Source organism: Cygnus atratus, chromosome 7 (genome assembly GCF_013377495.2).
Source record: "Cygnus atratus isolate AKBS03 ecotype Queensland, Australia chromosome 7, CAtr_DNAZoo_HiC_assembly, whole genome shotgun sequence".
In the NCBI taxonomy this organism is placed as follows: Eukaryota; Metazoa; Chordata; class Aves; order Anseriformes; family Anatidae; genus Cygnus; species Cygnus atratus.
The window spans coordinates 6780583-6852671 of record NC_066368.1 but is presented as its reverse complement, the minus strand read 5'-3'; the positions used below and the strand labels follow the sequence as shown (position 1 = coordinate 6852671).

Here is a 72089-nt window from a genome sequence, read left to right as displayed (position 1 = left end):
CAGTAGTAAAATGAAAAATCCTTTCCACCCTTCACTACGATCCAGCTCACAAAGCTTTTGTGCTATTTTATCCATTTCGTCCAAGGTCCCATCTTTATCCTGATCCTAAAAACAGTAAAACCATTCAAAGAGACGGTATGTTGCTACACAGGTACAAAATTTACCTCTGGGAGCACCTTTGGGCTGCTGTAAAAAATCCACGCTAACATTGCCGTACCACGATGGGACACATGTCCCATGCTTAGATGAACCCTCACAGCGTAAGCCTATGGAGGGGTGAAAGCTTTAGAAGCTGCATCCTCAGATCACAGGTAGGCAAACCTCTTGGAGACCCCATCAGCTACATCCTTTTAATGGATTTAGCCACAACATTTGCAGAAAGAGGCCTGCTGGATGGTTCTCCCCAAAATCTCAGAGCCGAGCCTCCAAACTGCCTGTTAACACCTCGGGATACTCCGGTACTGGCCCCAGGAGCCTGCGACACTCAGCCTTTGCAAGCAGGAGCATCTGGCAGCAGCAGGTAAATCACTGTGGATCTTGCAGCCATCACGTCTGCCGAGGAGGAAATAATTGAGGGGGAACACCTGGTTTTGGACCACCCAACACACCTGCCGCTCGGGACACAGAGGAAAGCAGAGCACACGTTTATTTAAAATCACTGTAAAAAGCATGAAAATATCTGGGGGCAGGAGAGGCAGTGGTGCAGGGAGTGCTGAAGGTAGCCACTTTATCAACTAAAATGCTTTTGTGAAGAAGAGAGCGAAATAGAAGCAGGTGATAGCAAAGGAAGGATCCAAAAGCCTTATTTTTAGTTGTTAGTTTCAGACTGAAATGCAATGATCCATTTTAGTCAGCTGTAGCTGATCCTAGGTACATGTGTAAGGGATAAACAACCACCCCTTGTGTCTGAAATGTCCTTTTTCGAAGTCTTCACTCATTTTAGGGCCAGTTACTTAAATTCTACAGTTTGCAGCTGTGGACAACACACACTGGCAATGCACAATCACAGCACTGAGGCTGCAGTGTTGATTTTTGTAGTTCATGGCAGCTTCTGGATGATCCAGTGAGGCTGGAGCTGTGCTGCCCAACACAAGCGACTGTACCACTGCCACCAGTTGTCAAACGGGAAACCGAGCAGGAGACGTCTTTTTTTTTTTATTATTCATTTAAAGTGTTTAGACATTGATTGCACCAGGGTGTTAAGCACCCAGCTGCTTTTAGAAATCAGACCACTAGAGCCCCGCTCACAGTGTCTTCTGATAAGCAAACCTAGCTTCAGACAGCAAACTAAATCACAGTTATTCCCAAATATCCAAACTATACTAGCAAAATTGTATATCATCCTTTATCTGACTGGCAACTGTCTTTTGGACGTTATTAACAGCTCAGCTGCAGGGAGGGTATCTTCGCCAGGGATCATCTGGGTTACAGACAAATGAGGGAGTGTAGATGCCAAAGGAGTCCACAGCTTAACTTTCAAAAGGCGGCTATCGTATGGCCAAAGTTGAAGGAAAACTCAACAAGTGAAGGTACATGCGTTTCTGGACTTTGATGTGGACGAGGTGTATTCTTTCATATGACCCAGATAAATATAACTCTCCGTTCTCACTGTATCGCCTCTCCTAATGCTCATAAACAGAGCTCTTACAGTACTTTGAATTAGATCTGTGATTTGTGAGCGACATGTATAATAATTAGAGTGTGAAGATGTACAGTTAATCCATTTAAAGGTGTAAAGAAGTCCATTTAATGAACATTATAGTCACATTAGACTTGGAAACATCTAACTCTTTTGTTGAATAAAAAGAAGTTCAATGAGATTAACTTCTCTTAGTTGGTTTTAAAGAATACTCAAACATGTCCTACTCTGATAGTGTACTATTCCTTAGTGCATGGTTTCTGCATACCAATGCCTTCAGTGCAGAAGAGTAAGAATAAGACTGGGAGACATTCTATTTCAGTTAAATAATTACAAATTAAAGAGGATCACTTCTACTTTCTATACTTACTGTAGTATGATAAGAAGCTGAACTCCTTGAACTTGTAATTATATAACAGAAATGTTAATCTCCTGGTTCGGTATTCAGTCCTACTGCATTAAATGTATTCTTACAATTATCAAGTTTACTACATGGCACATAGACATTTCTATTGGGAAACCTATTATTTGATCATATCAGATTTTGACCACAAATACTGTAATGGAATTCTGTTTTCAAATCTCTCACTGCCACACAATGACTAATGAGGGTTAATACACCTATGTAACTTGAGAACCTGAAAAAAAAATTGGTATAATTTCTGATTTTCAATTTGTAATTCTAACTGAGCTTCCGATTATTTTCCACAGCTTTGTGCAATTAAAATTAAAAAAAAAAAAAAAAAAGATTTAAGCTAGAGAACATATAAGTCCAAAATACGCTAAGTAACTTGTAATAAAGAAATTTAATTTTAAATATATGTACTTTAAGCAGCTGTTCTCCTCTTAGGAGAAACTCATTTAGGCTTAAGAGTTACTGGCCAGAGCTATCTTCTTTTCACAGGATATTATAATGTGTGCTATTGGCTTTAATAGTTTGGAAGTACAATTTACATCCTCGTCCATTTAAATATATAAAACTATTTCAAGGGGTAGCATAGCCGGTTAGAAAAGAAAACAAGATAATTCTCCGACTGCTGCTTTCACATTTTTAGTGGAAAAAAAGTTATATTTGCAGCAAAATGCTGGCTCCCAATGCTTTAATGAATTTGTACTTCTTTTTAAAACTGAAGATAAATTCTGCAGATAGCATCAGTCACTTCAGATTTAGGCCAGTGAAGCGCTTGCTTCCAGCGGAGATACCTGGCTTGTTGCATACACCAGTCGGGATTGGTTTGTGGTTTGCAGAGCAAAACCTGATAAGATGGAGTGGCAACATAATCCCGGCTAATGCGGAATGACTTTGTGTGTGCTGTATGTGATGCAAGACGAACATGAGAAAGACAATCCTTACACCCGGGGAGGTTTTGGCAAGGGAAGTGTCCTCTTCACAGCTAAACCTGCACCGAAATGGCATTCTCGAGTTTTGCCTACCAAGCATGCTGAGCCTTGCAAGTCACTGCCTAAAAAGAGGCATTTTACACATGTCCCAGGGTACTGGAACCGTACAGCTCCTCATTATACGCTGCTGGAAACAGTCACAGCACCCTTTGCAAAACACAGTCACAAACACACCGAAACAACAAATTTACTTCCCAAATGTGTTGCTCTGAGCTTTATTACTGGTCAGACGCTTAGGCAGAGGCTTCTACAGGCTAAAAGGCCAGAAGGAAAGAAAAACACAGAAAAAGAGCAGTCTGTTCAGGACAAGATGTGTTGCTAAGGATCTGTGAAGCTAATGCTGCTTTTGACCTGTAGGCAGTCTGGGAAGAAGTCTGCGGGTATCTGGGACAGAGATAACTGGGTCCTCACTTAAAGGTCAGCCTTGGGTGCCTGTGCAATGCCCAGATTTCCTGAGTTTCCTTGGCTTATTGAGGAGCCAGCACCCACAGCCCCAGCACAGGGCCTGCCAGGCACGAGGGCTGCTCTCCGCTAGTCTGGCACCAGCCCCGCGTCCCCTTTAGACTTCACATTTCTCAGAAGCCTCCCCCCCTCAAGTATCGAATCAGGCATTTGATGCTCACTGGAGCGAGCAACTGAGATAAGGATAAAATCAGCTTTGATTGCTCTGCATAGAAAATATACTTCCCTTTAAATTTCCTGCCTGCCTGAGTTATTGGATACGCACACAATATCCAGTCTAATGACTCAATTATGCAAGCTGAGCTACCCAGGCTGACCCACCAAGCCTCTCGCTGACCCGGCTTCTCACACAGCGTGGTTTACAATGGCACAGCTAACTCCAGGCTCTCAAAGAGAATAAGCATTGTCTGAAACCTCACGCAAAATTCTGAAACACCAGAATTCTCTAATTCACTCTTAGTTTTTTGTCTTTCCATCCTCTCTAGGCATATTAGTCCATTGCTTCATTATTTTCCCATTAGCAAGTTTCAGCTACTGTCTACACTGAATCTTCCCTGTTTCAGCTGAAATATCCATGATGCAGATGGCAAGAAGGAGTGGGTTTCAAGGGAAATCCAATCCTTGTCCTATATATACACCATGGACATGGATGGTAAGTTACTACCTACCTCTTTACATGCACACACCTCTGCTTTTCACCTGTGTGCTCACACAAACGTTACCGCACCTCCCTTCCAACACAGGCTAACCAGAACTACGTTTTTTACATGACTACCTCCTTAGTCATGTTTTTTGGACTCCTGCTCATTCATGCTTCTTTCCTCCCTCCCCACCTTTTTTCGAAGTGTGATGCCTCTGAACGTGGTGCTTCAGCTGAGGCTTTATCAACCCTGGACAGACCTGAAGGATTACTCCTTGTGTCCTGCAGGCTTTTTTTTTTCTTTTTATTTTTTCTTTTTTTTTTTTTTTCTGATTAGAAAACCAACCACAGTGGTTGGCCTTGCCACAAGGCATTTTTGACTCACCTTCAACATGTGAGCTGAGGGAACTCCAGATCTTTTCCTGTAAGAAGCTAAATAATTTTAATAATTAGTTAAGATCAGTATCCGGTGTCATAAGTTGTAGGTCTCAGTCCATTTTCCCCACAAATGCATATTTATGGTCTACTTCTGCTCGTGGCATCTGCTAGCACCCTCCCTTGTTCTGAATTGGCCCGAAAAACTCATTGACTCGTTCCAGGAAAGGTCTTCTCCGTATCACAGCCTGCTTGAGTCACGTCGCTCAGCCAGCCTGGGAAATGTCCTCTGGCGGCCGGGTCTGCGTGCTTGGCAAACAGCACGCTTTGTTCTTTGGGGTCAAGTGAATTCACAGGTTTGAGCAGGCCACTGCAAGTCAGAGACCACAGGGACAGGAACGTGCTGGGGTAGCTGAGGCACTGCTGCAGGCGAGAGTAAGAAGGAAAAAAAAGGTGAGTGGGAATGATTCAGCTTTACTGTAAACGGGTAAATCCAGGCCCCGTCCCTGCCAGGAGGGGGGAGCAGCTCCTGCCCTCCGCTGCGGCAAATCCCTCCCTGCCCTGTTAGCAGGGGCACATCAGCGAGGTGACAGAAAATGTCATCGCTGCAGGTGAGCAGAGCCCTGTTCGGGGCCACAGTGCTGCTGAGCTGCGTGTCCCCGAATAGCGCAGCGCCCTGCACGTGGCACAGAGAGCGGCAGCAAGGCAGCAGCCTTTATTTGTGCTCCGAGCGCAGCTGGCAAGCACCTGAAGAAGGTATTCCAGCCTCATTAACTTATAAAAAACTTCATGCTTCCCTCATATATCCAGTCGTAGTGGAACACCGATATATCTCTACTGCGTTACAAGGCTGTTCAGATAATTAAGCAGTACACACAAATGCGAACTGACACACTGGGAAATATACTGCATTGCTGCTGCTTAAATGTGGGAGATAAAGCTATGGGAAAGAGGCAACAGAACATACTGCTGTAAGATTACGGAGATATAAATTCATGCCGTGGTGCCACTAGAATACGGGGTGAAAGTTGTTAGAAACAAAATGAATTCAGTAGCGCCTTGAACTCACTATCATAGTCTGGGGCAAGTTAATCACTTCATCCTCATCCACTAACACATTTATCCACCTACTAATTCTCCACCTAATTAGAGAGAAATTCAGAGCTCTACTGGTCAGGGAGGCAGGGATTAGGGTTAAGAAAACATTTGTATTTGAAACCCCCTACCTCTGCTGGTTAGTGTGAAAGATCCTATAAGAAACTCCCACCCTAGCTAATCCATGACCCTCAGCAGGGAGGAGTGTTAACAATTTGGTTTAAAACTCACACTCTCAGACAAACGCATCAAAAACGGCTTTTCTTCTTTGATTTATAGGTATTACTTGTTTTTCCAAGCTCCATTAAGGACTCTTCATCATGTACTGCAAGGGGCATTAAGCACTGAAAGTTGTTCCCAGCTCTGTATTATTCAAAGGCAATTTACACTAATTATTGGAGTCCGTGGTGTTACCCATACTCATAGAATGATCCATCTCAGCAGGCTAAAGTACTTTTGAAATGTTAATTTATTACTGAGGTATAAAAACGTCCTTACATTAAAGCACAATTCTTTCTTAAATGCCAAGGGTTTTCTATTACTGATATATTACATACTTACTGTTTATCTTAGATATAAGAATAAAGATATAATTTAATTTACTATATAATAGTGCCTATAAAAACCTCCATTAACACAAATTGCACTGCATTTAAACTCAGTTACGACACTGATATTATTCTTGTTTTTCTTGTTTAGCAATTTTCTCAACACACATGCAAACAGAACACGCAGAGCTGCCTCATGGAGGTAAGCTTTTCAGGCAAGCAGCTGAATGCCAAAGTGGAAAAAAATAAATGTTTCATTGGTGAAGTGTTTCACCGATTCCAAAATAATGTCATTCACACTAAAGTACAGATATTTGTCTGACATCGCTCCAAGGACAGAGAAAATGTCTTCATAAACTAGCAAGAGAGAACACCAGCCTACCAGGTGCCAACAACAACAACAACAAAAATCCACTAAAAGTACCCAAGCAGTCAGTTAAATTCTGGCACAAAAGCCATTTATTTTAGCACAAATAGTCCAACCAGTGCTGAGAACAAAGACCCCACCTCTTACATGTTTTCTTTTTCTTGGTCACAGTGTGTAAAACTACAGCCACGCCAACAAAAATTTATTTAACCTTGTGTTTGACAAAAGCCCTTGAACAATCAAGGGTATTATTTCTTAACTAGCTCAACTGACAATTTTTTCTTCATTCAGATGGCACTGCGTTGCATTCAGTGGTAATATAAACGTTGCCTTGGAAGTGTCAGAGTCTTGGGATGTGTAAGGAGTTTGTGGCAGGTGTAAAAAAGCCCCCTTTGTTTTCCTATCTTTGCTGTCCTCTGCAAGGCCTCGAAGATAGTTCTGCCCACAAAATGGACCCTGTACTGAATTAAGACCATCTGCTTTCCATCTGAAATACCTAGATAACATCACATAAACAAAGCTTGCCGTGATAGACTCAAATCTTTTTTATCCAAAATTTCTGGCAACCTAGAATTTGTTTGCATAGCTGAACTACAACACACGACTTTGGAATAGCAGTACTCTATTCCCAAACTCTGTCAAGACTTTATATGACCTTCTCCTAGATTTCATTTACCTCTCCTGGTCTCTCTCTGCCCATCCTTATACATTCCTAAAATGTAAGGACTTCAGAAATAAACTGCTATGCCTCCATAAAGCTCAATCTCCACTGACACTACCTGTCAGCCCAAAGAAATCCAGATTTGGGAAGGGCAGCCTCAGAAGCTGGCCAGGCAGCTGCAGGTGCTCAGGAGGCTGAGACTTTGCAGAGGAGTCAGGCAATTACATGGGGGAAGTATTGTGCTCACCTGCTTGCCTAAATTCCATGCGTAGGACTATAATTTGCATGCACTATGGTTTGCATACATTAAGGATTATTTTTTTTTAGATGCCATGTAATGACTTGTATACAAAACCGCAGTAATTCTACCTGCAAGTCAGGCCTTTAGATATACAAGCTTGACTCACAAAAAGCAGCTCTTAAACTACGAAAATCTGCTTTTGAGAAATGTGTGTTCTCACAAATATCTCTGTAACTGATCATGAAAATGATTCACATCACAAAAAAAAAAAAATCCTTCTGTAAAATTTAAATCATGAATTAAAGTATGGTTTATTATTTTGAAACACTTCAGCACCCATCTGATCAGCCATATTTAACCTTGAATTTAGTCCCTGGCTATGCATCATTTTATCTATAATTCCTCTCTTACTTTGGGAATAGGTGGGCACAGCTAATCCTGGACTACAGAGTCCTGGATCACCAGAACTTCTTTGGAAAGAAGCCATCTGGGTATAAATATCCCTCATAGAGAATAATCCCATCTATCCATAATAAACTGACTTTTTGGTATGCAGATGAACCTATGTTTTGCAAGTTTCTATTTTATTCTTCACTGAAAGTTAGCCAGACTTCAACAGTTTGGATCATCAGTTGTCTCTATAGAGAATTTACTTCCAAACCTAAAAAGTAGTTTGATTTCCCTTGTACAAAGCTAGCCAAGTCCGAAATGTCCATGAGGAAGGACTGGAGATGCCAATGAGCAGCTCAGAAGCAGTGTCTCTGATGGACAGAATCACCACAAGACAATTTTGTTTTTAGCTGACGTCCACCTGGGAAAAAACACGTTCAAGCAGAGAATGTAAATCCCGTCCTTGCCTGAAAATCTTACTGTATCTCAAACGGGTTTGTTTCGGCAGGTTGGGCCAAGCAAGTAGTAGGAATTCCCTGTCTATCAGGAACAAATAAACATAGGCCATCATGGAGCCATTCTGCTCATTTCTCTTCAACAAAAGAATGGTTAGAGAGATAAATGCAGCTCAGATGTAATTTTTGGCAATAAGACTCATCTTTATCCACATGGAAGTCTAGATAAAGAATCACTTGAAGCTGTGCAAACTTTCAGTAGTCGCTGACATTGGCTGACTGGTTAAACTCAAACAGAGAAGAGTGAACTCATGTCATTTGGGGTGACTCAGAACATTTTAGGATCTACAGAATGTATGTTGCATATCTCTCTGTAGGAGAAGATTTCTACCTTTGAATTAGTGGAAATTACCACAGAAAACAGCAAAAATAGCACTGGGGAAAAAAAAAAAAAAGTCCAATCAAATCCTTAGCTTCCCTTCTAAAAGTGTGATTTTAAGGACCTTGTTTACTAGGAACTGACATGGGACATTGTTCACATCTCAGGATGACTAAACATTCAGCAAATGGTAACATCTGAGATTTAGGGAATTTGAACTTGCAGCCTAGAAATCAATATTCTATTTCCCCCTACAATTCTGCTTAGTAGTTCAGTCCCCCTATGCTTCTCTCTCTATATATAATTTTATTTATGTATATATATATATCAGCAATGACTTAGACTCTTCTGATGAACACATTTAAGAAAAGAGTTTTCAAGATAAACAAAAGGAAAAAAAAAAAAACTAATTTCTGAAGAAAAAAAAATAGATCTTTTTCCAGACCTTTGTTTTTTGTATGCATTGTAAGCAGTGGCCCGTCAGGTTTTAATGGCTGTGGATTAGAACAGAATAAAGATTTCATCGTAGGGCCATAAGAAATATTTCAGGTTGCAAGAGAGAACAGATACAGATACCAAGTTCTAAACTAAATCCCAGCCAATCAAATGACTGCTGGATCAGGTACTTAATGAGTATGTTTTATCTTATTAGACAGAAATAAATAAAGTTTGGAGAAAAAAAAAAAAAAAGTTAGCCATCTTACTTGTATGCATTTAATTTTTAGCCATAGTAATATATTTTATTAAAACGATAGATTAACCTAAAAAATATATCAACAGGTTTGCCTAATAACATCAAGCCAGATATTCTGTATTTTATAAATTCATCAGGATATTGCTGTGCTGCCATTCAGATCACATAGCAGCTGTGCATTATATATGCAAGACTACTGGCACCAGGCAGCTCTTTTTCTAATTAATACAAGTCAGACTGAATTGTTAGGAGGAGGGAAATAGAGCAAAAATGAGAGAAAAGAAGATTTCAGCACAATTGCCTATTGCAACATGAATACTCGGCTCATCTGCATAATATTAATGATACCAAATATGCAAACAGATGTTTCTCTCATTAAATGCTGTATGCAAATAACACTAGGAGGAGTGGTAATGTTGTTTCAGGGTTGAGAGATCACGGGGGGTAATTAAAGGTTAATCCAGTTTTCAGTTCACAGACTGTAAGACATGAGTGGTTGTAAAGAAAAATCGTCACTTAACCTTCAATTCATTACCCACAGCACATGGATTTTTCTTCTAAAATAACAAAAACATATATGTATTTATCCACACTCTAGTGCTGAGGTATGGTGCATATCATTAGGGAAGAACAGAAATTATTTGTTGCCATGAATGCCATTAAGTAGGTGCAGGAATGCATTAATTAGGGAAGCCAGAATATGATCAGGAGTTCCTGATGACAGACTAAATGCTGCAATCTCACTAAGCATATTTGAAATGCTGAGATGTCATCAGATGTTAACAGACAATCATCTAAAGCACTTGTGGAACGAAACCCCTAAAATAATTAGAAGTCTAATGTTTAGATACTGCACGAGTTTTGCAGGGAGCCTCTGTGACTTGGATGGTACCATCAGCAGCAGGCTGCCAACCACTACTTTTGCTCAGAGCATCCTGCTGGGTAGATTGAAAGCAGTAAACATTTTAGCACTTAGATCTGAGTTCAACACGCCAGATGAGACATTCCCACTCCTTGCTCATAGGAGAAAATAAAGTGATAAGTGTCTGCACTGCAGTCTAGCCATGTTCTTCAGCAGCAAGAGTCTGTGCTGAGGGAAAGGCAAGGCCAGTGTGAACTACAGCAGCCACAGGTGGGAAGAAGTAGAAAGAAGCAAAAAAAATCTTGATTTGTGCAACCCTTTCTATATAATTTCTGGGTGAAAATCGATGTGGGCCTGAGATAGCGAGAGTTGAGAAAGCAGAGGAGATGACAGTTAGCTCTGCTTGACCTTAGATCCAAACCAGAGCACTCTTTCCTTCCATGACTATAAAATAAGTTTAAATATTTTGGTGTTTCACTCAAAAGTCTGCTTCCAGAACTCTTGCAAATTATTTTCTTTAAATATGGTTTCCTAAGACGAAAAAGGGCTTATGCTGTCTCCCATGTGCTGCTCACCATCTGGCTGTCTCCACCATCTCTCACTCCTCCCCCAGCAACACACAACGCTGGCCCTTCCATCTGTGCCTCACCCATTTCTTTGGGTCTGAAAAGTTTTCCTTCTTCTCTGACCTCTCCAGTTCCCACTTAGGCTGTTTTTGAGCCTCACACTCAAAAAACAATGACCACACCAACCTATCCTGAAACTTTATCTTGGTTTCCAGGGCAGAGGAGCTCAGGTTTGGCCCAACGGCACTGGGTATGGCATATCCTCAACTTAAGCTGCCATAATTGTTTGTTCCATTCATCATTTGTGTTGCAAATCTTGCTGCTGGAGACAGTCTTAATACTCCATGCCACTAATTATTCATTTCTTTTAAAATTGCATCACTTTACTCCTTGCCTGAGCTGCTCTTTTCCTCTTTGCTCTTTCTGCTAACTCTGGAATTTCATTGTGGAATTCAATTGAAAATTTTCTTATTAATTGAGGGTATGAAAAAAGACATTGAAAAATGTATTATATGAGATAAAAAAATCATCATATCTATACATCGTTGTCTGCATTCATGTGGCATCCTGTGGCACAAACTCTGTCTCATAAAGATCCCCCCTCGCAATGATTTTCACAGCTATTTACAGCCTGGTTCCATTTGAAAAAGGTCTGATATCCAAGAGAAAAAGCCTGTGAAATATCACTTTTTCTGCAGCTGAACACAGTGGAGGGATTTTATTATACTTTATTTTGTCCTGACTGAAGTGAAATAGAAGCATTATCTTCCTTGCCTTGAGTGTTCAAGAGAGCTGTATGTTCCCTTGGAAAGCACATTTTGTTAGGTTATTATATTTGGCAAGCCACAAATTTTAGGACAAAGGAAGGGTCATCTACAGCACCGTGGATAAGGCTTTTAAACTTTGAAGGCTCCAGTTACTCCATATATCATGTCTGGTGGCAGGAGCTTTGCGTGAGGCCCATAGCAGGAATAGGACAAGGGGTAAAATCACCTTTCAACCACGTTGGGCCTGAGCACGGCTGCCTTCAGCTGTACACCCTTTTCCATGGCCACTGCCCCACCTCCGCAGCAGAGCAGCAGCTGCTGTCCCTCCCGAACTGCCAGGATAAACAGCTGAGGATTACCCTGCTGTGAGCGCACACCCGCCGGCACAGTCAGCTCTGCGTCACCCCAGGGTAAAGGGAGCACACGGCAGGATGCAGCGCAAGCATAAAGAAGCGGTGGCCAGCAGGTGCAGGAGTCCCGCGGGGGCCTGTCGCGGGCTGATAGCATTTAAACAGCCGTCAGCCCCCTGCTTTGATCACTTGAGCACAAAGGTGGTTTCCACGCCTTCCCTGTCACCATCATTCCTAGCCCAGTACTAGGACCTGGAGAGCAATTCAGGTTGGAAATCTCCCCATCCACTTATCTCAAGATCCCATCGGAAAAGGCACCTGTCAAAAATCTCATCCCTGGTTTATCACCCCCAAGCATCACTGAGGCTTTCTGACTCAAGCAAGCAGGTGAAGTTTTAAAGTTGTAACCATGAAGTCTGCATGGGTTCTAGTAAATGCCATCTGATCCCCATTAAAACAGATTACAAGTATCCCCTTGAAATGTCACGATGCATTTACAGGGAGAACCATATGAAAAAAATAAAATAAAATAAAATAAAAATTGAGCCATAAAATTTTCCCTTATCATGCTCTGAATGTACTTTCAGGGCAAGTGGATATCAGTAACAGCACAAGTAAATCAGGCCACTGAGGATTTGGACCAATGCTCACAAGAGCATAAGAAAATAACAAATACAGTGGGTAGAGGGATGCACACAGCCCTGAAGGCAGACATCTCATGGGTGTGCTTGCCCACGTGTGTGCACGCAGGTGCCAGCCACTGAGAATACATTCCTCAGTCTTTGGTTACCTGGGAGAGAGCTTGGCTCTGGCAAGTAAGCCCCTGGATTCTGGCATACACAAGGAAAGAAATAGCTGTTCAAACCTATCACGAGCAGAGTTTTGAACGTCTAATGGCTGCAGTTGTTTAGAGGAACAAAAAGATCTTCCCTGGCTTCAGCCATATCCAAGGGGATTAATTTGTCACTCTTCAAAAACAACTCATTGGAGGAATACCCTCTTTGATTCTTTATTCTCACATTAATTAGGAGTAATAAGTACACTAGATACACTTGGTATTTAAAAATTAGTAGAAATAAATCTGCTACACATCTCAAGAGGGCAAAGAAGATCTGGCTGAGCGGGGTGGGAGCCTTGAAAGCGACTCCTGATGGCGGAATGGCCCTGCCCTGCCCTGCCAGGCTCTAGCACCACTCTACTCTGGCTACACAGCCAGGGCAGCCCCCAGCCCTGGGGCTGTGGAGAGAGTTGTGTGACAGGCTGTGAAACCCCACCGGTAACACTGAGGGCAGTGCAGATGAGTTCTCCTCAGCATGCCGCAGGTAGTGTGTACGCAGTGCCCCAATGGCTGCCCCAAAGATGGCTGCCCACAACAGCCTCGTGTGCTCCTCCATGCTCGGTCAAGCCCTGCCAGGCCCCAGGGCACGGGCTGAGGACACGTGTCCCCTGCTCCATCCTCCCCAATTCAGCCAAGTGCCATCCCATTCCACCCACAGCGTTCTCAGCACAGCTTTTCTGCAGCTCCACATGGAGCACCAGAAAGGGCCTGTCTGCAATGGCTGTTGGCGACATGCAGCAGGCATGCAAGGCTTCAAGTGGGGTCTGGCTGGTCTCTTCACTTTCTTTTAAGACACAGCCTTATGGCCTGCTGGAAGTCCAGAGCACCACATCAGAGCACCAGTCCCCGAGCACCGCATCCTCCATTTTGTACCTCAGGGTTTTCCTCATCCCCAGGTCCCTGCCAGCACTTATCGTCAGCAAAGTTTCTCTGATTTACCATGGGAGAAGTTGGCTGCAGTGGCACAGGGAAAAAAAAACATGTATTTTGTTCTTAAAAAAAAAAAAAATGGTGACTGAAAAATTCTCCTCTAGAGAATAATTCTGACAGGATTGAACCCAAACACATTTTTTTTCTGTCATCAGTTTTCAAGCGAGAAACCCCCTTGGTCCTTTAGATATCTGTAAATCCCTCTTGTGACCAATTTCTCTCACTTGAGGACGCCTTTTCCGTCAGTGGGGCCGTTCACCTGAACAAAGCCGTCTGTCCCCTGGCTCCAGGGGTCCGCTTGGCTCCCCCGGCATGGCCCCGCAGCCAAGGCCCTGCCCGGCGGCAGGAGCTGGAGGAGCTGGGGACGCCGCGGTGCGAGGCAGTTGTTACGGGCTGAGTGCTGACACCTCCACCTTTCATCATGTCCTTAAACCGCATGGCTTGAGAGGCAGCCTTTATTGCCTGCTTGTTTAAGGTAATTACTACATGTATTTCCTCCCTGCTGGTTCTGCTGAAGCAGAAAGGCTTTGGCCTTCACTGCACTATACATAATAAAGAAAAAAAATCTGGTATATAAACACCACTTTTTCTATACTTTCAAAGGCAGGTTGTAGGGTGAGCATTAGGAGAATGGTCCCTATTTGGCAATCAAGCTAATAACTGCGAAGTTGCTGGAGGGAAATCTCTTGTGGAGCCTCCCTGAGCTGGAAGGGCGTAGAATGCTCTTTGTTCCCCTGTTAGTAAACAATAATCCTTTAAAGATATTCTGCTGTCCCCAGCAGTCCTCTACAGGATATTGCAAACAAAAAAACAGCCCAATTGAGTGTAAAAAAGTGGATTTAACTTCAGAGAGGGTGGGGAAATTTTTACTTTTTAAAGACTCTTAATGTTAATTAAAATCTATGCTACCTGAAGAGATATACAGCACTGGTTTTCAAAGGGGGATGAAGGCAGTCTGATTAGCAAATGATTTACCAAGTTAAAATATGCTTTTTCATTCTCAAAATTCAGTGCTTTGTACTGAGGGAAAACAATTGTACTCCATACAACAATGAAAGTTCATGTGACTTTAAAATACGAAAAACAAAAATACACTCAAAAATACACATGTATATGTTTTACAGGGAAATCTTAAAAACAAGACTTTTTGAAAAGTACACTGAAAAGGTAAACATATAAGCAATATGGAAATTCTCCATTTAAAATCTACTTAGCAGTCAACAGTGTGTCGATTTGAAATGCTTTGCATTTCTAACTGTTCCCCTCTTCCTAATAAGCACTTCCTAATAAGCATCCAATTTGTATGTTATTCTGATGAAATGGCTGAAGCGAGAGAAAATGAGTAGTTTGAAAAATAAAGTTCTACAGAAGAAATGAAGTGCTATCATTGAAATCTTTATTTATATGAAAAGAAAGGGCTAAAACATTACCTCAGCATTCAAGATTACAACATCAGTAGGATATAAAGTAAATCCATTCTCGTAGTGAAACATCAGAAACCATAATCCTTTTTCAAAGACCTTTTGTTATTTTAATGTCTGACAAATTATGCTTTTTTAAAAGAAGAAAAACACTTAGATTTAAGAGGTTTCTTTTACTTCAGTAAAAGTAGTTTCACTATTTAAAAGTTTTAATTTTCTGTAACCAATAGTATTTACTATGCTGGCAAAGTATTAACACAAGGGTAAGGTTATTTTAACCTCAATAGGACTGAGTACAAAGTTACCACCAAAGAGTTTTGCATCAAGTTGTTATGGCAACTTAGCTTTCAAAAAGTATTAAGTTTTAGCAATGTTTTTTGTTTCATTATTATTTACTTTTCCTTCAACTTTTTAAGCTGGAGTTACAAAATCTTACATCAATATCAGGTTCAAAACCATTCAAGTGACAGGAGGTCTCAGAGTGTGTTTAGAACTTGTTTATGTTACACGAAATTCCAGGGTGATGTCCAAGGCCTCCCATCATCGCCTTTGGGGGGAACTTCCTGTCCTCAGTATGAGCCTAGAAGTCATTCCATGGTGTTCCTGGCACTGAGAAATGAGGACAAAAAGAAACAAACTACGTAATTATCTCCAATGTACCAAAAGAGAGAGTACGGATCAAAAGATGGAAGAGGTGACCTTTCTGTTGAGCTTTCAGCTTCTCCACTTCATGTGTTCATGTAGAAAAGCATCAGGAATAAGATCCTAATTGGTATTCTGGACTCCTGATACCACATGAAGAACTGGAAAAGTGAAATACATCAGGTTTCATCGGGTGCAGACATTACAGATGTTCCAAGAAGCCTATTTTAGAACCTATAACACAGATAGGGAAAAGACAGAATTTTGGCTTTAAAAACAGCTGGACAAGAGCTCTGGATCACAGAATGTCACAAAACATTCACAACAGAAAGAGCCAGTGCTGAAGGCCCTCAGTTCCTTCACCCTCATGCTGACCCTAACCCTTCTGTGTAGCAAAGCCTCTTCCATCTCCAAATGCACTGTGAGCTATGGCTTATTCATGACTCCAGCACCTCTCCCAGCTTGCCAGTTTGGGCAGGAGAGCACCAGAGCTCAGCCCAAAAGAGTCAAAGAGTCAGTCATGCGAAGGAGCAGAGTGTTCTGGGCTGATTTCCACGTGCAATCTCATGGGTGCATGGCCAGATATTTCTTCTGGCTTCATCGCAGTAATGGGTTTTAGGGGCTTAAATATACAGTGTAAGATGATAAATAAACAAGTAAATAAACTTGTTAAATAAACAAGTGTAAGTGTAAGAGGGTAAATGAATTGGGTCTCTTGTGAAGAGGAGTTCTTTTTTCTATATTGAAAAATTTCAGAGCTTTTTAGTGAAACTTGAAGTCATGGGGGAGTCTATGTTATTTTTATCAAAACTTTGGTTTGTTGTTTTTCCTCACCAGGTGTCTCAACTCTTTTCTCTCACAGTTTTCCTGTTAACATGTTTTTAAATAGAAATGTAGATGGAAATAAGCTGGAGAAATTGAAAAGAAAACTGAAATATCAAAAATAAAAAGCTTACAGGCACATGCCTATAACAGATTTAGAAGGTAACAAAAATAATTTATTTTTAAAATGTGAAATTATTTTGACATTTAAAATGATATTTTCTTTCCATACTTAAATGTCAGCCATTTTCCTAGAAGAAAAACAAAACACGAACCTTTGTCTACCAAATTCTGCCAAAGATTTCTTACATAAACTTGGCAAATCATTGAATTTGCCAGTTTCTCCGTGTGCTGTTTGGAAAATGAGAACAATAGTACTTCCTTTTTCTCGTCCTCTGTCTTGTTTATTGAGATAGTCACCACTCCAGGGAGTACGCAATCTCTAATTATGAGCAACCAGCATAATAGCACCCTGATCTCTAGGACCTACCGCAATACAGAGAACTAATAATCATCACAAGTCGTTCGTTCTGATGCATGATCTGCAAGAGCTATGAATACTAACATATGCTGGAAAGTTCTGTTTAATTTAAACTCTTTGAAAGAAAATAAAAGCCTATTTTTCCCATTGTTGTCCTTTATGCAGGCTTATACTTTCCAGGAAGCTTCTGCCTTTACATTTCTTCCTTCCCCTTTTCAAAATGGAATTAAAAGTCTCACTAAATAAAGATTATGAATGGCCAATCTTTTTCTTCCTACCAGATATTGTCACCCAGGAACATGCAGCAAAGGATGTCTACACTATCGTTGAGTTTCATAGAGATCTACAGAGGTCTGCCAGCTGCTGGCCATATGCTTAATCTGAAAAGGAGATATCTGTGTTCTCTGTTGCCTGTACATGTCTGTTTCCCTGTTTATATATTCTTACTTTATCAGGGCATATTATAAATCCATCTAGGTCAACTTCTGGTTAGGATCCTAATCCTCCAGTTTTTCATTATTATTATTTTGTTGTTGTTGTTCAAATGAAATTCCAGCGTCATTGTGGGAAATCCATGCAGCAACAAATGCGATGAAAGCAGTAAGATTTCACACAAATGTATTCAACACAAAACAAAAAGTCCACAGAAGTTCATTTGCAATTACATCCTTTCTTTAGAGGGTGTATTTTAGTGACCTGGTAGTATTTCAGAGCAGACAGAATTTCCTGTCAACTTTCACGGCCCTGTCCAGAATCTCTGTCCACCAAGTGACTTGTGTGGTTTCCACCACAGAAACCTCTGGCCACCCCAGCCATCGCAAGGGTGGGAATGTGTTCCTTGACTCCCCTCACCATCCCTTATGAGAGGGAACTGTGAAACAGAGGATGATGAAGTGAATTGCTCACAGTCAGAGGAAATAGCTGACCTGGGAATTGAGTTCCAGTTGCTCAACTCTCTAGCACGAGCCAAACCACAGGGTATTGTTTGCTATTGAAGACTGTGGACATCCCCAGATACTTGAAGTCAGATTTTATGAGCAGGCTCGCTATGCACGTACCCGTGTTGAAACGATACATCTCTGTACAACACCAAGCCAGGCTTTTATATTTCGAGGCCATGGCAAATCTTTACCACGAAAGCATTTTGAAGTGCCTTTTACATGTCAGGCTTATTTTTCAGAACGCAGGAACATGTCTCTTGGGAATGCAGATTGGTTCCTTAGGACTCAACTTAAACATTCCCATGTGGTAAAAGGAAGTAGGAGGATCCAGTGAAAGGAGCTCTCACTTCTCATTTAATTTACTACCTAATACTCAGCAGCCCAAGATATATAACACACTACAGAACTGTCTACATGTTTCCCCTTGTGGCAGATAGCAGATAACTGTTAATAGACTTGCTTAGAAAGTTTATTTAAAGGAAGAACTTAACTGGGTTATTTTTCATGGAGGTGTGAACATTGCTTAAGGAGCTTAAGTCTCCATGTAGAAGTAGTATCAGATAGGTTCACGAGGATGCTAACGTGCATTAATATGGAGCTGCAAAAACAGTCATCACTGGTGTATGTAGATAGGGACATTTTGTAAATAATGCCCTCTCTGATATTGCAGAGTTCTGGGATTGTGGAATATGGTATTATTTCCAAGTTTAATAATATTAGCACATAATACACACCCTCTCTGTCCTTTCTGCAACTCCTGTAAAATCAACAACAAAACCACTGGGGCAGAATTTGGTTTTCCTTCCAGCTGCATCTGGCTCCTGCCACAATAAGATTTTGTCAGCCAGTCTAGACAGGATCACGCATCCATTCTGGAAAGGTGAAGGCGTGGATGGGCTCTGAAACAATTCCCATTTTTCACTTGTCAGGTGTACCCACATACTTCCAAACACTGCCACGGACCTAGCTGGAAACTTCACTGTAAGGACAACAGTGGGGAGCTCGCTGAGTGGGACTGGGCTCTTACACATCCGCACCTTGCAGCATAGCTCTCGGACCCCTTTCCGTTGCTGGTGAGCGACCCTAGCACCTTCTGCCTTCAGAAAGAGTGGAAAGTTCACACAAAACCCTGCTCAGCATTCTCCAGAATTTAACCCACACTCCACATGCTGTGTGGTGATCAAAATGTGATTAAAGGAGCATATATTACATGATGTTCGGGTCCAGAGAAATATTTTAATGGAATAAAGCAAGAGCCATACATTTATTTTATTTTATTTTTTATTTTTGGTTTAGATGTAAGCTGCACCTCCTGGTATTTACAACCTCCAATATTGAGTTAGTTAATAGGATCCAGACAATGAACCTGACTACAGGGAAAAGCAAGAGACTGTTTCAGTTTCAGCCAAAGAGAAGAACAGACTCAGGTTGATAAATGGTAAGTATATTAGATGTTAAAAAATATTTCATTTTTAATAATCCTAGGTGTTACTGACATCCCAGGTAAAAAGCAAAGTTCATTTCTTCAAAATATACTTAATCTGACAGTATCCCTTTAATTAAGTAGCAATTTAGATTTTCCTCTCTTCCACATACAAAGCTTTAATGAAACATGAAAGCCACAAAAGAAATTTGCGTGTGTTTCATAGCAAGGCGTGAGGAATGATTTTCTGTTTAAATTCACAGGCAGTAGCTATACAAATAGCATTTAATATTTGTCGGAAGTATTATCTGCCTCTTTCCCTCACAGCATTACATTACTAAGGTAGTAAGTCCATGAGAATACATGATTTCCTGGCTACTGTATTGAATATGCACCTTTAAACAAAGTTAGACTTGGGAATTTACCCATATCTTAAAATGCTAATCTAACACTAATTAAAAGGCCGGTGAGTATGCTTTGATGAATTCCAGCTCGCAGAATATGACAGCTGAATTCTGATGGCACGCGCGGCTGTAGCAGAATTACAATGCCCGAGCCGGGCAAGCCACGCTCTGCACCAGTGCCTGGTGTAGGGAGGGGAGAGCTGGAGCTTGCCACGGCCCCTTTGGTGCTGCCGTCCTCACGAGGTGTGGCCAGCCACAGCCTTTGTTTCTCCTTTCATAGCTGCTTTCCAGCGAGGCTGAAGGAAAAATTTGGCTGCTTCTTCATCCCATCTCCTCTTCAATATGTCCCTGCTATTCGCTGTGAAATGTCGTGCTCTTCAGGACAAAGGCCACCACAGGGAAGAAAAGCCAAATTTCACAAAAGCGGGTCATTTCAAAGGTTTCTTCATCTCCTTAAAACCCACGCATACCTTTTGTTAAAGAAATATAAAGAGATCAGGTAAATATTCTGAAATAAGCCTACGGGTCCAATATCTTATGCAAATGACTCTCTTGATGGTCTTGTTAGTCTTCCTGTCTTAGAATCAGGACAAAATTCAAATCCAGCTTGTGACACAATTTGGACGTACACCCTATGAACATACACATGCCTCTGTTAAACTGACTGCAGATCTCTTCAGAGGTACTTCTTGCATGATGATATGGGAGAAGCTAACAAAACTGTTCTTGTAGTCTTACCTTCGTTCTTCCCACGTGAGGAAGGCCAAGATTTAATTAGGGTAAATTTACAAGTTAGGTTTAAAAAAAAAAAAAAAAAAGTGTGGCTTTGGAAGTAGCCTTCTTAGACCTCATTTAAAAAGGATTTGGAAATTGAGGTTTCCATGTACCTTTACTTACCTGACTGCATAAAACTCTGCACCTCTGTCTTACAGAGTTCCATGTAAATCATAGCAGAATTCACCACGTTTCTTCATCCCTTTGGGCTTTGCTGCCCCTTATGGTTGCTTTCAGAATAATAAACACAAGCAAAGCTGACCCACCATTTGAGAAACCTGAAAGAAGATGAGGACCAGTTACCGTCCTGGGAAAAGAAAGCAGTAACAGTCACCAACACAATAAAAAATGTTTGCCAAAGGAGCCGGGCTGCTTGCTTTGGCCAGACTTGAAGCACCAGGTTCAGAGAGATGTTCTGAAAAAAAAAATCTTTAAGAAGGAAATTGTCCAGTGGGAGAAGGTGGAAGCACCTATGATCAGATGATGAAAGCCTTTATTCTTCTAGTAACACGGAGCTCTGTCTAGGAGTATTTTGAATCAGAAAGAGCTGAGGGCTTAGTTGCTGGTAAGAGTCCGTGTATATTCACAGATATACTGCAGCCAGGGGGAGGCTCCTGCACAGAGACCTTCATGGGAACAACCACCACCTGCCTGCCTGGCTGAAGTCTCTCCTTTCTCTCTCCTTCAGTAATGACAAGGGAAAGCTGTTCCCCTCTGCAGCATAGGGCACTATTAAGATCAGATTTCTGTGCATTATCTGATCTGAATGCAGTAGCAAACACAGCAAAAAACTTAGCTATAAACAGACAGCACAAGCGAGGAGTTAGAAAGGGAAAATGTAATTTCTTTTTTTCCTGATTAGAAAACAGCGGTGAGAACATCATGGCTGCATCCCCCAAACAACTCGGCTATTGCAGAGCTGCAAGGCTGAGCCTGGCAGCACTGGGACACCCTCTCCCTGCGGTGGTGCCCATGCTGCCACCCAGCTTAGAGAGGGCCACAGCTGCTGAACTGTGGAGGAAGTAGCTTGAGATTGTACCTGTGAGGTGGAAAACAAGCACTTCTGTCAGCCCAGGTAGGATGTCCCTCCTGAGGATCCTGGCAGCTGAACTTTGCACTTCCTATCTGTAATAAAGTGGATGGGAGAGCATTGGACATCTCACCAGGCACTAACTTTATCACCAAAGCAACCCTCAGGACAGTTAAAGATTTTATTTTGATTGTTTCTATCAAATTTGTAACATCTAGAGGACACCTTTCCCACAGCTCAGGAAATATCCCAGCCACTGAGGCACTGGGTATCCTGAGGATGATTGATCCTAATTGTGTCGTGTCAGTTTGTATAAATAATTACTTCTCTACCGGATCAGAAAGAGAGTGCCTGTACTTATGGGTTAATGCACAAGTACATCCACAGCCTCCCTGAGAGGCAGTGTCAAAGTTTGAGTGGCTTTATATATACCCTCTGGCAAAAACAGAGATTGCAACTGAGCAGTGTCTCTTAAAAGATCAGTGGCATTTTAACAGTGGGCTCTGGGATGGCTCTGCGTGTTTAAAATCTGGCTCAAGGCACTTTTTCCAAGGTTTCACAGTGAAATGGTGCCAGTGCTGGATATTGAACTAATTCTGGGGAATGTCTATCCAGATTTTTGCAAACGAGGCTTAGGGACTCTCAGAAGATTTAATGGAGTGGACACAGCTCTGCACTAATAGAGCTACGCAGATTTGGGATGGGAGCTGGCTGGGTGCTAGCCAGCTTGGACTGTGGACAGGATGATCTTAGACTGGCCTGCAAACCTTGGAAAAATATCCAGAGTCCCAACTCATACCTTTAAACCAATATCAGGCTGCCCTTTCAAGGGGGTGGGGAGGAGAGAGGTTTTCCAGATTGTTCTTTTCCCTTTGTGAGGGTGAATCTTATTTTGAGCACAGCTGAATTTCTAGATGAAGAAAATTCATCTCCTCACAAGTTCTGCTTGATCTTACTACCACAAACAGTGCGTACCCCCTTAATATGTTCCTTGACTGCTTCTCCTAGTTCCCCTGCTCTTCGATCACAGATAAATAAACCAAAGACAGCATGATGCCTGTTATCTAAAAAGATTCAGGTAGAGCGAGTATCATAGCACAATCACAGTACTTGAAAATTGTATTTTCCTGGAAAGGACTTTTACTAGCCTTCTTGGACCGTGCACAGAGGAAGTCCTAAGTCTGGGGGGAGAATATAACTCTTAGTAACAGAATGTTTGAACATTCGTACAGGATTAATTACTTGTTTTATTTTTTTCTTTAATTTTAAGTGATTGTACTGCTAGCAAAAGTGAAAAATAAAGACTCTGATCTATGCCAGGCACTTAGTACATGCAAATACTCCACAAGTTTTTTCCTATCTTGAAGAATTTCAGCACAGACTACAAAGGCAAAGTGGACTGAACTGATCCCCGGAGAAAACATGTGCAACTCCACTTATATGAATAGACCACTCGCTTCAATAGAGCTGTACCCACTTATCCTTAGGATGAATTCACACATCTTTTTTTCTATTATTAGATGGATGTCCTATTTCTGTTGGAGTGTATGTGATCTAAGCACTTATATTCTTTTTTTTTTTTTCTCAAAGGTAGAATCCTATGCTTATATGATGAATTACACTGCTGAGCAGTGCTGTAAATACCAGTTGAGGTACATTAACATTTGCAATGCCACTATGCTAAACCTGAAATACTAGGCTGTCCAAAAAAAAAAAAAAAGAAAGAAAAAGAAAAAAAATATCAAACAAAGCTTCTGTTCAGATTTGGTACAGAAAATCTTTAGTCTATGGCATACCACACTTGCAAATTAGTGCCCTAAGGATTATACAGCTCTTGGAATGTCATCAAAATGGATGAATTTCACAACAAATAAATACTGTGGAAAGAATGGTGAATTTCCAGCAATCATTCCCCCAAACCTATTTCAACAAAATTTTGTATCCCAGATGTGATTATGGCACAGTAATTTCTAGTTAACACTTACTTATGACGATAATTGAGTTGAAAATATTCAGTCCGGGGCAAACACACTCTTTAAGACCTAATGGTTACGAGCAGTATAAAATAGGGGCTTATGACAGATTACTTGTGAATCACAAAGGTTGCTGCCAGGTTCCTACTGTATAACAGTAAAGCGTCAGGTTGCTTGTGGTTGTTATGATTAATGTGAGATCAGGTCTCTGTATATTTTGCGTATCAAATTCTCCATGGCCTTGGCCACCTCTCCTAACATCCTTGGGCATCCCTGGAAGCAAAACAATGTTCACTAACCCTAATACTTGTACGTTTGCGAGCCAGCAGTCCTAACTAGGATTTGTGCACACAGCCAGTATGACCAGAATGAATAACATTTGAATAAGCACCAACAAAATTAAAATTACCCCTCAAGTCGTCTTTTGTTCACATCTGTGCAAGCAGTACCTGTTCTCTCCACACCAGAGGGAGCTCAGACATGACAAGCAGAGGTTACGCTACAGCTTTAATGGCAACACTGCATGGCCAGAGGGAGATTCAAAAACCACTCAGGAGTACAGAAACATCCTCACTACACTATTCTAGCCGATGAACTGATCAGTTCACACTGTCCACGAACTTCCTCCTTCTAAACCAAGCAACCTCTTCTCTACTCAGCATTGAAATACAAGCCAGTATCTGTTCCCCTTAACAAATGCAGGTCCTCATCTCCAGACCAGAATTTGTAAGAAACGCATAGTATCACCCTTATTTGTTCCAGTGTGACCAGTTTTGTAGTAAAGGTGTTGTTCTTCTTGATTGAGGACAGCGGAATACAATAACCAGTGATTTCCCAGAGCCTAGGCTGTAGCTAAACTATGCCACTTTCATGATGAAAGAGTTTGGCAACATATTTCTAGAGCATGGGCTTTCTGAGGAAACCAGAAAAAAAGAGAAAATTAATTACATGAAGTAATTCTGTACTTCAAATCCATAATTACATGTAACAACATCATCCAGCACTATCATCTGCTATCAGAATCAATGAAGGCTGATTTCAAGAGGAGCACTGTCAGAGTAAAACATGGAGCCCTTGAGTACAGCATGTTTTGAGGTAACATCAGTACAAGAGTGTTCTGATCATCAGGTAACATCAGAACAAGAGTGCAAACTTGACTGTTTGCATTTCTTAGCAACCAATTTCTATGTTTGTTTTTTTATTTCTATTTATTTTTTTGAGAACAAATTGTTATATTCCAGGTCTGATTTTAAGCAAAGAAACAGAAAACCTCTCAGTTCCACCACACACAGTTCCAAGGAAACTGGAAAGACAAGATTTGATGGTAAAATAAACACAGCTGTAGGCAGATACAAAACAACACAGCCATTTTTAGACAAGAAGGATGACAACTTTTCTTGAATGAAATTAGGGCTTCCACTACCTCTTTTGATGCTTAGAACATTCACATTCAATGTCCCAGTTTCTTGCCTTCTTCACAGGGCAGATGGCAACGAGGTACCTAATTCCCATTGGCTTTCAAAGAGATTTAGAAACCTACCTCATTTGTTCAAGACTTCAGGTTATTTCCAACTACGACAAACCACACACTAAACAGAGAATAACGTCCATTTGCCACTTTGCTGTCGACTTGCAGGTTGTCCTCGTATAAATTGCTCAACATTTGTATTCCTCTTTTGAGAGCTCCTATTAAAGTTAAAAAACGCTAACAGTAATATATTAAATACTTCTTAAAATGCTTTGAACTTGAACTAGAGGTACGTTATAAATAGGTATCTATCTGAATAAGCAACATTCAGAAGTAACAGAAATAAAACTTGGATTCACGCCATACGATCAATGCCAAATAAAAATCTGCTCTGGTCTTGCTGAGGTCACTCAGCACCGTACAATTCTCATAAAGTAAATATTTTTGAAAATGGGGAATGCTCTGAGATTAAGCAACACATTACATTTTTTGATCAAATGCCAGAACCCATAGGTGAATAGGAAACAGACATCAGTAATTACAGTTCGTACTCCAGCTATTTCAAAACCCCTTGCTTCAATGAACAAGTATTAACTGGACAGACACTCCTTCACAAATTAGAGGTTGCAAAGGCTTATTACACACCATATTTATCTTTGAAACTTGTCCAACAGAATTAAACTAAAAAATCGTGATACAGATTATGGTTGCAGGCAAAAAACTATTAAAACTAACAACTATATATATGTTTTTATCTGTCAAACTGTCCCTGCAGCCACTCTTTGGTTTAGGAGCTCAGGAATGTGGTATTTAGAAATACTGTTAATTGTATTAGCATGCTGTTGTCAAACTTTAAACTGTATTTTCTCCCAGGATTTGATAAACAATTTCTTTCTTAATTGTTCAGGCCTTATAACACAATAGAATTACAAGAACATGAGTCTGGACTACCTCCAGATGGAGCAGAAATAAAAAAGTATGACACCCACATGAGCGAGCAGCTTATACTGAAGCATCTAACACTGCTTAGAGAAAACGTGGAGCCATTAAGTTGACATTGGCCAAGCCCACTGTAAAACCAAAAACAATCTAACCACCTCACTCTGTTATAGCACCTGAGCTAATAAAGTTAGTCAAGAAGCCTTGCTGGCAAGGTTGGGCACCTAACACAGCTCTGGTCAGGCCAGGTAGCTCAAGATAACTCAAGATCTCAAGATAAATTGTTCTTTGAACTAGGGTTGCATAATTGCACAAGGACATTCCCCTTTCCAAAGTTAGTTTTGCCCTTGAGAGATGTCTACAAAAAAACTACAAGCTTCACCCCCCTCCCCCCCATGATGCAGGATTACTCAACATATCTTACAAGAATCTCATGGCTGTAGTTTGACTAAATAAGAAGCTGTGGTGGGGAAAAGAAGTGGTGCAGAACTCGCTCATGGATTTAGGTTTCCCTGAGGCTTCTGAGAGATGGTCAGAACTTTGGCACAGAAGAAAAGTACTCTACAGAAGCCAGGAACGTAACATCTCAGAATCAGATGAGTAATTCAGGAAAACACTTATTAAGGTGCAATTATGCATGCATTTATTATGCATTCAGATAATCTCTATACAGCTGCATTAGGCTCTTAGGTTTTCCCTAGTAATTAGTGGCTTTTTTGAACATTGTATAATTCTAGGAATTAAATAACATTAAGTCAGTATTTTAGGTATATCAAAATACTTGAAATGAGTTATTTTTATTTCATCGCATAAGGAACCCAAAGCAAATATTGGAACCCAAAGCAAACATTTTGCATACTTCCCAAATAATTACATTATTAACAACCTAACATAAAACTAATTAGTTATTTTAAGTGAAATTGAAAAATATTACATGAAGATTTGTACTGCTGTGACAAATAGCGTGTCAACTTCTCAGACAACAGCTGCTATTTGAGGGTTTGGATTTTTTATAACTCATTTTCAAATTGAACAACCACACTGATCCTTATGATTAGATGAAGATCTTTATTTGATCAACATATATTAACTGTTACTATTAAGAGTAGTATGAGCACATGTATAACATGTTTAATATACAGTACCTTTGTGTTTATATAACGGAATACTACTTATGTTTTCAGCACAAAATTATTAGTATCATTCTGCTTTTCAGGATGTCATAAGCAGAAAGGTCGGCTGTACCTAACACCTATCTGCCAAGTGCTTAAAAAAACTGACAAACTATGGGCAGAGTGGCCGTTAAGTTTTGGACAAGAATGTTTTGTACAAACCTACTTTCTTTGGGACTGAGAAAAAATATAGACAATGAGGAAAAATCTGGACAAACATTCATGGTGTCATCTACTTTGGTTACAACAATAAGCATGCAACCTACCTTTGCAAACATTTTACTAAGAGGTATCACTTACTTCCTTCCATACCAGTTTCTAAAGCTAATGTATTTTGTACACCATAGTGTGAGATTTATGATGTTCTATTGCAGAAACCTGTTTAGCCCCTGATTTACAGTCCTGGCAATTGTATTCAACTCCGTCATCATAACTAATTACAGCTAACTGCAGATTACCATATTGCAAACTCTCATCTTTGTGAAAGAAATATGTTCTACTAAAAAAAATAATCAAACATCCTGAGGGCTAATGAACAAAAATGCACTATTCCATGTTAGACTGCAAATCTAACCTCTTCGAATTCATGCCGTAAAACTTCAAATTACTATTTGTTGGCAAGTTGTTTTAGCCTCAAGTACTTACACAGTAAATCACCATTACGCTAATACCATACCTTTGGCCTGAAACATATTAATCTTGGTTAACAATACCTGACATTTACATTACCAATTCAATTCAGGCATTGTGGTGACTAAACATATATGCAAGAGCTTCAGGGAGAAAAGTTATTAGTTCTGAATGTGTCCTTACTTTTCACTGAGAACAATTTTGTGGAAACATCATCATCAATTCTTGCTATAATTCTTATAAGCATTCAAATCTTAATTTATCTGTAAAACATTTGACTTTGAATAAAATCTGTATTTGCCTCTTGGGTGCAGCTAACTGTAAAATATAATAGATCTTAGGTATTTTTGAAGATTTACATGTTTCTATACTTGATCTAACCAAAGAAACTAGGACTTTAAGAACTTGAGTTCTTGTGAAGGAAAGGGTAACAGGAATTTGAAGCATTCTGAAAAACGTGGCACCAGGACATAATGAATAGTACCAGATCGTCCCAGTAGAGGGAGGATGGGCTTTTTCAGCCAACTTCTGTTCACGTTTACAAAGTCCATAAATACATAAATAATAACAGTTTTAAACAGGTAAGGTGTTCTTTTCTTTATTCAGCCCCATAACACCACCCTAAACTCTCAAGCAATCATAGAAAAAAGCACTTAATTATGTCTGTATAACACAGGGAAAAACATAGAAAACCTTATACCTCTCCTTATACCCATGGAACGGGTATATGGCAACTGTAATGAAGCAGAGAACACATTTGGATGAAGTATTTTATTCCATCTTTAGAGAGCTCCCTTCCAGACTCTAAACATGTTCTACAATACATTACCTTAGATTTTTATATTTTGGAGAAAAATGCTGTAACATAGCAAAGATAGCATTTGTGCTACATTGTAAGAGTGACATAACAAGATAATGTAATTTAACAGCACTGAAACACAAGGAATTTGATGTGTTAGGGTTTATGTGTTTTTTTTATTTTTTTTAATTTTGTGTTTGTATTTAAGAAAGTCACCCACAAAGATTCACGTAAAACCAGGTATTTAACTCCTGATGAAAATACAATGGATTACATGTATCCCATGTTGCTTTTTGTTTCCCATCTTTTCTTAGCTTCAAATCTGAAACAGAGGGAAAAAAAACATGAGGAATCGTGAACATACATACTTCAGGTATTCAACCACATTCTTAGCAATAATGACAACGATCAAAACTTATTTTTAAAGCCATAATAAAGTCAATGCAATTTAACCATATGACCAATACATTAATCCTGGTGAAGCATCCTTAGTCTTTCACACTGCTCAGAAGAAAAAAAAAAGACACAAGGTTAAACTAAACAAATAAGATTAACACAAGCCTATTTCAACTAAGGAAACATTCAACTGAGATTGTATTGCATACACTTAGTGCCAACGAAACCACAAATGTTTAATTCCATACTCAAATGGCTTACCCCCAAGCAAGCTTCTTTTTCTTCCGAGCTTCTTGGGCAGCCTCTGCTTCTTGTTTGGCTTTTACAAAGTTGCGGCAAGCGGCGGCTTTGGCAATTTTCACACCAAGCTAAGACATAAAAAAGAACAAAGGAAAACTGAATAGAAGCAAATGGCTCATATGAAATGTAAGCCTCACAAATTACTTGGTCTGGTATTGTTTCCCAAAGGTCAATAAATATTTAAAATATCTTTCCAATATTAAGCTGAAGCTGTACTGTAAGATTAGATGGACAAAAATGTCTCTTGAGAAGTATACAAAGTAGTGGGATCCTGTGTCAAGCAATCCTTTTCACCCAATTCCTTAATTTTGAAGGATAAAAGCAAAGGACACTAACTTTCCCACTATGTCCTTTTAAAGTATATATATATAGAGAGATATACACACACACATCCCCTCCCTCTCTCAGTTACTAAGACCAGTCTGTGACCTCAACTGTGGTAAAATATCATCAGGTCCTATCAATATGGAAAGCTTCCTGTATACAACTGTCCTTTTGGATGAACTACCACTACCATGCATTTTCCAGTAGTACCAGTAGCCATGTTTTAATCAGTCTGTCCAAGAAGTAAATGAAACAGTGTCCTTAGAGTCCATCTGGCCTTTAGTCTTCACATTACCAGCTCTTAGATTATTAGTGTGATAATATGCGTGCTTTCCAAATAAGGTCCTAATAGGCTGTAGGTGAATACTATGTTACTTTTGTAATCTTATTCACACCATGAGAATTAAGTTCATATTAGTGCACGACAAGAGGGAAAAAAGAACAGAGCAGGTGAAAAAAGATGGAAGAAGGTTGGTACAAACTATGACCAGATTATTTTCCTTTATCAGCATTCATAACTTGTTCGCTCTAGTTACGTTTTGTGATTGCCATCATGACTTGGATGTTATTTGCTGTTAAATTATGAAAGAATTTGATGTCTGAAGTTACCACTTTTCTCCAGGACAAACGAGCAATTCATTTAGCCAGAACAGCTACAAGCTGTGATGTGAACGAACAGGTTTTCCTTCCATCCAGTCCAAAACCTACAACTAAGATACACTTGGATGTTCAAGATTTCCCCTGAAAGTCATGGAACCACCAAATAAAAGAGGCATGGGAGACCCATGCAAAAGAACCCATGCATTATTCACGGTAATATACTTCAATAATCTGTTGCACCTGTACAGGCAATTATTTACTCTGAAAAAAGGTTTACTGAAATAAGACGAGACACAGTACATCTGCATTCTTGAGCTGACATCTACAATTCTCTCACTTAACAACTACCCTGTAGGTAGGTTGATATCCAGATCACTTTTGTTCACACAGAAATCTCCCTCATCACTACAAACTATTTACCTTAAGGTCCTTTCAGTGTTCATGAATCAAAAAAAAAAAAAAGCTTTCTGCAGGAGAGTTTGAGAGCCTGCATGCCTATTGGGCATTAAACATTACTTTGTGCATTGCTTGAGGCTCTAAGCACTGGCAATACAACTAGTTAATAGGTAAGCATAGGATTCCCCCCCCCCAAAGGAATTGTGCACAATGACTCATGCTAGCTATTATTTTTTTTCAATCTAGTTTATGCATGTGTTTGTTATGGGGTCATAAATATGCACCTATGAACTCATCTAGATGCACAAAAAATGTGAAGTTTCAAAACTTTTCTATTAACTGAAATTTTCTGAGCATTAACAATATTATATAATCAGTAATTCTATGTCAACATCGGAACTAGCAAATAGCAAGTGAAAGACTAACAAAGGATAACATTCTTTGTCTTTTGACTTTGAGGTGCAACTCCTTATGTTATTATACTTGCGCTATAAGAATGCTTATGAAAACTCACCTAAAATATTTAGAAAAATGATTACTTGATGAGAAAGGCTCTATATTTTGAGCTAATCTGATGGCTGAAGTCCATCAGAATCAGCAGAACCATGCCTTCATTATTTCTGAATTGCATTTTACCTCCTAATACACTTGCTAAAAATGAACTCTTACTAAGTGATGAATAATGGTCTGTCCCTCAAAATATATTCTAGGAATCTACTGAACACTTATACGCAGATATACACTACTGAGATTTATACAAGTGCTGAGGAAAAAAATCCTTTGATCTTTATTTCTTGGAAGCCAGAATGAGTTCTTCCATCTTTGAAAAGTACAGAAAATGGGATAAGATCCTCTGTAGCGTATGTGGAAGTAAAAGCAGAAGCATTTTGCAGCAATAATGTTACCATGTCCAGGCTACACAGAGCCAAATTTGCAAGACATGAAAACAAATGTTGCATATAAACAAATATTTCAGTCAGATTAAATGTCTTCTGCTCCCACCCACACCCAGACATACATCTTCAGTACCCCTCCCAAAAGAAAACCGTAAAAGCTTGGTCAATGGGTTTTACATTAAAAAACATTTCAGGTCATCAGATAACTCCCTAAACTACAATGTTAAAAGTAGTAAAAAAGCATGAGTAAAAATATATACAACAATTTCTTGTGTAGTCAAAGTATCAGCATTTTCCATATAGAACATCCAATATTTTGCTGCATTTTAATTAAGGTGTCTAAACATTATCACAAAGAACTGCAAATTGGTCAGAGCACGCAGTAAGGAAAATTAAGCTCTAAAGGCTTTTTATCACCATATTTCAGGAACCAAGGGTGTAAAATGTTCTAATTTGGGATATATTAAAAGCCATAAAAGGTCTTTCAAAAAGATTAATGGTACTTTGCTTGGATTTAAGATAAGGGCTTTAGCTGGTTGGAAAAGCAGGGCCCTGGCTAGACCCTTGAGGCATTCATCTTTACAGCCACTTGGAAGATTTGTAAAAGCGTCTGCATAACCTCCAGCAAACGCACTGCGACACTTTTTTTTTCTAAATTCCTTTCAATTTTACAGGTTTAAAGTGTGTAAATCATATTGGGTAGTAAAGCTGATATGATGGTTCATCCCTGTAACACAACATACATATTTTTAAGACAAACTAAATAAAACAACTTAGCTTCTAACAGGGCAAAGACCTTTCCATTTCGAAGTTCACCAATAATCACGTCAAGTATCTTCCTCTAACTGTTTAATGTAGCATAAGTGAGAAATTCCTCATCCATTATTTTTCATAATATTTCTATTCATCTGAAATTGTTACCTTGTAACACATTTCTGAGGCTTTGCTTCTTTCTAAATAAATGCCTTGAAACTGTTCAAAAATACCAATTATCATACTTCAACTTTTTGTGGAATAACAGGTCTCTATGAAAAATATTTATGCCTTTCTCTTTTGTTCTTTAATTAAATGAAAACAGATGTTTTCTGAAGTAAAGCGGAACCATTACTGGAGTACTTAAAGTGTTAAGGTCTTTAATTTTTATATCAGTTTGGTCTACAATTCCTGATTGTCTTTACTCAAGCTCAACATTAATGTCAAGCAAGTTACCTAGGAGACGAAAGAGATCAAAGAGACAAAAAACCCTCAAATGTCTGATTAATCAAGCCTGCAAACAGCTTATTTCTTTTAGCCTGCATGCAAGTATGAAAATGAGATTCTGGGAGCCGTACATTGTGCAGATTTGTTCATTCTTATCAGAACAAAGCCAGCGGCAGCTTATTTCATGGATCATTGGCACTGTCATCAGTGCTACACAGAACGGGTGACAGCTCCTCATTTTGAGGCTTGAACAAAATTAGCAAAAAGTCGGCACAAATTAGCCTCTCATCTTTTTAGTAATATGACATTATTCATTTACTTTTTATCCAATTTTTAATTTTTTCCTTGTCAGCTATCCCTTTCTAGTGTTTCTTGCACAGCATCATAAAACACTTTTAAAACAAGCAAAGAAATGGATGAAGTTGAAATAGTATGGAAAGTTCAGGCAGAAGAGTAAACATTTTTGTCAAGTTGCACCAGCAGCTAACTTTCAGAAAACTTCCTTAAAAAAAACCAAGACGTTTAATATCAAGTACTACACTGTAAATATATTTCATTAAAATTACACCATGCGATATAAATGCTGAATGAGTGAGACAGCAGATTCAAGAACTGCTCAGAAATATTTAGGTATGATATACAAAATGCTAAACCCACAGAAGCTGTAACAAAACATCTGTATTCAAACAGGTCCTGAAATATCCTATGATCATAGGAGAGAAGCCAAACAGCCTTTTAATACAGTGTTACAGTTTCTCATCAAATATGAATCTAGCTATTTCAGGCTTGCCTTCAGCAATGATTTTCTCCTTTTAGGTTATGGAATGTTATCCATTGCTGACGTATATAAAATATATAAAGCAAACAAGAATACCGAGTGGATTTTGCAGTGAAAATTGTCCCCTTTCAATGATGTGCTCAACTTCCACTGTAAAATACTTTGTAATACCTTTGTTGTATTTTTATGCTGTGTATTACAACATCAAATTATATTTGGATGACACAGTAATGGAGCAAGGACAGAACACTGTTATAACATTAAGCTCTTCTCTAGATTTAAACATTTAAATGCTAGTAACTTCTTCCATTCATGAGAAAACACAGCATTAAAAAATTAACCATAAGCTGTTAGATGCTTTACACAGCCCCCTTATAAGAAAGGCAGTTTTAAAAAAAGAACTGTAGTACTGTTTTCAGCAATTTCTTTATCTCTCTTCTTCTAAGTAAGAAAGCTTATTAACAAGCTTTGAACTTAAAATCACATTTACAATAATGTGCCATCAACAGTTTTATAAGCTAATTAGAAAAAAAGATTAATTAATGACTGGCTGCTAATAAAATGGCAATCATGAAGAAAGAAACCAAGGGTGCTAAGCTTCAACTACCACCAATTAAGAGCTAATTACAAACAAATTATATATGTGTTTTGCTGTGGGCTTTAATTTACTAAAATGGTTTTAATTAAAAGAGAAAACATGCTGATTAATTGAACTGCAGAAAAATCTACAGTATAAACTGTGCTTTGTCTGTCTCTTTAATTAGACTTGTAACATCTGAAATCTTTTTTTAAGGTTTGTTAAGGAAAAGATATACATAATTAAGGGAGCAGAAGAATGTAATTCTAGGTGATAACCCTGCCACGTTCCAAAGGTTAAAAGAAAACAACCTCAATGAAGAGAGGTATTTGGAAGCACCTCTGCTAAGTGTTAGAAATAAAATCCTTCACAGATAAAAAATAAATTCTCCCCCTCCCGCCCCCCCAAGTCCTTCAACTGGCAAGACTTCCAAGTTAATTGGTGCTTGGTCATATTCTGCATAGAACTGTATCAATCTCTTCAGGTACCTAAAAGCACCATGATATACTGTGAAGGCTGCACAGAATTTAGAAATGAAACTATGATACCAAAGGAAGAGCAGCCAACTCATCCAGCCCTAGAACCTGTCTGAAACAGCTCTGTGTACAACCTTGTGATCGTCCATATCCTACCCAGACTTTCAATAAGACAGCAACAGCTTACAGAATCTGTCTTGATGGTTTTGACATACAACCTTGCTCTTGCACGTCCCATTCTAAATGATATGGCTAGAAGTTACTACAAACCACGGTAATTTGAACACCAGAAAATGGTGAAAATTGATCAACACAAGTTTTGAAGACAACAGCAAAACCGATTTTGCTGTAACATGAGAATGATGTGCCAGTGAATAGCTAATTAATTTGGTCAATTATGATATAGATCTTTCATTTAAACTTGACTACAATACCATACTTTCCTTGTAAATTGGAGCATTTAAAAAAATCTTTCACCGAAACGCCAGAAGCCACAAGCTAAGTACATAGGAACAGTGCTGTCTAAAAGCCTGCACTATTTAGAGATTGACAACTATCTCAGCAATTCAGCATGCCAAATTACAAAATGTTTCTGAAGTTCGTTTTGACAGGTAAATCTAACATGGTCAAGATTATTTTATGGTGTTCAAGTTACAGTCCCCAGGCTAACATGCTCTTAGACAATATGGCACCTACCTACCAGGCAGTAACACAAAAAACCACAAGCCAAATGCAAACTCTGAGGTTTAGACAGATTAGTTCTCAGAATATCAAAGCCATAAGAAATCTGCATGCTGCTTCTTGAGACCCTGCACAACAATCTGAGTCAAAAAAGCGCAAATAAAAACTCCTTTTTTGGGGAAAAAAGCCTGGAAAATATTTTCAGGTCTATAGGTTGGGGATATAGGGCAAATGTTTGAGAGTTATTTGGTTGAACAAGGAACAGAACTTTATAAGGTATCACTCCAAAGTGACTTCTATTTACAGGAAAGTAAAGTTACCAGGCATCTCCAGATACTGTCTTTACTCAAAAGGATAAACACCTCACACTACAAAGCCACTGTGCTCTAACTACTCAACTTTCATTCTTAAAAAAATCTGGACAAAGTCCCACAAACACAGTACGAACAATTCAAGTACAATTGAAGATATTACTCCAAAAAGTTTTTTTGAAAGTGTTAGAAAAGTCCACATAATTCTAAGTGTCTGTTCCCACCTACATGCACATTCAAGTACTTGCTACCACTGAATCTCAGCTAGCCTACCCTCAAGTATTCCCAAGAAAGCCATTTTTATTGTAATTCAGCTAAGCGTACACAAACTTCAATGTCACTACAAATTTCATTCTAAAAGGTTCAGGATTTTTGGGCAACTCCCATATTAGTACTACCATTTTTCTTGGTATCTCTCAAATTAAGCAAGCTGTAATTAAACGCAGTGTTCAAACTAGAGCTTTAGGTATGCCATTCCCCATTTAAAAAGCAGAAAGGCCTGGCTTGTTACAATATAAAAAAAGATAATAGCGACCGGGTTATAATAATGGACCTTAATTGTGCGTGTTGTCACACGTACTGTGCTGAATTGCTAGTTATTTAATACTAATAGTGTTATGACATAGGTATTACAGGAAGAACTTCCACTCTAGCAGGATGTTTAAAAACCCACAGTGAATTATGACTAAGCAGTACGACCTACCTGCATTACGTGAATGCTCAACAACAATCCATCAAAGGAGCGCTGATCTTATGTGCTGTAACTGCACCACAGCACAGAAACGCTCAAACTAGACCAGGTTCTAGAAGCAGTCTAGCCAAAGAGGCAGGGAGTTACTGACAGACCAAGTTATTCTGCACGGCGTAAATGCAGACATACCCCATGTTCTTTCAGGAATAATTTCACTCATAAATACCGCAATCAAGAATTTCAGGACCGCCACAACTCCTTAGCAAAGCAGAACGCCTCACAAGAGGACATACTGTGGGGATGGCCCAGGGTCCTATAGTCAAACATATCTGCTAGCTTGATAACATCCAAACTAACGGGGGTCACTTTTGTAGTCTACAAACTGGGCTGACAACAAGAGACAAGGGGTAATACTTTGCAGTGAGGTTAGCCAAGGGATTAGACTATCATCATCATAGACGTACAATTCTTTTTTAATAGAAGTGTGTTAGCCCTGCTCTGGCAATTACGTTTTTAGCCACACTCTCCAAAGCTCCATACAAATCCACGTGTCACCAGTAAATACAGAGCCTTGTGCACAACGTAGATGAGTTGTAACTTCTAGCCTCCCACAGCTGAAAACCTCAAGCACTATAAATGAAGACACTTTGTTTTGAAGTCAGCATTTGGGCGTATTTGACAAAGTAGAAGAAAGCAACAAATAGCATATAGCCCAAAGCCTCATTTACATCAGTACAGTAACATCTTCCTTAATGAACCTGCAACAACTACCAAATGGAAACCAAAACCTCTAAAGTCTTGTAGCAATATCATTCAGGTTTTAAGGATATACATTTCAGTGATTCACTCACAGCTGCTAGATTATGCACATAACCCGAATCACTGATTTTAAGGGAATCTGATTTAAAAAAAAAATACTCTTCTCACCATGTCATAATGATAGCGTATTGACAGCACCTTTTTGGCATTCCTTTGCTTTTCAGGACGTTCTTCTCCTGCCCATTCTCAGTCATCTGTTTATTTTTGGCTTCATTTTTCTAAATATTGAAGCTGCCCTATCAGTTTCATAGGCTTATAAATGTTATACATCAAAAATTAGTTTCACTTATTAAGGCAGGAAACGGCTTTAAGAACTCTGGGATCTGTGCCTCAAAGCAAAAGCTTTATCAGCAGGTTCCAGTCACCGCTTCTTGCAAAAGAAAATGGTGCCGATTAAAAGCCCATACACCTGATTTCAAAAAGAACACCTACCCACTGAACATTTTCTCACACGGCTACAAGGGGGGCTGTACCCCAAACGGAAGGCAGCTATTTCTCACATACATACCCATAACCCCGCAACATTGCTCAAGAAAAATAAGAGCCATACATAAAAAGATGAGGTTGAGATAAAAGGACAATAATTCATCCACTTATTGCTCTAGACTTCAGAAGTGTTGTACTTCAATACAGTCACCCTACAGTTCCATGCCTGACCTGCCAGTGTTGCGTTGCATTTGGAAGTTAGAAACACAAATAACCACATACACTAAAAATTAACTAAACCCAGTTCTTAGAAGTATTTCATAAAATGACTTTTAAATTTATCTAAATTGCAAAGAGAGGAGGAAAGTTGTGATTGAATCAATACTGCACAATATGAAGACATTAATTGTTCTTGTGCACAAAACAATGATGTTTTAATCAGCCTCTCCCATAATTGAATCCTTTTCTATAGCTCTTCACTGAATCAGAATTAGCCACTGTTAGAAGGATCTCCTTCAAATAAGAAGTACTTTAAAAGATCCACTAAACAATATAAAATACAGGCTCTTAAGATCACACAGAAAAATAAAATCTTGCAGCAGGCTACATAGCACATCTTTAAACCAGCAGAGAACCCCAGTGAATTCACCGAGTTTCTGCCTTCACAGAACTCCTCATGAGATCAAGTCTGAGTCATTTGAGTTTTCCTTCTTCCAGCATGCTATTTATTCAGATAAACCCACTTAACCAAAACCAAGTCAAGGCTGTGAATACTAATAACGCTTCAAGCATTTTGTTTTCAGAATTACAACATGCTAATATTTGAAAGTCAACAATTTGGAGTTAATGTTCCACAAATAATATTATATTGCTGTAGCACCTGGGATATGCTAGATGTTGCACAATCCCATGGCTACCAAAATCAGATAATAGTTTATCATAAATATTACAAAACCTTAAAACTTCTTACATTAATTTGTCTTTTATAGTCAAACAACTTGCACTAGAACCTCAGTATGTTTTATTGATTATGATACTCTACCCACTTTAGAGTAGATGGAATAATGACATTTGTGAAGGAGAACAGCTAGAGCGTTTAATGCTGTACACAAAAGGTAATATAACAGTATCACCATGAGAAGGTGGCTGGGCTTAATGGGAACATTAGGCTGTTTTATCACTGTCAGTAGCTGTTACCTTTGTGAAGTTCTGTGATCATAAGTGAAAAAGGCTGAGTCTAGTAATTAAAAACTGCCCTGAGTGACTAAGCATAGGAGTTTCTAACGAATGTATAAGAACACGCACAGAGGAAGTTAGTTTTCCCTAACCGTATTTATGGAACCTGAAGAACTGTATTTCTCGTTTCAAAAGCCACCTCTTTTTTGAGGTCATCACAATATTGTATTATACGGCATTAAAACAAATTTAAACCTGTAATTTTACATTAAAGACTAACTGAAACACCAAGTATTCCTATGATAATGAGAAGCATTCAGAATGCCTTCTTTAAATGCTTTTCTAATACCTTTGAATTTTGCAGGTATATGCAGTGAGCACAAAATTACTTCTGCGAACATAGAACAGTGCGCAAGGTAGATGAAAATGTAAAACCCTTGTTGAAATTATATAAATCAAATGATTTAAAGGATAGCTCTTCCACTCACCCCAAATAGCATTAGATTTAGGACGTTTTTTCTTAACTAGCTTCAAAACTATTCCAACTGTATCTCCTTATTTTTCTTCCTTCACACTTTCTCCCCTATGCACATGTTGCAGTGGGCACAACAGCCTACATGAATTTCAGTGACGTACTTCTGTTGCTGCCACCTACACATCAATAGAACTGTTTGCCTTAGAAATATCCATTCCCAGAGGTTTGTGATTCCTTAGCAGGTTAAGTATTCACACAGCACTACACACAAGTTTAAAGGATCCATTTTTTTGCAGCAAGTAGACAAAAAACCATCATAAAATTACTCAAATACATCAACTAACAAGACGGCCTCTTCAGGAAAATGGCATTTCTCTCACATGGATTTATTTGGAGATATGCATTTATACTCAAAAATTTTAGCTTTTGAAGAAAAAAATATCCTTTCATTCTATAAACAATTCTAAAGCTACAGAAAGTTGTTTAGCATTCATTTGCTCCCATCTTCTTTAGAATTCTTTCTGCCATCAACTCCTGAAGACATGAAGACACAGGAGTTAAAAAAAAAAAAAGCGCTGACCATCATCAGCTTAGGTAAATCTGTCCTTATTTGGATAGATCGTGCTCTAAACTTCCTCAATCTCTTATCTTTTGCAAGGCTTCCCAAACTTTTTGAGGCAATGCAGAGAAAAATCTGATGCATGAGGAACTGACAGGAAGGGAACATCCTATCCCTATTTTTTTTTGGGCTTGCAATGTGCAGAAAAATCAAAAGCTCAATACAGGTCACTAGTTAGTGACAACTCTGACTTGCAGAGTCTTTATCAAGACTTCAAGGTAAGGTTACTTGCGAACATTCACGGTTGTATTTTCAATTCTTATACATAGCTATAGTTGGCCAACCATTACTGGATCAGCAGCAAAATACCTCAATCATTGAAAAAAAAATCTGGTTAGGAAAATATGCCCCAAACAACATTCAATGCTATTTTAATTACAATTTAAAAAAAAACAGATGTACTGATTTTTTCCTAAAAGCTTTTGTTAGTAGTCAACTTACCTCACGAATGGCTAATCTATCACTCAGCTCCTCAGCTTTATCAATGTCACCTTCAGCCACGGATTTCTCTATGCTAAGTTCAAGGCCAGACTAGAGAAAGAGAAGTAAATATCTTTAGGGGAAATAAACAGAAATAATATGTCTAAAGGGGAGGAAGGGAGGATCTTTTTTTAAAAATATTTTAATAAAATTCTTCATTTTAAGACAGTACATAAACCTGTAATTTCTACGTAACACAAATCACTTTGTCTATGTATTGTAATGGACAGCATAATTAAGAATTCACCGAAAGGCTGCCTGAGCACAAATCATTGCGTTAGTTCCATCTTATGCGCAGGATAATACTGCGGGTTAAAAAAATTACACAGACTAGTTTATGCCTGTCACAATAAAATTCATCTGAAGATCTGGCTTATCTCTTCCATCCCTGGAGCTTTCTAAACAAGATGTGCAATATATGTGTCAGGTAACATGAAGAATGGCAATTACCACTGTATCGTTACAGTTCTAAGATCTTATCTTTATCCAAAAACTGAGTTCTGGCATTGTGCCATTCCACAATGCTAACGCATTCAGAATTCTAACTATCCTATGGAAAACCGAGAAAATACTTCAAAATTCAACCTTTGTGATCAAAACAACTCATGACTTTTACATATAAAGCAATTATAAAATATTTAACATAAACTATAATTGGAAACTTCAGAATTTCACAGAAAATCATTCACTCATCACAACACACAGTTTGTAGCCTCACTAGAGGTAAATAGTAATGATGCTACAGAAAACACTTCCAATGGTTTCAAAACATATACTTTTTTTTAAGAAAATAGAAGAAAACAATTCTTGAGAAACAGGGATCTGCAAATACCACACTTAATTATTCATGTGGAAGTTAAGGGAGTGTACAGCTGAAAGTTGCAGTGATACCTAACTGTCAGATGCCTTTTCTGAAATTAACGAGACATTGCACTAGCCATTAAGTCTCCTGACTTACATGGACAGCAGCTTTGTGTTAACTCTATGGGCCTTACTCTAGAACTAGCCTGAACAGTTTAATGACAAGCAAACACCCACTAAAAGTCAGAGCTCAGACAGAAGCTATCACTGCCAGTATCAACGCCAGTATTATGCACATGAAAAACTACAGAAGAAACTCAAGATGTAATGCATCTGTAACTTGTCTGTTATATTGTAGCAGTTACTTCAAATATGATTAGCTTTACAGTAATATTTATGAACAGGATGTTATAAATCCATTGAAACTGCACGGCAGATTCAGTTGCCTAATTCCAAGAGCTACTGGTTTCAACTAAAGGGCTGACTTGACGCATTTTTAAGTTAAAGCATGATTTTAAAAAAAGTTACTATAATCAAATAACGTATATCACGTCTTTTGCCTCTCACAAACAACAGAATACAAAACCAAACAGGAAAATAGACCTGAATATCGTCCCAAAAGAATGCACAGTAACCTTTTGATCAAAGTACAATTTATGTGAAACCCAGAGCAAAATTCACAAAATTATTCTTCCTCATAGCGACTTGGTCATTTGCTTACTTTCAATTAGATTCAGTTTTGTTTTTATCTCAGTTAACACTGACTTTTTTTTTCCTACCAAGTAGAAGAGGACATTGCTTTTGTAACAATAATTACCTTTTGTGGAGCCCTGCTATCCACAGGTGATTCAAATCTATCATTGATTCCAAAATACTGTGTAAGTTCTTTCCATTGGTCTTCACAGGCCAACTGTTGAACACTAAAACCCCAAAAAATAAACATTAATATAACCAGTTTGTTTCCCACAGCTTGTAATGCTCTTTTCAAAACTAAAAGAAATTCTTCTATTGGGCAGACATGCCTTTTTCACCCACTGACAGTTTTTAATGCAAGTGAAATCACTCTTTTCCCTCTGTAATTGCAATGTCACAATCTTGAAAGCAAGCTTGTACGCAATTACATGCCAAACACTATCAAGAATAACAATAAGTTCATTGTAAGTTGCATTAAATAGCCAATTGTGTTGTTTTTAAATCAAGCAATAAATTCAATTGGAATCAAATTGAGCCTGTGTGACAGAGACACCAAGCAACTTCAGCAGATATTTTCCGTGACACTCAGAGCTAGCATTTGGCTATGTATGTGGTCAAGCTTTTTACCAGTTTTGCCTGATATTAAAAACAGACCTCAGACAATCACATTGACCCGGTTATACCTCTTAGTCACTTCGTTAGAGTTCTTTTTCAGTTTTTCTAGGAAAGAAAAAGAAACCCAGCATTACACAGTAATACCCTATGGCACCCAACAAAGTTAACAGATTACTAATAGGTCACGTGTCCTTTAGAAGATCAACACACTAGGATCTATTCCCAATGATCACGTGGATTTGAATCACCCTGCTGTCAGGCTTTCATATGAGGAACCTCCTACAACATTTCTGCGGAGCTCTAACCAGAGTACAAAGAATAATTTTATAAAATTACTGAAACATGCTTAGCCATTTTAAGCCAGTATTGACTGAGTGAGTTCTACCTCCCTTTTGAAGAAATAAACATATTACCTGAACTTTAAGTAGCATTGTACAACCTAGTCTTAGAAGGGAAGCATAGCAGCCAGAGAAATAAAGTCCCAGATAACACAAGACATATATTCAGGTATTCTATTCTTGGTAAAAATAAAAACGCACTTCCAGTGTACTTGGATAGTAATTCCATTTTGAAAGAAATAGTTCTGGGATTATATAAAACACCTTTTCTGCCACGCTTTCTTTTTCGGCCTTTGTTTTCCTGACTTGCTTGCATTTTCATTTCACGGTTTTTCTTCTGAAGCTCCAAAAATTTCTACAAGGGTAAGAAAAGGCAAGAATCAGCATCTTTTTTTTTTTTTTGAAATTTTCTTTCCCTATTTTTTTTTTAAAGTTAAATAAATTTGCCTAGAAAGGCTGTCCCAATATTTCATTTACCCATAGTAGCTTCCTGTATCCATTACACTAAAACGTATGTACTGAGAGTATTCATCTCTGATAGTGTTAAACTGTAATTACCTCTAGTATTTTTATCACCTCTATTTCCCATGGAACATGATACTGAATATACTTATGACGGTTGTGCTCTTGAGCTATTCAATGTTTTGTTATCACATAAATGGTAGTTTAGAAGTTAAGGATTCTAAACAGCACATTCCTTGCACGTCAGACTAGCTACACAGATGGATGGAGGACAGCAGCTAGTTTTTTCCAATTTTTATTTTGATTCAAAAGCCTGAAACACAGACTGCTTCGTTTATATTTAATCTTTTCAGTCTTTACATGCCATGGGAATATAGAGAGAGGCTATAAACAACTAGGAGTCTTAATGCCTACACCTAGCCCCTACAGAAAGCAGAAGGGTACAGTTCTACTTCACAGGTATAAACCGCCAGCATAGCAACAAACATGCTTAGATATAATTCCTTACTAACAGAAAAAACGAAGCTCCGAGCCCATACACTACTACAAGTCTTTGCATAATTGCATGGCTACACAAACACTCCCCTGCTATGCATTTAATTACCCCCGCACTAGGAAACAAAAGTTACATTAAACTCCTAACTAAATTCCTGTCCACCCTACTTGAGAAAATTTAAGGTATAGTAAGATGACTGCACTTTGATTGTATTTTGTTTCTTTCTGCATACTACCTAAAATACCCAAATTGGAGTTATTTTGATTTAAGAAGTGGCCATTCAACTTGTAACGTGGTTCCAAACATCCAGAGCATGCTCAGATACCCACATTCCACATATCTAAAGAAATTCCGGGAGGGCGCGTTTCAGATGCGTTTTCTCCATCTGTCACAGACGTCAGAAGTGATTCACTGGTGGCACTGCTTTCAGGTCCATTCTCCTGCAATTCAGAAAGCTGAACTCTTTCAGTATCTTCATTTGCATCCTCCTTTGAAAGGGAACAACGCGATTCATCTCCATCGTCCGAACTCAAGTCAACATCACTTTCGTTCAGTCCTGCGGGCAAGAGCCCGCTCCACATCTTCCAGTTTACACGAGGCCACTCCAAGTCATCGCAAAGACACGAAGAGCCACATGAGCGGACCTGTTTTGAGATAAATCCATAATTAGCTTACAGAAGAATCAGAAACAGCAGCACACGTGATCAGAAACATTTTAATTTCTCTTGAGAAAAGTAACTACCATCAGGTGTTTTAGAGAAGCTCATCAGAAAGCTAATACTCGCTATTTGAGAGAGGAGTCACGTAGAGGACTTAAGCACACAGATTAACGCTATTACGACCATAGCGCTATTATTTTTTCCCCTCCCTCACTCCTGAAAGCCTTCGCACTGGGGCTTTGTTTACAGCAGCTTCCACAGCAGCTTCCACAGCAGCAACACCGGCAGCCCGCCGGGGCGCATACGCAGCCCTTCTCCACGCCACCGCCTCCCGGTGGCCGCATCCCCTCGCCCCGTGCCGAGCAGGGCCGGGCAGAGCCATGTCCCCCCGGCCACCTCCCCTCACAGCCGCCCCCAAGTCCCCGCAGCCGCCGGCTGCCGTGTTTACCTGGCCGCCATCTTAGCACCTTGGCAACACCCCGCCCGCCGATTGGGCCCTGCCCCGCAGCCAATCAACGGGAGCTTTGCTGCCCCGGGCCCAGCCTCGCTGGTCTCCATGACAACCGGGCGGGTGCGCGGGCCCCGGGCCTGGAACGGGGCGAGTTCACTTCACCCACAGAGCCCCGGGGCGGTCCCGATGTCCCCAAACGTGCAGTTCGGGTGCCTCCGCCAGAATGAGCAGCAGTGCTTGCACGGAAAGCTGATTGTTCCAGCAATCCTAGCTGTGACAGAAGTGTAGAATCTGTTCAAACACTAAGCCTTGGAATAGAATCATAGAACCACAGAATCATTAGGGTTGTAAAAGCCCTCCAAGATCACCTGGTCCAACCATCCCCCTACCACCAATGTCACCACTAAACCATGTCCCCAAGCACCACATCCAACCTTTCCTTGAACACCCCCAGGGACGGTGATGCCACCACCTCCCTGGGCAACCCGTCCCAATGCCTGACTGCTCTTTCTGAGAAGAAATGTCTCCCCATTTCCAACCTGGACCTCCCCTGGTGCAACTTGAGGCCATTCCCTCTGGTCCTATCACAATACCCAAGTGGGGGTACCATGGGACATAGTGATGAGGGTCCACAACCTTATTCTTCAAAGATGGAAAAATCCTTTCAAAGTTCCCCCTAATGTTTTGTAGGAAGGTGGTAAAGAGAAAACCTCTAACAACCCAGTCCTTCAGAGCTCAAGTTTTCCTTAAACTGCACCAAGAACCTGGAAAAGACACCTGTCCTCTCAGAAACCAGCCTGGAACTATGAATGAAGTAACACTGTACGAGGTGTTTCAAAGGCAAATACTAACTCTGGAGAGCGTTCAGTACAGTACTTTGTTATTTGGAAGATACTCTTCTTTGTCCTCTCAGCCTACATAGGTGAGATGGATGAAATAAGTATTTAGGAGCAGCCTGAATATGATTCAGCAAGAAATCTCACATACAAGGAGCAACAGGAAAGGTGACACAGAGAAATTGCAGGAAAAAGATGGAAAGATGTGATGGAGATGAAGGGTTCGCTGGCACTCAAATGTGTCTGCAAGAGAGGACAGTTCACAATTGACATAATCCATAGGAAGATGCATTTGGGGAGTGATGTTTTGACAGGTTGAAAAGTAACTCTCAGTATCATGCCCTCTGAGAAAGAAATTGCTGACACCAAATCAAGACATGGCCAAGTTGTGGACAAACATTCAGCCACGGGGGGAACGAAGAACGGGCAAGAGTTCAAGTGCTATGAAAGATAAAGATGGACAATAGGGACTATGGCTTTGAGCAGGGATTTCTTGTCTAGAGTAGCTTCTGGGAATGGCTGTGAATTGAAGGAAAAATAAACACCTTTCTCATAAAACAGATCTTCTGATTCATTTCCTTTCTATGCCTTAATTTTATGTCCTCAGTTTCATTTCTGAAATCAATTAATTCCGTAAGTAATCACTTTTTCATGAACTACATGTAAATTTCACACTCAGCTTGCTAACTAGCTTTTCCTCTCATCTGGGAAATCAATTTTTAAGAGATTTATTTTATTTACATTTAATAATTGATTGTATTTGGTATACAGATAAGTGGTAACTGATAAATATATTGATATTGGAAATTCATTTACCATTTGTTCTACCTAGATGTTAGACCATTAGGCTGCATCATATTTCCTTAGTTTGAACTAATTTTAGAACCCTCCAAAAATTGAAAGGTTAGGGGCATCTTTATGACCTGTAAATTTACATGTTTGTAAGGGATACATTTTTAAAGGGTAAGCTTCGTTTCATGACACAATTTGTATCTAAAAGTTGTGCTCCTAATTTGGTATCCACAATCCAATTTCTGGCACACACTTTGACAGAAGTAGTCCACACAAGTGAAATAATATAATTTAAAAAGCTGGATTTCAGAATATTCACTGGTTTTCCCACAACAAATTCTGAATTCTCACAGGTTCTTCTATAAGAAAAGATCTGGAAAGAGCTCCTGCCTGGCATTCAGCAGTCCGGAAGCATTTGTATTAAAATGGTTGGTTTAGTTGTTGCTGCTGCTGCTGCTGTTGAAACAATGCGTACAGGGTCTTTTTATGTGGGCAAGGAAAGGAGAAGGGAGCACTGCCTTGTGACCAACACCCAGGTCCCTACCTCAAACTTTGTGAAGGCTGATACTGTGTTGAAAAATTGCTTCAGTGTTGAATTCAGTGAGGAAGATTCTTGTGCCAGTTTTCTGTCTAACAAATATTCAAATCATCTGATTTACTGCCTTTTGGTTTGCTGATCTAACTTCCTTTCTCACTTAAATTCCCATCCTGGGGACTTGCCAACAATGACTATTATGAATGAAACAAGCCATGCCTCTGAAATTCCTATAGAACACCAAATTAGTCCAACACAGAAGCTATAGGTTAAATATTTTGATGCTGTTATTAAAAATTACTTGAAGGAAGGCCTACTGCAATTAGTTATAATATCAAGTGTAATTTGAATGTTTCAGGATCTCTATGAATTGCCAGGTTCTAGGCAATTTTCTATATTTCTGTGTTCCTTGTGTTCACCTTCTGATCTGATGTTGGATATTTACAGATGATACTTTGAGTCCCAATCATTATAGTTTAGGTTCTCTAATAAGAATTGATATTTAATATGGTCAGATGTATTGTCTTTTGGCAACAGGAATATCAGGTTCCTGCTACAAGAATCTCTGTATGGAAAAATTGATGGTCTACTCAGGAGCTGATCACAGAAGCTCTCTGGGCTGGTTTTTCTATTGTTACTGTGGAGTAACCAAAAATTAGTCTATAGCACTACGGTACTTTTAGTCCATGCTGTCCTGAGGTAGTCTCATGATGAGGTAGTCTCAAGCAAATTTGCTTGAGAATAGGAATCCTGTATTATTTCAGAAAACCGGTCTGTGCTTCAGGTGCAATTTGTACTCCTTTGGGAAGTGTTTGGATGGCGTCTCAAAGTACCACCACCTTTGCAGTGTGCACCATACCCAGTACTTGTGCATGGGACATAAAATATCCTCTAGGCTGTAGAAGCCTGGATAGAAGAATTATCCACACCTTCTGTAGCAGCACAGAAAGGGAATGTTCTGATAGTTTCTGGGTAAAAAATATTATGATCTACAGAACTTGGTATTGCTTCGGGTCTTTCTGGACCACTCTCTTAATGAGTAACTTTAACAACAGTAGTCAAATTTGTCAAATATCAGAAGAGCTAACACCCATGTAGCTGCCTGTTTCCCAGGGCAGGTTCCGAGATTGAAATTCTCTCCTTCAGTCTGGCTGGAGCATGGACTGTTGGACTTCATGACACAGTGGAAGCCTGAACTATTTTCTCAGACACATGCTGGAAGCCTTGGTTAGCTAATCATAAGTAATCATATCCATGCTTATTTCCACAAAGTATATGCAAATGGTTTCCTAATACAGAAATAGAATTTGCTACAACATAATTTATGCATTATTAACTGATTCTTGTTTTTAGCATTAAATGAGGACATCAAAAACTTTTCCTTAAGCATGGAAATATGTTACTTCTTATCCTTTTGAGACACTGTTTTGGAAACATGTCAAAAATGATCAAGAACTGAATTCTTGTTTAAACATAATAGGAAGGCCTTATTGTATTAGCAGATTACTGTCATTGTGTTAGTATACTATCTACCTTGTATTCATTTTTGCTAACATAATGAGAATTTTTTCTAGCATGATTATATTTTAATACAATAAAATAGTATTGGAAAGGAAAATTAATATGATTTTAAAAAGAGATGTAAAGACAATAAAATAACCTCTGTTTTTTTCCCAAACTTTTAATTCGTAGCTAACTTAAAAATACTTTTTATTAATCCTTTAAATAATTATATTCAAATGAGCATTTAAAGTCAGTTAAAAGGATTAAAGAGGTTTTTTTCACATACTGTGCCATATAAGAACCAAATTAATTCTTGCTAAACAAACATTACAAGAACCATCATAGAGAATATTAATGGAAATCTCCAAAGAATGTTATCTAAGACAGTACATTAAAGTATATTAGTAAATATTCTATAGTATATATTCTAAGTAGCAATGATGTTTTGTAACACGAGCTTTCTTTACCTCATCGAACGTAAGACTTTAACCCACACAAGCCCTTGCCTGAGCCCTGATCGGAAGCCTGTTAAAGTTGGTGGAAAGATTTTCATTGGCTTCATTTAGTTTTGGATTAGGCCAAGAGTGTGCCGCAGAGAGCACAAAGAGCACAAATTGGCAGCACAGGCATTCAGTTAGTACTAGGCACTGTCACTAGTCAGTCGATCTAAGGCCCAAGTCCTGTTACATTCTCATTCCCATGGTCCCAAGGATACTAAGCAAAAAATGGAAAAGGATGTAACAAAGAATACTATTCTGAAGGAAAATGAAGAAAAATTGGCTTGGATGATCTACGTTCAGTTATCATCCTAACCACAGTCTTCCTGTGAGAAATGAACAAAATATTTTCAGCTTATTTCCTCAAAGGTACAATTTAAAATGCTTCCACAGCTTTCATCAGCCTTTCTCAGCAGTCATAACCTCTGAAGGTTTCAATCCCACTTGGACTGTTCAGGGCATTGACAGAGACTGTCTGCTGACTGAATTGGAAGGCCAAAACTGTCAGGCCTGCTTTCGATGGGCCCGCATTCATAACAGATGCTACCTTCCCCTCAGTTAGGGATATCTGCTCTAGTCATGAAGATACCACAGCTTTCAGTCCTATAAATTGGGTGTATTAATTCCGAATGCTGCTGTTGAATACTATGACAGTCCAGGAACTAATTTGATAGCAGGTCAGATTTGGCTTTGAAAGCGGTGATACTGAAGCTGTGGATGGGGAACAGTGCACTGAACACAAGTGTTGTAGAAGTACCTCCTAACCCTGAGCTGACTTGTTTGGGTACTTGCAGTGGCAGGGCAATGAGGGCCTGAATGTCCGCTCTTGTTAAGTGCCATAGCACTTCTTTGTCTCCTTGGGACCTGATGGCTGCTTCCTGACCTGACTCCTGTGTTGCCACAACTACATGAGTTACTTTGAATATAGCATATGTTTCTATGCGACCCGCAGTCATGTATTTCACTACAATGAAGATATCACCCTTATTTTAGGGTCTTCTCCTGTTATAGGACAAATCTCAGGGATCCAACCACATCAGTTCCAATTTTGTTGTAATGGACGCGAGCCCTGTATACTGTACTGAAGTCCTGGACACATTTACTCTGCTCCATCAATAGAAGAGAAGCACTCTTCTGTCATATCACTAAAAGAAATATTTATAACCTGATTGTTTTTATCCAAGAAGAGTCAGAAAGCAGTTTGCTTGACTTCTTCAAGAGTTTTCCTTTGTGTATTAACTTAAACATGATTTAGAAGCGTAATAGTGAGACTTACAGCTAGGAGTTCCTTCATGTTGCACTCAGATATGGCATTGAAGCAAGTCACTTTACCTCTCCTTGTTCTGGTTTGTGGAGCAAACAACTCAGTTTTATTTACTTTTCAAGGCCATTTGTTCAAAATTAATTAGTTTTGTATTTGTACTTCAATAAAGGTCTATATAATTAAAAAGTATTATGAAAATCTTGATCTTTTTAGTTTTATTTTGCACTGATTTAACTTTGAAGGACTAGTTTTGCTACTCTGAAGAGTATTTGAAATCTGCTATTGTTTCCTTTATATAAAAACATCTGACTTTTCAAGCAAAAGTAACAAACCTATTTAGGCCGTACGCATAACAATGCCCTCTACTGGTTTGAAGCACAATTGTTCAGCAGAGGGTATTGCTATTTTCCTTTATTGGGGAAACTGTAATGTTTAAATGAGTAATTTACGAGTTTCAGAGTAGCAAAATTGTGGTTGTGTATCCGGACTGTCTGCGAGGTTCACGAAGCTGCACCATGGGCAAGCTGATGCCCAAGCGACTACAGCTGTGCTACACAGGTAAGCTGCCTGTAGACTTCTGTTTGTTTCACAGGGTTTATTACTCTTCCCATGAATGTAAGGATTGTAGGTGGCTGTTTTGAGAGGGAGAGCACTTGCCTGAAACTTGTTCAGTACAAAGCTGCTGTGCAGGCATTCTGTCGGCACCACAGCCTCTTCTCCGAAGAGCCTCTTGGCTCCTCAGCCAGGTTCAAGGCCTACCGAGAAGGCAACGGGCAGTTATGTTGCCAGGATCTGGCACGAATAACCCTTGAGGCCCAGGAGCTGCAGAGGTAATGAAGTGCCTTAAGGAAAAAGTCTTAACTATCAAGGGGTGGATCCACTCCCCCGTGCCACAAACCAGAGGCCACGTGTCTGAGGAATGTGTATCCAAAGATAATACTACCTTCAGAGAACTCTACTTACAGGTAAGTAACTCTTCTTTAAAGGAGGTATCTTTGTGTGGCAGACTGTTTATGGGAGCAATTTGAATTGAACTTTAAATGAAAAAGGCATATCTCTGTAAGTGGTAATAATTTTAGTCATCTCGCTGTGGCTAGGGGTTGTGGAATTCATTAGCACAGATTAACATATAAAGTGGGTGAGATATCTAATAGCAAACGTAGAGGTTTAGGGACCTTAATTCATCACTGAATGAACAGCGTGTACAGTATTAGGGACTATGAAATTTTTAATTTACACAAAGTGTCCAAGAATATAGGGAATAAATTTAAACCCAAAACAGATAATGGAGCTGTGCCCTGCCTAGCTGGCAAGTTGAATTGTTTTTACACTGAGTGAAGAAAGCTAATTATCCCAAGCACAAGGAGACTGCTAAAAATAATAAGATTATAAAGAATAATTTGCTGATATAATTACAACAAAATTGGGTACACACAATCGTCAGATACATGTATTGCTTGACCTGGGCGAGAAAGTGAAATAAATCCTTCCTCTATAGCCTTCGTAAATTTGTTTTTATCATCTCCAAGTGGTGTTTGCACAGGCAGCACAATTTGCATGTGTAATGTGGCTGTACAAATTGACAACAAGTAAATTATTCAAGGAAATAGGCTGGTCGTGGGTCTGAACTATCTCGCAAAGCCTATTCATTTTGAAGAATCACTGAGACGTGAAGCTCATACATCAACCATTTTCTGACAATCCTCAGACTTATTGTCTCCTAAAATGTCATTATGGCTATTATTTATGAAGCTAATTCATTTATTAATATATATTTAACTCTGACTTGTCATGCACCTTAGCAGGCATTCTGTGCACTGCATATTTTTGAATAGATGAAAGAGTTTTGCATGCTTTAATGATTACTGTAAGCTGCTATAGATTTATAGAATGCAGCTTTATTATCTACTTGCATTAATACCTTTTTGTAACTTTTTTTTTCCTTAAGGCCATCAAATATAAATAGCAAATGACATATCCAAAAGATTGTATAAAAAGAGATTTTCTTAGAGTTTGTTGAATATTAGAAAAAAATAAGGTAGCTAACTGTTAAGGCCTAATTCCTTTTTTAAGAATATCTAACAATTATGTTCAATTTTTGTGTATTTTGCTGAAAATATAGAATGAAATATATGAATTAGACATTTATTATATTTTTGTGGACAAATGGCCATCTTTTGATTATACCAACAGGGGGAGTACCATTTAGAGGTGGGGGGAACGTAGCAGATGGAAAAGAGATCTATCCTTCTACAGTGTACATAGAATATAGAGAATTTCCCTCATATAGAACAGTCCTTAGGAAATGAATAGCACAGAGAGTATGTATGAAGAGGTTGCCTATGGTTCATGGATTTTTTCATCTTGAATCACTCATCTTTAGGGCATATTAAAAGACATAGGGATCACAATAACCATCCACAGTGTCAGGAAATTAAAAATTGCAGTCTGCTATAATAAACATATTTGGGGCAGACCTACATTTTATTACACATACGGAATTCAGATTAAATTTAATAACAAATTGTAATTTAAATGCATAGTTATTAGGACTGTATGGACAATTTTACTTTTACTAGTGCTCATGATCACAATTTGAGATGACTGGCCGGTAGCCTAAGAACTGATTTAGAATTTATGAACTCCTGCTTCTGGTATGGATACCACCCACAGATTTGTTAAGCCATATAGTCTTGTTTCTTCAGTGTTTCCATCTGTAGGATGGGGATAAAAAGTTTGACATGTCTCCCAGTAGCATAAATAAATAATCCACTAGTGTAGAGGAACTTTCTGGTCAGAGCTGTTTGTTAGTATTAAAGTTAGTCATTGTCTTATTTTTCACCTACTCCCAGGACATGTTACATCCTAAAAGCCATGGTATACTGTGGAATGGACAGTCTATGAATAAGGACCAATCTCATACTGTGCCTGTACCTTAAAATCTCATAAACCAATGCTCTTCATAGTTTTCTAGAAAACTATTTCCCTTTAAGCAGAAGGAGAACACAAGAAGGTCCTCAATATTCAGAAGTCTTTTATGAAACTAGGAATTGCCAACTCCTTAGATAGCAGGGAGGGCTTTTCATGCTAATATAATGGTAAATACTAGAGATAAATGGTAAATACTAGAGATAAAACTCACTTATTATTTTGAATTCTGCAACTTTTTTTGAATGTTAATAATGAACACAAAAGGACACATATGGGCAGCCTCAAGTGACAGAAATGAAGACACTGAGAAACCAGCTCAATCTAAACAAGAGCAAAGAAACTTGATGTGGTTTTGAGTATGTGTGGTGAATAACTAAGGCTTTTTCATGTCTGAAAGTTGGTAAGAATAATAACACCCTGTGGTTTGGAAACAGAAGCTTATATTTTCAAAAGTCTGCTGTCTCTTTTGGTACTTGCTATTTCAGGTGCCTGCCTTGAGACATCTTAGAAGGTAAACTGAGACTTCCAGAATTTCTGGATGTAAATTTGCCCAGTGCTTACCCAGAATGTTTTAAAATCTACAAAACACATTATTGAGCTTGTGCAACTTAAATTTAAGCATCTTTTGCCACTTGAAAAACTTTACAGTATAAAAACTGGTTGGTCTTTTGTTTTTCTTAAGGAAAATGATGATTGCAGTCAGACTATCAGTCATCCCGTAATCAATGCCTTCATGGTTTTTAAACTTACTGGCCAATTTCAACCAAGGGAAGTAGATACGTGACCTCCCTGAGTGTTTGTTGAATACAGCCAGTTAAATATGGAGACAGAAGTTAATGCTACTGCTGAATTAATTGTGTAAGACTGATTTCTAACATATTTCTTGTTAGTTTACAATTGATTAGGCTATTTAGGTAATCACAAAATCACATGTTAAAAATTAAATTAATCGTTTCCCAGTTATATATGAACATGTTAGAGACTTTCCAGGTGCAGTTTTCACAGTTAAAACAGAATTTGAAGAAAAGATTGAGTGGATTGGTTAAAAAGAGCTTTTATTTTCCTCATCCAACGAGATTACAGACTTCTGCAAAGATACTGTATGGCACATCAAACTCTAGTTCGTGCTATTTCTGTGTACAGTGGTGGAACTACATGTTTATTTTATGAAGATCAAAATTATACCTGCTATATAAGATATTCATTCATCTTTATTCAGTAACCTGTAAAATTCAGAGTGTAGAGAGGGTGCAAATCTGCTTGATAGTTCTGGACAAAATTTTTCAGCTGTGATTTTCTGAGTGGCTCAGCTGTACAGCCGCAGAATGATGTGCAAGGAAAGTGCCCCATCAGACTGCCTGTGCAGCTCTTGCTGCTGCTGCTGCTGACACTAATCCATATTCCACTTCTAAGTTGGCTGCTTCTCAGGGAAACGTTGCTACTTCAACATCTTGTGCTGCTGATCCTGCTTTACATTTTTTGAGCAACCCAGGAATTCTCCCTTCCTCCTTTATAGCCAGGGAAAGTAAACACAATTTATTGTTTTACAAAATAAAATTCCTGAACCATAACATCATTATGAATTCTAGTTTTAAAGCCTTGTGCTGTGTTTAAGATGCCTTAGTGTATCCTGCAATAGTCTTTGTTGGGTTACTATGGTATCAGCGCATATGGAGAGCCTGAGTGACCAGCCTGAGTTTCTTCCAAGATTCTGGGACTCGGCATACAACAGCCAACTCATTTCACCTTAGGCAGTATGTGAGGAATATGCCAAGTGATACCCAGAGGACTGCCCATAGCTAGATTCCTAATAATCCCCTAAAAGCTAAAATCAGTAAGGACACAGTGTGAGCAGTCACTGGATGCTGTAGATGCTGCAGCCAGCCTACCTACTCCTACCCCCAAATTGCTTTGCTTTTAACTATAACAAATGAGGATTTGGGAGAATACCTGAACTCTCCTAAAAACCCCACACTTAGTCACTGTGTAGCACCCTTCATTCTGATGTAGTCACCCAACCAAACATTATCATGCATAATGCAGCTGAAGGACACTAACCATTCAAGATGCCATGGGAATGCGATAATAAGAACTGGATTGTAAACCCCAGTGTTCAGTCTTGAGCAATACCAAGTTAAACAATGTTCTTTGCCCCCTAGACAGATAACTAATACTTCACTTTTGTTTTAAACATTTACACCATATTGGCAAGTGCTGATTATTTTAGTACAATGGTTGTAGTGGAAGTTGACATGCCCTGATGTTGATTATATTTGCAAAACACATTGGGATTCTTTGGGATAGCCTAGTTTGTGCAAAATGTAAAGTAATTGGTGTGTATATTTAGAGGGTTGAACGAGATTCATTATCATTAGATATCAGTGGGGCTGATTCTTCAAGCCTGTCTGTTTTGGTGCATGAATAAAAAACAGTCTGGTTTGCATCAGAACCTTAATGAACCTCAGAAAAACTGAAACTGGCTGTCCATTTAGGGCAAATGAAAATTTGCCATTTTTTTTTCTCAAATTGAATCCAGTGCTGTAAATCATGAAGGCCAAAGAATGGATGCCTCTTTTGAGTTGCAGACAGCATTTGGCAAACTAAGTATTTTTTCTTAAGAATGCAAGTGATTTCTTCAACTGGCTGCTGCATTCTGCAGATGGTTGGATCAGCAGGAAGATCTATGCAGCTGTGCTTATTTGGCAGACAGGTGTTTAATTGTATTTGGGAGTTAACCAGCAGCATCGGGAAAAGGAAGACTCAAGTACACACGTTAACCTTGCTGTTCACACTGCTTTTTCTGCACATCCAATGTCAAATTCTGTTTCATATTGGAAAGCTTGATTTCGTCTCCTACACACATTTCATGCACTCAGCTTGCACTCAACTTCTTAGTCGTGAGAAAAAAAAATAAATTCTTAAGTTGTGTTTGTGAAGGTGTAGGGTAATAAATTAAGTCTTTTGGAAATAATGGAAGCGTGGAGTAAATGGGTCATGAAGTGAGAAAGCAGGATGAAAGTGTTACTAAGACAGTGAACATCTATATAACTTGTTTGTTTGTTTGTTTGTTTGTTTTTAGGTTGGGTAGTGTCAAGTTTCTGTTTAAATGTGAAACAATCCATCTTTATCCAAAACTCAAATGAAACTCTCTGAGGTTGTGCAAAGAATTTCAATTTTTTTTTTCCTCCACTTTTTTCATCATCTTTACATCTTTTATACCTTTCCAGTTCCAGGCTGTGATGGGAAAAGCAAGACCAAAATAAATAAATAAATAAATAAATAATTGTCAGGGCCAATTGTCAACAATTGACAGGGAAAAAAAAATAAAAAAAATTGAATGTAACCATTTCTTAGGGCTTTGCAAAACCTTTAATTCTCCATTTAAGTCACTGGTATTCATAATGAAGCTTATTTGTCGGAACACTGTATAGTTGTTTGGTACTTAAAATGAGAAAAATATAAACAAAATTGAATAGGAGAGAAAAAGCTAATTAGCTGTCCAAAAACCCATGCATTGGGAAAAAAAAAAAAAAAAAGAAAAAAAAAAAAAGGAATTATTCATGTCTTCCTCAAAAGAACAGTCGCTCTTGGAAGCCACGTACACTATATTTTATATTCCTGAAAGTTACAAATACACTTTCTCATGAGATTGAAAAGTGTATATATAAATCTATCTATATATATGTATGTTATTACATATATGTATATTTATAGGGTAGGAACAAGATGGATTAGAGAGAAATTATATATTTAATGGTCTTCTGTACTGAATAATCCACTCACTTTACCATACACTTGGCTTCCAGTAATTCACGTAGGAAATGTTTGGAGATGGTTGCTAAACTCAATCCTGCCCCATACATTATTATTGCAGGACTGTAATATTGGGTATACTAATCTCAATAATATGTATGTATATATTTTCTTAAACTTCCAGAGTCATGCTTCTAAGCATTTGAAGCATAGATCCCGTAGGATTATCTAAATCTGACATTTATCTGGGTAAAAGCTAACACATAAATTGTCATAGCTAATCACATGTTTTTTATACTTTCACTTGGAAAAGAAAGAATACTGGAAGTGACACACTAACAAATAATACATAATCTGTACACGTGAAGTAATCTTTACTGCTTTGTTACTTCTTAAATATGTGACACGCGCTACATACAAATACAGCATGGTATCTTTGTAGTTTAGACTCGCGATATTTATTCTAAGTAACACAATTAGGGAGAAATCACCTGTTTAAGATTCCAAGGCAAGCTCTTACATTTTTAGCGATATTATTTTAAGGTATAAATATGTGAGAAAAAACTCTCTTGTTAGTCATGGAATGTGGAAAGTTAGCAGTTATTCTGCTATGCTAAATATTCTAAAAATGTTAATTTTCAATTTCTTATATTTTATTACACTTAAAAAATATATAATCATGAGATTATATGAGAGGTCAAACACTTAAATTCTTATTTTACACACTTTCATAAAATATGAGGTCTAGAAGGAATTTCAGGAGTTCATCTAGTTGACCCAAAGGAAGTTTTACCTATGTCATCTTCACCTTACTCTTTCTACACTGTTCTTAAAGATCTTCAAAGTTTCACAACAAATTTGGACAACCAATTCCCCCACCTCACTGTTATTAATATTCAAAAGCTTTTCCTAAGTACTTAACTAAAACCATTTAGATTGGCGGTTGAACCTATTCTCCCCTCTACCCAAATGTGAGCCATAAAACAATCTCTAACTCTACTTTTGCCAAGACAAAATACAAACACAATTACATTAGTAAATGTTCTGTTTTGTTTTTACTTACTATAAAAGTCAAATTCTGATGTGAAACACCCCATGCAAATTTTGACTGGGAAAAAAAAAATGACAAATATCAAGTTCTGTCTGTTTCTTCTGCTATTGCTGTGCAGGATACACGAGATTATAAAATAATAAAATGTAATATTGTTTCAGACACAATTTGGTAGGTTTTCTGGTCAGAAAATAACCCTTGCCTTGCTTGTGCCCAGAGAAGACCAACTACATGTGCTATTAATGAATAGCTATCATAAAAATAAATTAGCCAGTCTGCATTTTCAGGTTAATCTTCAATTTCGTAATTGAATCAGTAATTACTATAAGTTAATATAATTAGGTGCTAACACTTAATTGAGAATTATTTATTCAGGAATCTTCACTATTGTAACACTTCTTATAGCTCCAAATCATTCTGAGTAATATACTGCATCAAATAAGCTTAACCAGAAATTGAACGGACAGTACTTGGGATGCTGCAGATTAGGATTTTAACGCTAATTTTTATCACTACGGTTCTTGCTGAAACAGGGGATGACACAATTTTTTTGGCAGTCCTTCTGATTCTGCTCACAGCTGAAGTGCCACCTGAACATTTTCAAAGGACCGAGCCAAATTATATTGGAAAGACTTTCTACCGTCTCCAGTGGTTGTTGAAGTACGTCCCAAGAGGAGGCTTTTCCTCTAAATCTCTCTCAGAATAAGTGCTTAAAGGAGGTGAATAGCAATCTCTGATCGGTATCTGGTGATTGCACGTGTTCTTGTCCCTTCAGCCTCATATCCAAACAGGAATTCATAATCCTGCTGTTTCAGAAAACATCTTTGAGCCAAGTTACTTTATATCGGTAATTTGCTAAATTATTTAGATGCTATGACTACCATACCTGAAAAGGCAGTGATGCAGTTTAAAGATTGTCTCAGAGATCAGTGAGGTTTTCTTATTTGCCTTAAATTAATCTCTGCAGTCATTTACAGAAGCAGTTCCTTTGTCTTTGTTAACTGTGACTGAATATAGGCTCAGTTTTCCTGTACCATGTGGTTTGGACAATTTGGATTTCTTCTACCCACAGTGGAAAGTCTGAAGTTTGCATCAACCCATCCCTTTGTCTGCTGCTTTGGTTGGCTCACTCCAAGGTTAACCAAGGTGTAAGTCAACATGAGGGCTGTGAGGTCCATTAGGGAGTTCGGATTTGAGTGTGAGCACCCATCTAGAGCTAACGTTTCTGAAAACAAAACGTCTGAGTCTTTTAGCTAAGACTCAATATGCAAAAGTAAATGAGATACAGAATAATCACATCTTGACCTTGGCCAATTTGATAGAAGTAAGTATGATAAAACTTGGAAGGCAATTTATGTGACACATCCAAAGTTTGCATTGCTGATTCAGTGTAAATTCAACACCTCATCCAGTTGGGTTGTAGTGGGTAGTCACAGTGGTTCATTTGCTGGTTTGGCAGAGAAAATGTGCATTTTTCAAAGTGGTGTGAGAGTGTTAAGCTGTCTGACTCCCAGAAAAGTCAACATTAGTTATGCTGTTAGATCTCTCTTTCCTGTTTTATAAAGTAACAATGAAGTGCAGTGGGTTCAACAGAACTTCAGAATTACTTTGATAAATCTGTCAGAGGAGAAAAATATTAAAATCTGTGTACTGTCTGTTTGCCTTTTTTCTTGAAATATAAATTAATTATGACTATATAAAAACCTTTTACCATAGCTAATTAATCTGAATCTCCTCATAAACTATGTGTCGACAGCACTGTATGTCTAATTATCTTTTTCACTTCAGAATTGTGCAGTTGAATAATGAAGAAAACATTACCTGATGAATTCTTTTATTTTACGATGATATCTCTAGAGACAGAAAAGACAGAGCAGCTTAAATGCCATCTTAAATTACATCTTGGCCTTGGCAAGCTTTCAGCTGGTTTTGATTTGCATGGAAACCATTTTTGTAAGACTCGTATTCTCTGAAAAACAGAACTTAAAGCTATAACTAGAATAAATTATCTATAGCTATTTAGGGCTCTATTAAATCTAGATGCTAGGCACCCTTTTCACATGCAGAATGCAATGGAACAGCTTTTAATACCCTGTCAACCTGTTCTGTGAAAAGTCGATCGGGCAGGGAAGGTTTGATTTGGCTGGTTTTATTAAAATATCTTTCCCCTCCTTATACCATCATGAACCACTCAGCCTAATTTAAACCAGGCAAATTCACCAATCTGTCTTGCATGTCTCTAGAAGCAGCTTTTATTTTTTAAAGTGATGACATCTACCCATAACTGTAGGCATGCAAGCTCAGGACAGTTATTCATACACTGCTGATAGGGGATTGTTCCCTATATGATATACCAATATAGGGAGCAAATTCATGGATTATATACATCCATGCCTCTCCTTTGGTTGCATCATCCTCTCTCAGAAAGTATCTAAGGATTTTGCCTAGGACACAGAGGGAGAGCCATATCAAACAGTTTTGGACTGTGCATCTTGTTAGTCAAGCTTTTAAGTTTGTTCTGGTTTTATAATTTAGAATATGTCCACCTGCAGTACCTCTATGGAATGCAAATAGCATCACTTCACACAGGGGTTCATAAGAATGTTAGTACAATAAAATTATGATCTGATCTAGTCTTATTAATTATTTAGTTTAGAGCTTAATTAAATCTAATGCCTGAATTCAATGCTTGTTTACTGTTCTGGAGACCAGCTTAAAACTAAGGAAGCTTCTTTAAGAGTGTACTGGTAAGAAAAAGGAAAGCAGTTATAAATATCTTAAAAGCAACTGTTCATACCGCTTGAAAAGACTTCAAAAAATTAAAGAGATTTTCTCTATATTTCACCTGTTGTCCCTTCTGAAAGTATTGTTCTAGATTGTGCTTTAAAAATAGGAGTGTCTTGTCTGAGTGTTACACTTCCATCTGCCAGGTTTCTTCTTTGTGGATCCTTGCAAGGTATTGAGAGAATTTGCTGTAATAGAAAGCGTTTTTTTTCTTGCATTGCATAAGAGGAAAATAACCCTCAGACAAGACTAATTCTAGCTCTGAAATACTGACACTGACTGCTATGTACCTTTGTGACGAGACTATAGAAACCTAATAGAGAGGATCACATAACTTGTATGCATCCTAATAAGCAATCTGAAAATGTGTACCTTAAATTCAGATTTAGAGCATGTTAGAGAGTCAGCTGGTCTGACCTCCATGGTTAATGAATTCCATAAGGAGAGAGCAAACACTAAAAATGCCCTCTAGCTCAATGTCTTCAGCCAAAAAGAACTAATCCAATTGACTGAGACCAAAGAAAACGACTGGGGATGTATGGTTCCAGAATGTCTCTGAGGTATTCAAAACCAAGTCAATTTAAGGACTTGTAAGTTAATAACTAGGACTTTACACTTAATCCTGTACTTTACAGGTAGCCAGAGAAGCTTTTTTACAACCAGGGTAATGTGATTTTCATGCATGGTGTCTGTCAAAATTTCAGCAGCTGAGTTCCAGACTAACCGAAGTTTCTCCATCAGTGCAATAGCAAGATCTACAAAATGCTGACATGGAATTGCATTAGCTGGTTCTAGAGTGGATTCAGGCATACAAATTTGTATTAGCAAGAGCAAATACCATATTTTTTTCCTGTATGTTTTAAAATAGGAAGAAATAAAATAGTAACTAACAATGTAATACTAGAAAATGTGACAGCCTTAATTATCGCTTGCACTTTTATCGTGAAATCTCACCAACCAAATATATGGTAAAACACTATATTTTGGAGCTTTAAGCTATAAAATTTGGGAGTTTATATTAGAACAAATCCATTACATTTATTAGTACGTGTGTGTTAGCTGTAGTAGACATGTATTGATGGAGAGGGTGGGAAACGGTTTCCTGACAGAAAAAAAATAAATAAATGTCTGTGATAAAGGATTGGGTTTTCCTTTTTATGTTCAACAAAGTTAAACTGGTATTTCCAGACACCGGGTTCCTGGTTAGAATTGACTGAGTGAAGGACGCTGTTTTCGTCTTCAGTGGGTGTTGTTGTAATAATGAGCTGTTTGTACCTTAGCAGATGATAAATAGATACACAGACATTTAAGCACGAGGCCACCTGAGTTCTTCTTTATACTTGCCTTGGCAGATGAAACTTGCTTTTCAATAGCTGTCCTCAGATATATTGCTGAAAGTTAAGATATGAGAATCAATCATAAGGGATGAAAGCACTGGGTATTTATAGGAGAAAGGGTTATTAAAAGAAGATCAGCAATGGTTTTACCAAGAATAAATCCTGTCAGACAGAATACGACCAAGTTCTTTGAAGGAATGACAAAAGAAATAAATGATGGGAACGTGGTGGACATAATTTATGTAGACTTCAGTCAGGGGTGTAGCCAGCAATTTGAAGTTTGTACACATCCTGGCTGATCCCTTGCCCCCTGCCTGCAATATCCCCATAATCTCCCACAGCAGACAGGCCATTGCGTATGATCACTAATGCAGCAGGCACACATAGATGTAGATTTGTATCAGAGCTATGCTTTCAGAGCCCAGAAAAAATGCTGGCCCCAGGAAAAAACAGATTGTATTTTGCACGTGCTGCTTAAACTGACAGCATTAGAAAAAGTCTTTGGTAAGACAAAATCAGAAATACAGGTATCAGCATTATAATGGCGGAATAGCCTCAGTCAATTAGAAATGTATTTCTGTTGGATGTTGAGTAATATTTCTCCTGACATCTTTCCTCTGTTATTTGAAGACTGAAAATTAAATCTTAACCTTGGGAATTTCTTTTTTTTCCCCTCTGAGTTTTTAAGACTGTGGGAACTCTCCCTCTCTAGTTCCCATTTCCAGCACCAAGTCGATAGCATTATTCCCTCTTTCCAAAGGTCTCCTCCTCTGTCATTACACCATCTCAGTCAAATTCAGATGCTTTCACTGTTTTGCAAGTATTGTTTATGCAGTGAGTCAAAAAATCTTCTGTCACCCTTTGTTCTGCTTTCCCTGAACAGATGTCTCATCCATAGATGTTAGACTATACAGTTGTTACTTACTTGGAACCTTTTCTAATTACACCAGCAAAAAGTCTATTCTTTCTTCAATTTATCTCATACAGTCTATGATATATTACTAAGTATTACTTTCTTAAATAATAACATGCCCCTGACCCATATTACTTCCATTCCCCATTGCATTTAATTAATTAGATATTATTCTTCCACATTTACCTACATCCCAAAATTCTCTTTCTCTTACAACTCTTCCCAATTCCTCAGCTTAACTTGGTCTTTTAATTATTATTTCATCATTTTAGTAATGTTGCAGCTAAGCTTGATTCAAATCTCTGGATTTGAAGAGCCATACAGTTACAATTTGAGTTTAGTTTCAGATCTGAACTTTATGAGTGAGAAACCTTTCTACACTGGGATACTGAGTCTTGAAACTTTACATCTGGATTTGTATAGTTCACCTTCATTCTGAATGACATTGTACTAGGCACATGTTCTATCTTTACAAAAGTATCTGTAACTGAAACAAAGAAGATAATAGATTTCCTTTAAGCTAGATATAGGTTTTCAAAATCTGAGCCACATACTTTTCCTAGATCTTACATGTCATCTCATGCAACTAAGATCTGTAACATGGAATATGACTGAATGTAAACACAGAGTAGATTGGGTTGCTTTGGTAACACATAGTCCAGAGAAGATCTAATAATTTTGCCCTCAAGTGCCCAGATATATGCTTTTGACCCCAAAGGAGCTGGCTGTATTCTTGTTTTTGTAACATACTTTGAACCTAACATGAGAAGTACTTTACCTGCTAGACCTTGGACTGACTTTTACCACTTGCTTTGCTTTTAGCTTTCATCTAGAACTTTAATATTTGAAAAAAAAAATATTGAACAAGTTAATTTTTTTCCCAAAGCACTTTGAAATATGAAAGATTAGAACATGAGGAAAAGTCTGTCATAAAAATCATTGCTTTTTCTTTATGAGGTATCATATTTGTTTGTCTTGTCCCATTTCTACTAATGCTCACTGCTAGACAGCCAGGGAGATTTGTTCAAGTAAGCATGTAATCACGTCCTCTAAGAAGTGGTGAACTAGATTACCACAAGGCGTGCAAATGTTTGACAGATTATTACTGTATGCTTGCGTACAGGAGTCAGGCTGATCTGTCCTCTTTTCTGTGCTGTGTAGGTTCAAATACTAGCTGCATTGTTCTTTGTGTATGTAGGCCTCCCTGAATGGCAATGTAGTGATATATGGTGGTCTCTCCACCTATATTCAAGCATCGACATGTACTGGATGTTCACATTGAGTAGCAGCAGCTGGGATTTTGTTGTATGCTCATCTTTCTACCAGTTCTATCCTTCAGGGTGTCATTATCAAAGTAGAACATACTTCTCAACCTCAAACAGTGTGAGTCTTGTGAAAAAAAAAATCAAGCAGAGAGATATGTGAAATTCTCATTGAATTAATGGGTCTCTTTGATTTTTGCCCAGGAGAATACAAAAATAAAAAAAAATCTAAGCCAAAAAAAATCTGGTGTCTCCGGGGTAAAATGTGAGAGTTGAGAAGTATGACATAAGCATTAGTAGCCTTTGTGCCTCTTGATAGCTCTGCTGAATCTCCCAAGACTCTAAAAGTTGATTTGTCAGCTTAACATTAGCTTCAGCCTTAGCTGCAGCAATAGCTGTTGTTTCACCTTTATCAGCAGAAATGGTACAGCTACTGGAGGGACTGATGTGGTAAATCTTTTTGTGACACCATTTTGTTTTTGCTACTATCTCTAATTGGCTTGCTTGTGCACTCTGCATCCCAAGCTAGATAGGCTGAAAGCTTCATCACACTTTAATTAGAAAAGAGCTATTTTAAAGTTACAGAGTTGACTAATTTTATTCATAAAGTCTCTAAGGGTCAAATTTTTAAACTGGACCACTTAAAAATGTCATTGTTGATATTTTGCACAGGCTGAATTCACAATACTGCATTATAAGCATCATAATTTGGCACATTCAAATAAATTAATGTAAGTCCGCCGCTACCAGCAAAACACTGCTTTTTTTTTTTTGTGTGTGTGTGTGTGTAAAAAGCTAGAGATCCTGGTTAAGACTTACTCTTACCTTTAATTCTGTCACAACTGCTTACATCTTCCATATATTTGATCAGGTTTGGATGCCCAGAATTGAGTTGCTAGATATATAGTCACTCTTTGGTATTATTCCCTTTCCTTTTTTTTTTTTTTTTTTCCTCATCACATTGACTGAAATAAAAAATACCTGTTTGTAAGTTAAGGCCAGACATATAACATATCACACTCTACCCAAGTACAGGTGGCCACGCGAGGATTATTGGGCATGCCAAGGGCTGTGTTATATGACAAGAGAAAAACTAATGGTACTGAAGTTTGTAGACACACAAATCCTCATCTGTGAACCAGTGTGTGGGAGGAAACAAGGGGTAAAGATTAAGGAGATCACCTGAGATGAACTGTGCACTTTGGACAGTGCAATATTGCAATGTCCTTGCCCCATCTTGTGTAACTACAGGACAGTCACTGTTATCTTTCATCCGAAAACCACTTCCTGGCGACATTGTGTTGAGAAACATCTCTTACTGCAGAAGGACCCAGTTGTTCATGGTCGTTCTCAAGCATGCAGTATTATACCTTACACATTCCCCACAATATCCTCTGTGCTTCTATGTGAGAAGTGATTTTCAGTTCATTCAAGCATATTGGATTTTTTAGCGCTTCTGGTATTGACTTAGGGGTCTCTGAAGAAGACTGTTCATTTTGCATTTAGCTTGTTTTTCTGCCAAATAAAATCAATTTTCTGTATACGGTCTATCATTGCAGTCTGGGAGAGAATTCTGGCTTGATATTCCAGGTAGGTAGCGGGGCACAAAGAGCCATATCACAAGTGAAAAACAGAACTTACTCAGGTATGTTGAATGTTTCCAGAAGCAGAGCCTTCTTGCAATTTTATCCTCTCAGGTACAATAATAAAGCTAGCACAGACACCCTATAATCCAGTTTCAAAGATGAAGCTATCTGGCCATGTACCCCCTGTGCTGTTATAAGGTGGTAATAGTAGGAAGCCACTGCTGACACGCTCGAAACACTGAGAGTTCTGAGATCTACCTGCAACAAGAGGAGGCAGCTCTTTATTAGTCCTTTTGTGTTTGTGTAGAACTGAAACATTAAATTGCCCTTTGATTTTTAAAACCTTCAATTTGTTTGTTTCTCTGGTACAAAGAAACTTCTTAAGCAACAGTTAACATAATCTCATTTTCTTATTATGGTTTTAGATGCTATCAGTCACAGTATCTTTCTTCTTGTATAAGGACAGAGAGTGGAGCAGGAAATCTATCCTCACTTAATAATCAGCAGAGAGGGATTCACCTTGATTAAATGCAGAGTTTTGCCACATCATATTTCCCATCTCTCTTTGTAAGGCTTAGTGTTAACAGAATCTGGGGCATCATGAGGTATTCAAGCAATTTGTATGACGTGAGGCTTTTTTTTTTTTTGGTTTGGTTTCGTTTAAGGGTATGTCTTCATCTTCTTTACAAACCCCTAATTTTTGTCTGTATTTTTCCTCCATCATTACCTTTCCCCTTCTCTTCCCAAATATGTAGCCCAGGAGAAAATATTTTGTAAAATACAGTTGAAGCTGCTTATTTACTATGTCCTGTTATGCTAAAATGTTAGCTCAAAAAAAAAAAATCTACAATTTATAGTAAGATAACATTTTGGTACACCAGTCATTCTGCATTGCCAACACCAATTCTGTATGGTGCATGCTGCAACAGGAAGAGATGATGAAATTTTATGACGATATTTTAATTATGATATATCAACTCATATCAACTTATATCAACTTTTATTCTCAATTTTATTTCAAGTGTGCAATGCAGGTGGACCTCTACAGTTGCTTCTCTAGTCTTCTTTCTTTCATAGTGTTATATTTATTTAAGATGGGTAGCAAAATAAAAATTGGATAGTCATCCCAAAGTTGGGATGTTGGGAACACTGCCATGCTAACTTCAGATTTTGCTTTCTCACCATACAGCCAACAAAAAACTAATTTTAAATGTAGATCTGAGTGTGTATGCATGTGTGGAAGAATTGGTTGAAAACAGAATATTTACTATGCAGAAGTTTTTGTGTTTCTAAATCCATTATGTCAGACTGAATTTTTCAATGTGATGTGTTGTTATTAGCAACTCAAAAATATTTGAAAGTTTCATTTTAGTTTATTACACCAAACTGAGATGTTTTCCGCTAGACGTTTTCAAAGTAGATGTTTTCTGATATACTGCAGTGATCGATGGGAATTGTAATTCAGATGTTTTAAATGAGTCATTTTAAGTGGAGAGGAGAGGAGAGGAGAGGAGAGGAGAGGAGAGGAGAGGAGAGGAGAGGAGAGGAGAGGAGAGGAGAGAGGAGAGGAGAGGAGAGGAGAGGAGAGGAGAGGAGAGGAGAGGAGAGGAGAGGAGAGGAGAGGAGAGGAGAGGAGAGGAGAGGAGAGGAGAGGAGAGGAGAGGAGAGGAGAAAGAAAAGACAACACCAAACCTCTTCTTATTTCAAAGTGAATTGCCATCAGACTGAGATACTTCATTCTATTTATAAAAGGAAACGATAATGGTTTGATTCTTTTTTTTTTCTCTTTTTTTTTCTTTTTTCTTTCTTCTGGAAATAGCATTTTGTCAAAAATTCTTACCTAGCTATACTGAGATTCTTTCAGGATTATAGTCCTGGACAGATAGTGAGACATGAATCACAGAATGGTTTGGGTTGGAAGGGACCTAAAAGACCATCTCATTCCAACCCCTCTGCCATGGGCAGGGACACCTTCCACTAGATCAGGTTGCTCAGTGCCCCCATCCAACCTAAATTCCAGTGACTGGGCACCCACAAATTCTCTGGGCAAGCTGAGTGTCTCACAACTCTCATCTTGAAAAATTTCTTCCTTATATCCTATGCAAATCTATCCTCTTTCAGTTTAAAACCATTGCCCATTGTCCTGTCACTGCAGGGCGTAGTAAAAAGTCTTTCCCATCTTTCTTATAAGCTCCCTCTATATACTGAAAGGCTGCAATTAAATCTCACTAGAGCTTTCTCTTCTCCTGACTGAACAAGCCTAAATTCTTTTCCAGTGTCCTGTACATCTTTATGCTGCTGTGTACCGAAGATTCTAGTTGTCTCTTGAGCTCAGGCCTCTACCTGTGTGTCCTTGAACTATCATTTCCTTGAACTCACATGTAATATTGAAGGATGGACTGCCAGGAAAGTTAGATTGGAGAGTACTAAATCAGAATGTAGATAGATGAATTCATATGCACGTGGTTATTTCAGATCTGAAAAGTGAGGAAAGTGATTCTGTTGGAAGAACTTTCATTTACCTACACAGCCCTAGGAGAGGCAAACTAGTCAGTAACAGTCAGTAACTTCCACCTGCCGAAAAGCCAACTGGAGTGAAAGCTTGGATGATGCTCAAATGACAATTCAACACAAAGTCATATTATATGTACATTCCCAGCCTCTGAAATTTGTTTGATCAAACACAGAATGCAGGCTTCTGTTTTGATTCTGCTAATCAGTGGGACTTCTGTGTGACAACTTCATCATTGGTTACGGGAGCTAAGTAGTGTTGGGTCATGGCAACATACTACTTAAAACTGGTTATCATTTGTGTACTGAATTTACCTCTGCAAAACAAATATATTTATATATACCCAATGGTTTGGGTTGGAAGGGACCTTAAAGACCATCTAGTTCCAACCCCCTGCCATGGGCAGGGACACCTCCCACCAGACCAGGTTGCCCAAAGCCCCATCCAGCCTGGCCTTGAACTTCCAGGGATGAGGCATCCACAGCTTCTCTGGGCAACCCGTTCCAGTGCCTCACCACACTCTGAGTAAAGAATTTCTTTAATATCTAATCTAAATCTATCCTCCTTTAGTTTAAACTGTTACCACTTGTCCTATCACTGCACTCTCTGAAAAAGAGTCCCTCTCCAGCTTTCCTGTAGGCCTCCTCAAGGTACTGGCAGGCCGCTGTAAGGTCTCCCCGGAGCCTTCTCTTCTCCAGGCTGAGCAACCCCAACTCCCTCAGTCTGTCTTTGTAGGAGAAGTGCTCCAGCCCTCTGATCATCTGTATGGCCCTTCTCTGGACTCATTCTAATACTTCCATGTCCTTCTTGTGCTGGGGCCCCAGAGCTGAAGGCAGGACTCCAGGTAGGGTCTCACAAGAGCAGAGCAGAGGGGGAGAATCACCTCCCTTGCCCTGATGGCCATGCTGCTTTTGATGCAGCCCTGGGTACTGTTGGCTTTCTGGGCTGCAAGTATACATTGCTGGCTCGTGTTGAGCTTCTCATCCACCAAGACCCCAAAGTCCTTCTCAGGCCTGCACTCAATCCATTCTCTACCCAACGGGTATTTGTGCTTGGGATTGTCCCAGCCCAGATGCAGGGCCTTGCTCTTGGCCTTGTTGAACCTCATGAGGTTCACACAGGCCCACCTCTCAAGCCTGTCCAGGTTCCTCTGGATGGCATCCCTTCCTTACAACATGTCAACCACACCACACGGCTTGGTGTCATCAGCAAACTTGCTGAGGGTTCACTCAATCTCACTGTCCATATCACTGACAGATGTTAAAAAGCACTGGTCCCAGTACTGCCCCCTGAGGAATGCCACTTGTCACTGTCTCCGCTTGTACGATTGTGTTGATTGCAACTCTGTGAATGTGACCATCCAGCCAATTCCTTACCCACTGAGTGGTCCATCTATCAAATCCATGTCTCTCCAATTTCAAGACATGGATATCATGCAGCACAGTGTTGAATGCTTTGCACAATTCCGGGCAGATGATGTCAGTTGCTCTTCCTCTATCTACCAATGGTGTAACCCCATCATAGAAGACTTCCAGATTTGTCAGGCACAATCTTCCCTTAGTGAAGTCACGTTGGCTGTCACCAATGTCCTCCTTATTTTCCATATGCCTTAGCATAGTTTCCAAGAGGATCTGTTCCATAATCTAGCCAGGCACAGAGGTGAAACTGACTGGCCTATAGTTCCCCAAGTTAATAAACAGAAGCACTGACATGAACTTGTTATTTATTTTGGGTATGTGCTGTTTTTATTTGACTCTATGAGATCCGGTTATAACAGGGAATTAAGGTGTCTAGAGGTTAGAATAAAGTTAGGGCCACTTTTCTGAGGTCAAGGGCTGAGTAGATCAAATTGAAGTACAAATTATTTAGGTTGTTTTGGGCAGTAATGGCAGATTCCAAAGTAGCTTCCTTTATTTTTTGAATTCCTTAGGATCAAGAGATTTATGCAGATCAGAAGAGAGCCACTCAGATTTCCATTTAGACCTAATGGCAAAGGATATAATTCAGTAATTAAGGCTGTATATTGAATTTTGAATGTCTTGGATTCTATCTAGTGTATGTCCTAATGGCTTCAAAACATGAACCCAAATAATGAAAAGTAGTAAAGCAAACTTCAGAAACCTACACGTTTTTGAAAATCTAGGCCCTGGAGTCTTAAGTATGTTTTATAAATTTAGATGACAATTATTATCTTAAAGCATAAAGAACAATGTGTATTTTGAGGTGCATGTGCTTCAAGGAACATAGCTCACTGTAGCCAACTCTCCCAGTTGGCCTGGGACTCCAGGCTTTTCTCATTTCTAAAACAAGAGTGATTCAGGGCTCATGAAACTTCATTAGATGTGTAATGATAGGTAAATGGGCAGACATGCAGTAACACACTGCTCAGAAGCTATTGTCAAGGTACATTTACAGTTTTTCTATTGAGAAAAAGTGTGTATACCAAGTTTGCTGAAAGAAAATTTAAAAATTCTGAATATTTATTATGCTAGACATTTACATTTTTCATATATATTTGATACGTTGTTACTTGTGCGTGTAGATATATATACATGAATAAATATATATTTATCCAGTACATATTTAATATCTGTGACATTTTCACTATATGCATTAAACAAACAATGAAGTTTCTGAAGAATAAAATTAATAGACTATTTTTAAAAAGTCTTTAAAAAGCAGTAAGTCCCCTGTCTTGCACATCTTCCAGACACGTATGGTGCCCTGGGTTAAACTCATATAGAGGGAGTTGAAGCCTGCACCCTTGCATTTCTGAACAATATTTTGCATTTTTCCTTTCAAGTACAGCCCTTCTTACACATCCTGGAGAAATAATGTATATGAACTAAATTAAGAATTGGAAAAAAATTGCTGTCTATCTTTAAAAAAAAATCTTGCTAATTAAATATAGTCTTTTAAATGTGAGCAAAAGCCTGAGCCAGACCAAGAGCCTTTTGAATATCAACAGCACATCTTGAACTGGTTCAATTTCCATTGAAATTATCATCTGGATGTATAGAAATACTTTGACTGAATCTGGTCAAGTACTGTTGCTGTGGTTTCCTATATTAGAACATTCCATTCTTACTCTCCTTTCTGCCATGCAATGTAGTGCTTTCTATTTTGATGGAAGCTACATGATCAGAAAGCAATCCATATTGTGAGTGACATGTGAAACACAGCTCTACATAATGTATTTGGATAACCATTGATTTCTGAGTTTTGGAGATAATTCTTCACCAAAATTCTGTAACCTGAAAATAGATTCTTCTTCTACCTCATAAAAGAAAAATAATAATAATTTAAAAAAACAGATTTATTTTAAATTAAAAACAGATTATTGTATTTTGGAAATACAACTGCATCTGCTTAAGACAGAAATATTGGCAATTTTTATCCATAAGCAAAATGCTAAAAAACATTTTTTTCTCTTCCTGTCTTTTAGCTTTCTTTGAAGTCACAATATTAAACCTCCTTAAAAATATTTATGTGTATTTAGTTAACAAAAGCTCCTGTAAGTTGAATCCATGCTGGCAAAAGGTTCAGGTAAGCTCTCTATATAAGCTTACAGACAATTGTGTAAATCTTCAGCCATTAAAGAGAAAGGAGAAAAAAGCCATCCTCATTACACTGCTGTCATTTACTCTTCATCTCCTGTCCTCTTTAGCAGCATTAAGATGGGATGTAAATTTGCCAGTTAATGCTGTTAGAAAATGGATGGTTCAAGAAGGGCAGGAATTAGAGATCAGTATTAGGTGCAGATAAGCTCCTTTTCCTCCGCAGTGGCGGCTGTTTAACATTCATGGGAAAATCATCAT

The 72089-nt window shown here is 38.6% G+C and overlaps 1 protein-coding gene and 1 long non-coding RNA gene across 2 annotated transcripts; both read right to left on the bottom strand.

Moving 5' to 3' along the window:
• Positions 1-19132: 19132 nt before the first annotated feature.
• Positions 19133-21885, bottom strand: LOC118248652 (uncharacterized). The gene is made up of 3 exons (XR_004778812.2): positions 21608-21885; positions 20692-20846; positions 19133-20264 (listed from the first exon to the last, which is right to left on the bottom strand). It is a non-coding gene; the product is annotated as an uncharacterized LOC118248652 (long non-coding RNA).
• Positions 21886-27026: 5141 nt separating this feature from the next.
• Positions 27027-44778, bottom strand: FAM204A (family with sequence similarity 204 member A). Its single transcript, XM_035547858.2, has 8 exons — positions 44713-44778; positions 43935-44249; positions 42912-43002; positions 42378-42414; positions 41819-41921; positions 40162-40251; positions 29237-29343; positions 27027-28901 (listed from the first exon to the last, which is right to left on the bottom strand). The coding sequence occupies exons 2-8, from the start codon at positions 44184-44186 to the stop codon at positions 28850-28852; spliced, it is 732 nt and encodes a 243-aa protein (XP_035403751.1). The 5' UTR covers positions 44187-44249; positions 44713-44778; the 3' UTR covers positions 27027-28849.
• Positions 44779-72089: the final 27311 nt, after the last annotated feature.

Excerpts from the sequence above, each read along its gene's own strand:
- FAM204A (XM_035547858.2), bottom strand. The coding sequence starts at position 44,186 with ATGTGGAGCGGGCTCTTGCCCGCAGGACTGAACGAAAGTGATGTTGAC. Across the intron at positions 41,922-42,377 it reads TCTAACGAAGTGACTAAGAG|TGTTCAACAGTTGGCCTGTG; the intron begins GTATAACCGGGT and ends TTGGGGTTTTAG. Across the intron at positions 28,902-29,236 it reads AAAAAGAAGCTTGCTTGGGG|ATTTGAAGCTAAGAAAAGAT; the intron begins GTAAGCCATTTG and ends CCTCTGTTTCAG.